At 45.7% G+C, this 71,358-nt stretch overlaps 4 protein-coding genes across 8 annotated transcripts; 2 read left to right on the top strand and 2 right to left on the bottom strand.

Annotated features, from left to right (window-relative positions):
• The first annotated feature begins 24,511 nt into the window (after nucleotides 1-24,511).
• On the top strand, nucleotides 24,512-25,405 carry LOC123052005 (uncharacterized). Its single transcript, XM_044475023.1, has 2 exons — nucleotides 24,512-24,913; nucleotides 25,016-25,405. Exons 1-2 carry the CDS (start codon nucleotides 24,648-24,650, stop codon nucleotides 25,212-25,214), a joined length of 465 nt encoding a protein of 154 aa, XP_044330958.1. The 5' UTR covers nucleotides 24,512-24,647; the 3' UTR covers nucleotides 25,215-25,405.
• A 72-nt stretch (nucleotides 25,406-25,477) lies between these two features.
• LOC123052004 (uncharacterized) lies at nucleotides 25,478-29,161 on the bottom strand. The gene is made up of 3 exons (XM_044475022.1): nucleotides 28,998-29,161; nucleotides 27,938-28,401; nucleotides 25,478-26,044 (listed from the first exon to the last, which is right to left on the bottom strand). The coding sequence occupies exons 2-3, from the start codon at nucleotides 28,310-28,312 to the stop codon at nucleotides 25,781-25,783; spliced, it is 639 nt and encodes a 212-aa protein (XP_044330957.1). The 5' UTR covers nucleotides 28,313-28,401; nucleotides 28,998-29,161; the 3' UTR covers nucleotides 25,478-25,780.
• Nucleotides 29,162-30,670: 1,509 nt separating this feature from the next.
• Nucleotides 30,671-34,903, top strand: LOC123052003 (uncharacterized). Of its 2 annotated transcripts, none has more exons than XM_044475020.1 (5): nucleotides 30,671-30,833; nucleotides 32,453-32,763; nucleotides 32,886-32,958; nucleotides 33,071-33,670; nucleotides 34,504-34,903. In XM_044475020.1, exons 2-4 carry the CDS (start codon nucleotides 32,575-32,577, stop codon nucleotides 33,667-33,669), a joined length of 861 nt encoding a protein of 286 aa, XP_044330955.1. In that variant the 5' UTR covers nucleotides 30,671-30,833; nucleotides 32,453-32,574; the 3' UTR covers nucleotide 33,670; nucleotides 34,504-34,903. The 2 variants fall into 2 exon arrangements, with proteins under 2 accessions (XP_044330955.1, XP_044330956.1); XM_044475021.1 differs by having other exon boundaries at nucleotides 34,460-34,903.
• A 412-nt stretch (nucleotides 34,904-35,315) lies between these two features.
• Nucleotides 35,316-40,875, bottom strand: LOC123052002 (transcription factor MYB88). 4 transcript variants are annotated; one of them, XM_044475017.1, is made up of 13 exons: nucleotides 40,548-40,874; nucleotides 40,086-40,132; nucleotides 39,950-40,006; nucleotides 39,763-39,835; nucleotides 39,134-39,189; nucleotides 38,063-38,242; nucleotides 37,789-37,982; nucleotides 37,561-37,700; nucleotides 37,336-37,478; nucleotides 37,127-37,254; nucleotides 36,883-37,041; nucleotides 35,990-36,804; nucleotides 35,316-35,881 (listed from the first exon to the last, which is right to left on the bottom strand). In XM_044475017.1, the coding sequence occupies exons 1-13, from the start codon at nucleotides 40,647-40,649 to the stop codon at nucleotides 35,777-35,779; spliced, it is 2,199 nt and encodes a 732-aa protein (XP_044330952.1). In that variant the 5' UTR covers nucleotides 40,650-40,874; the 3' UTR covers nucleotides 35,316-35,776. The 4 variants fall into 4 exon arrangements, with proteins under 4 accessions (XP_044330952.1, XP_044330953.1, XP_044330951.1 ...); XM_044475018.1 differs by having other exon boundaries at nucleotides 36,883-37,035; XM_044475016.1 differs by having other exon boundaries at nucleotides 35,990-37,035; nucleotides 40,548-40,875.
• Between the last annotated feature and the right edge of the window lie 30,483 nt (nucleotides 40,876-71,358).

Here is a 71,358-nt window from a genome sequence, read left to right as displayed (position 1 = left end):
CTGTTTAAGCAGCGTCTTGAAAAAGTTGGTGCAGGAAGCACCGAGTCTTGCGGCGGTGAGGACGTCGGAGCAGCGTGCGATTTCTCCCAGAGGATCGTCGTCCAAGGTCTCCCAGTCCCGACAAGGAGGAGAACTTCCTGGCGAATCCATGGGAGCAGCGACGAACTGCCTTCTCTTCGGGGGGAGGGGAACTGGCGAGGAGGAGATAAGAGCGTAGTAACTGCAGGGCCTCGTCCCTTCCAACTGTAGATTGTTCCTCAGCGAAGGGGTGAGGCTATTATTTACTACTAGTACTAGCATTATGGAACGTTATGGCATTGCATTATACTGTAAATAATAGCACTAGTAAGAAATTTTTGGCACTAGGTAGTAGTTTTTGGCGTGGATTAAGAAATTTTGGGTATGTTTTTGCCATTTTTTGTACACGCCAACTAGTGTCAAAAAAATGTCTTACATTATGTGACGGAGGAGTACGTACTCGTACTGTAGCAGTACTAGTACTACTTTTCTCAACTAGTAGTGCGATGTACTGTACTTCTAGTATAGTGCACCAGTTTTGAACTCTTGAATCTCAGGGCCAAGGAGCTACAGTTGGAAGTGGAGGGTACTACTGTTCTCTAGAACCATCACTGTACTATCAATGCAGGGGAAGTACACCTGCGTAGTGGCCTAGTGGGTACTCTCGGTGCTCTATTCAGCCGCTCCTCTCACGTAGCTGGTCTACTCAGCCGCTCCTCTCACGCACACACTAGCAGCCTATTTATCAGCGACGGTTACTGCGGGGGCAGAACATTTGAGTTATTTGATACAGCGAGACTAGGTAGTTTTAAGCTGCCTCGTCAGCACGGACGTGTGGGCCAACCCTGTCATAAATGGGTTTAAACGAACCTAATCGGTAGGAGTACTAGGTAGTTTTTGGCGTGGATTAAGAAATTTTGGGTATGTTTTTGCTATTTTTTGTACAATAGATTCTTCCTAGGGCTGGTTGAAAGTGGTAGTTTTTTGTTAAATACTCTACATATTGTAAGTAGGAGTGAAATTTAAGCTTTGGAAGCCAATAAGCAAGGCTAGTTACATAGTGCATATGTGTACATGATTGAAAGTAAATATCAACCATGAGTGACTAATATCTTGATGGAAAACTCAAAACTATGGAATACTAGGAAAAAATGCATGGTTGGAAATACTAGCAATGTTCATGTCCGTTGCAATGAATCATAATTAGAATAATACTTATTCACAAACTTGGTACAAAACACTCTAATTTTGATATACATATGTCACTAGAGATATATTATGTTTCAATTAGAATATATTCCTTGGGCTGTTTTGGTGAGGTCAGGGAGGGATGTGGTTGGTTTTAAGATACTAATTATGGGTTTTTCTGCAAATTGGTAGACAAGTGGGATGTTGGTGAGAAAAGGCAACAACTTACCTCACAATCGTTAGATGTAGATCTAATGGTCAGAAACGACGGATGGCAGACACACCAGCATCACCAACTTAGTCTTGTGTAGGAGTACTAGCAAGATCCGTGCATTGCACGGAACATCAAGATGCATTTTTTTATAAAACACTTGTTGTGATTGACCCTTGCGGGAGTAATCCCATGTGTAAAAACTAATGATATCTCGAGAAATATGAGATAAGGTGAAGAGGAGTGGGGTGTGGTGGTGGTTGGTGGTCGGACTGAGCGGAGGCATGGGGATTGACGACGCCGGCAGCGGCCACCAGGCCAGTTTGTTCCAGAGGCTTCCTTTCTTAATTGCTCAACAATGAGGTTTGTTGGAGATAAGGATGAACGAGGGAAGGCCTTGTCTACAAATGTGGAGAGGGGTGCGGGTATCTTTTAGTTTAATTTCCATCCGTCAGATATAGATCGGACGGTCTATATTGCAAGATGGCACATGTACCATCATCACCAACTCGGTTTTTTATAAGAGAAGAAATATAAGTATGGAGATACAAACGTATTATCGATACTTGCTTCCGTAAACTAGCATCTACATTCTATTCAACGCCTCGGCATGTGGGGCCTTAGCACAATGACTTCTCGACTGTGTAAAACAAAGATTTTCCCGTCGCCGACAAGGAGGGGGTGACGGCGGCGCGCTTTTTGGCTTGCTCTAGTCCTAGTAGTCATACTAGGTGGTCTAAGCACGTGTAGATTTATTCTTTTTCATGTCTCGTGTTCGCCGTACTGCCAGGACTGTTGATGAATAGACGGTAAGTTATTCACGGGGAAACCCTTGTTGAGCGTGTTTGCGAGAGAGAGAGAGTGACAGTGTGCGTGTGTGATATGTTAGAGACTGAGGCAATGATAACAGATTCTTTGTGTCTATGTGTGTGGAGGATAGAGAGAGACATGTACATGGGGCTTTGTGTTGTGTAACGTGGAGACACATATACATAATTAGAGAGTGTGTGTGAGATACACATGCGGACATGAGGAGAGATGAGGATCCACATAAATGGGTGTTTGTGCGTGTCTGTGTGTGTTTGTGCACGCGTTTGTGTGTGAGAGGGAGAGAGTGTATGTGGAGTAGAGAGACCACTGATGATGTAAACCTAGTATAAGGGAAGGGGGAATGGTGTGACATGTGTAGTAGCGAGATAGCACGGGTGCGGGCGGGGGGAGCAGACTATTTGGAAGAGACATCGAGTGTGTGTGTGGGAGAGGGGTGTGAGAGCGAGAGAAAGAGAGAGCTAGCGACGGAGAGAGAGAGAGAGAGAGAGAGAGAGAGAGAGGAAGAGAGGGGGCGAGAGGGGTCGTTTGTGTCCATAAATGGCGTATAGATAGGGAGACAATGTTGATGTTGTCCGAAATTGGCCTATGAACGGAGACGCAAGGGAAGCGAGTCATCGTGTGTGTGATAGGGACTTCATGAGAGATCTAGAATAGATGGTGTAGAGAACAATGTGCGAAATCGAGAACGATTATACATTAGGGAGCTATGCAAAGAGTCACGACATATATGTATACAGGGAAGGAGCTGGGGCGGGTCCGCATGTGGGAGAGATAGAAAGAGGAGAGTGGTGCACAAGGAGACAAAGTGTGCTTGTTTGCAGTGGGGGTGGTGTGTGAGGTGAGTGCGCGAGAACCACATAACTAGGGAGATAGACGTTTGGGGGCGACGTTTTGTGTGTATGGGAAATATACACTCTACATAGTGCGTGTGCTTGGGTAAGAGAGATAGCAGGAGACCTAGAGAGTGAGGGAAGAGATGTGTGCATGCCCGACCGAGAGACAAAGTGATAGAGACCTATGTTGGGGTCCGGACTTTACAAGAGAGAGGGGTGTTAATGTGCTCGTGTGTTGGTGTTTGGGGGAGAGAACGACTTCTCTATGTGTGTGTGTGTGTGTGGTGGTGGGGGGGTTGACTTCAGATAAAGAGTGAGGTGTCTATATTTGAGGGACTTTAGCGTAATTGAGATATTGTGCACTCATGGTTGATCAATTTGTTTCACAGTTTGTACTATGAGATAACGATACTTTTGAACATGCGTGATATACCTTGATGACCAGAATTACAAACCTAAGATTGGAATTTTGGAATTCGACTCCATCATTAGCTTTTGTAATTCATTTAAATGGAGGTACATTTTTTAAGCCGGGATTTCGTGATTTCAAATTCATATATCAAACCTAGAGATATACACATACGGGCATGTTCAAACTTTATAATCATCCACTTTATTCATACACATACACATTTTTGCTTTTGTCATCATATTTAGGATAAACACATTTGGAATTTCATTTGAATTGGACCGTATGATGGTATTTGCTTGTAGTAGCTCAATGATCCATATTTGAATTGAATGGACAATCTAAGTTTCGAGTTGGAGACATTGATTTTCAAAACTTGCACATTTTTTTGCGTGCAAAACAAACAAATTGTCGGCCATGATATCATAGTCGGCCGTACGAGAGCAGAATACTTATAATTTTAGGCGCCAAAAGCTTTCAAACTTCCCGCTCACATCGAAATATCACGCGCCCGAAAGTTTAGCCCTGCGATATTCCTGTTTTACCCCTGCCACATGAACGGAAAAGGGCTGCTTTGGTAACTCCATTGTTTTCCCCTCTTTGCCCCCAACATTCTTCCCCAGAGCCCCTCCCCTTCCCCTCCCCGACCCCCCCAACCACGGCAAGCCGCCGAATCTAGTCCTCCGCCGCAGCGGTGGACCTCACACCCCGCCGGATCTACCTTCCGCACCTTGGAACCCCCAACTGCCAACTCACCACTTCACCGGAGCCGCTTCAGCGACTGGCTTGTCCACCGCTCCAGATCTCCTTGACCGCCATCATGGTCCACCGCACCGGATCTGCTTAACCGGCGCCCTCGTCCACCACAGCGTAGGCCCTTCACTGACTCCCTCGTCCGCCCCTTCGCTGGCCCTTCATACAAGCCCTCGTCCGCCGCAACAGATCCGCCTCACCGAAAGCACTGTACAACGCGCCCGCCGAAGCCTTCGTCCACTGCACCGGACCCGCTCCACGGACGCCATATTCAACTCCACCGGCCCTGCTTTACCGACGCCGCAGCCTCATCAGGTTATTTCGATTTGTACTCCTTCGGTTTTTCTCTTTATCGTGCAACTGTTCACTTACCACAGATGAGCTTTCTTGTATGTCGACAGGCGCCGCAACCGTAGCACCGGAGCCGCTTCAGCGACGGCGACAGCCGGCCCAAACTCAACCGCAACACGAGCACCATCGACGATCCTTAGCTATCAAGTATGACAACGATACCCATACGCCGCCGAGAATCAGGTACTATTATCCAACGGCCGGCGCCTACGTTCACTTTCCTAGCATAAGCACCGCACCTTTGAATTTCTTCAGGGCATCATTCAGTTTTTCATGAGACGCGTTATTCTGCTTGCACCTGTAGGGCCATACTTCTGGCAGTGAACATGTTACATGTGCTAAATTACATACCAGTGCACATATAGTTAATATGCTTTAGTTTTGTTCTGATGCCACCTGTTGGTTCCATCAGACTGCTTAATGTTCTCTATGCTTAATTACACATCAGCAAACTAGCATGTGGTTCCGCTGCTTTTTGTTCGTTTTACCCTACATTTTCTGATGCTAGCTATTACATCACTGCTCCGAGCCTCTGTTCATTACTTGTTTGTGTGTTCTTGATCTTCCCAAGTTGCATGACTAATTTGATGCTTCTATTAATTATGGAGCTGCCAACCCCATCAAGCAAAATATTTGTTCTTTTGGGGCTGGCACCTCGAACAAGCATAAAAATAGAGGGAAGCAGATATATTGTCGTGTATGCACACACCCTTCTTTCATTAGTTTAGATGAACCATTGATGATCAATTCGGACCAGTGCATGCGATTAAAATTAATTTTACCTAAATAGATGGTGCAGAATAAACTACAACAACTAGATTTGCAACCACGGGATGCTGACGATATCTTCAAAGAACATTGCAACAGCAGCTAGGCTTCACAGCAACATATGGTAAGCCAGTGTGTTTTAGTACATGTGAAATGTAATGCGAGTGGGCTGCTTTCTTGGCTTGTGCCCTCAACGTGTAATCCTACCGAATTACAAATAGTTCAGTTGTCTGCTTTGCTGTATTGCTTGATTCGAATGCTTATTTGTTGTTACGCTATACCTGAGTTGGCCAATATGTCAGCAGTGCCTGTTGTACTATCGTAAAGAAATGCATGCCTATTTCATTTGAGTCCTTAACTTTTCCTCTCAACTTCATCACAAGACTGTCTTCGTAGTTTATATGAGGCCACACTGTTAAGTGCTTTCTCAGATTATTTCAACTGCTTAGATGCCTTGGCAACTTAAATATAGCGGTTGTACACTCCCTTTCAACTAGGGATGTCAACTGGGTCCCGTTTAATCCCGATTAAAGTCCACTAGTGGTATGATAGTTCAAAAGAGTTTTTGTTTTTTGAGGAAAATGAACTAGGGAGGTAGCAAAAACTAACTAGATGGGACTGGCGGATGTCGTTTATTTGCCACTTACATCCCTAGTTTCATCTTACCATTTTAATTTCTTTTCGGCTGATGCTGCTTCGAACCATTTAAATATAGTTTGCCATGCTCGGCAATAATTCGTCCGTCGTTTACCATGTAAGCTTACTGCCTGGATCATACGATAACTATCTCTTACTGATGTCCAGCGGAAACCTTTCAGGATGCCGTTCACACTAGGACACAATGTACAACCCCAGAATCTATTTGTGGAAGCAGTGCGCCATCCATGTTACCAGATGGTAGCAGTTCAGAGGCAACACCGCCGGAGAGCAGTCTGAGCACAGATATTATAGTGCTTGAGGCTCTACTAGAGGCAGAAAGAGATGGTGTGGCTGCCATGAATGAGGTAATCTTTATCTTGAGGCTGGAAATTACGGAATTAGCGGCACGCATTATGCAAGCAACCCAAGAATTGGAGGAAGTAAGAATGTTGCATTTGAAGACGGAGGAGGTCCTGCTGTTTCTGCTATCTGAAGCCCAAGGTAATCCCGGTTCTTCTTTAGATACCAGTTGAAATTGTCATTAGATTATTGTACTTGCATGTTGTGTCATGTCTCTGAATGGATTATGTTGCAAGACCCCCTATGTTGTCCATGTGTTGTAATGATCCGAATTTTTTAGGCGAGGTAATCCTCAGTACTTGTATGATTGACATAAGGTGAACTGTTTTTCGTGTGAGCATATTGTATTGGATGAAATAACTGTTTGACTCAGAGTGTATCCAACCTACTGAATTCGAAGATCACGGCATTTCTAAATCATAATCATATATAAAGGTGGAATAAATCTTTGTTGTGGTTTTGAAGAAATAAATAACAAAACGTATAATTATCTGTGGATATTCGTAATCGAATACAAATTGGATTTGAATTTAGTTTGCCAGGTCCCAGGGCAAACGTGAATGCTAATTCTCCCAAGTTTTGAACGAAGCGGCTAAACACCCACTATAATTTGTGGGATGCCCGAAGCAAGTGTTTGCGAGATGGAAATTACTGTCTACCCCTGACACTTGACATCCTTATCGACCGGATTTACACTGCTGTCGATAGGGGTAGACTAGTAACTTCAATCAGACGTGACACGACGGCCTCTAAGCCCATTCAGACACGGTGGGCGCCAAACGTGGGCGGCAAAACACATTTGATTCAAGCTCATCCGAAAGACATGTGTCTCTTCCTCCATTTCCCCATTCATACACGGTGGGCGGCAAAACAAATTCTCCTCGTCCGAAATCGATGTAGGCTAATATTTTAAATAGGGGCAGATGTGTAACTTCCATCAGACGTGACACAACCGCCCTACCTGTCAGGCCCGTTCATACACCGTGGGCGCCAACCATGGGCGGCAAAACACCCTCTCCTCGCCCGAAGTAGTTACCGGCAAATATTTGGGAGATGCGAGATTACCGTCCTATCCCCAACCGACGCGATGTCCGAAAATTTAAACGGGGGATAAGTTCGTAACTTCCCCCCATTTCAGATAAGTGCGTCCCAAAGTTTGAGATCCCCCCCCTCCATTTCCCCATTCATACACCGTCGGCGGCACGACAACCTCCGCACTGCGGCCAGCCTCCTCCGTCCGCCACCCCATCCTCCACCTTGCCGGAGCCGCTACCCCTACCCCATCGTCCACTGCAAGAGATGGACGTCTCTCATCCACGGCGCTGGACCAGGATCCTTTCATCGCCTCCTCTCGCTTCATCGGCTCCGTCGTCCACCTTGCCGTCGCCGCTCCTACGACCGCCTCGTCCACGGCAACAGGATATATCCCCCGACCCGGCCGTCTGCCGTCTAAAGTCTTCTTCCCCGCCGCCGACAGCCATCGCACCCGCAACACCCTCAACGTATCAGCATAGGCCTACACGGCGTCGCAAGGGAGGTGGTACTCTTCCATATGTGCTTAAGTTATTGATCTCACCCGGAAAATAGATCGTAATTTGTTTACTGTACTTTTCTTGTCCGTACCAAATCGTAGTGGCTAGTTGAAAGCAAACATTGGTTGCGAAGTAGCTTTGTCCGGTTTGCACCTTCAGATCCGCCATGGCACAGGCACTATACTCGTAAAGCTTATGGTTTCCCCCCTTTATATTCACTACCATCATCGTAGGTGCTTCGTGTCGTGCTAGCACTGCTCCTCAAGACCTCAACCCAAAGCTTACGTGTTGAAATACGAATCTGATATGATGCTCATATCACTAAAACAGAGAACGTTTAATTGGTCACCTAATGTTCCTATATTCATTTCGAAAAGCATGTGCGCCACCCACTGGTCCAGCTAGTTCCACTTTCCTGATTTTTCTCTTGATGCTTAGGGTTTTCCCCTTTTATCTACTCTACTATGATCTGCGTAGGTGCTTTCTGTCGTACTAGCATTACTCCACCCTTCAAGCTAAACAACACAAAACTCAGAATTCGAAAGCTTAGTTGTTCAAATATGATTGTGATATGATACTGATATTAGTTAACCGACACATTTAATTGGTTAGCTAAAGGTCCCACTTGAGTTTCCAAATGCATGTCGCGACATATAGAGAGACAGCATAATTGCATTTCTTTGTCACTTGTTGACCGTACTTTCTTGTCCATACCAAATCTTAGTTGTTATTTCAAAGCAAACATCGGTTGCTAACTACCCTTTGCACGGTTTGCAGCTTCAGATCTGCCATCCCACTGCCACGGTCAACATTGTACTCATCATGCTTATGTTTTCCCCATTTTATGATGACCACAATCAGCCTACGTGGTTCGTGTCGTAATAGCACTGCTCCACCCATCGAGCTAAACAAGCTTAGTTGTACAAATTCATATCTGATATTATTGCTGATATTAGTAAAACTGAGAGATGTTTAATTGGTTAGCTAAATGTTCCTACTTTAGTTTCGAAATGCATGTGAGCCACATATGGAGAGACCGGAAAGAATAGTATTTCTCTGTGCGCTCTGGTTCATCATGGGTGGCCAACCGACATTGATTGAAAGACTTGTAATATCTTCAATATGCTTGCTCTTCTGCTCTTCTTTAAGATGATACTCTTCTCTTGCGGTCGACTGGTCAGGTCGAGTTGTTCTCCCTTAGTATATTTTGAATCTGTCAGGTCATGTCGACTTGTTCTTCTTTACTATATGTTGAAGCTATCATCTGCGAAGTGTCATCACTTCTGGAGCTCTCATATTTTGAATAGTAGGCCACATTATATTAATGCACACAACAAATTACAGCATGCATGGCATCTTTTAAAAGAATTGCAGAGATAGCACAAAGGGGTTTACAGGGAGGCAGTATTGGATTAGAATCACTTCTACATTACAAAGAAAATCTCACTTGTTTTTATGTTTTCATGCATGTCAGATATTGAACATTATCAAAATGAATATGAGAATGGGCGCACGAGAGGAATATTGTGGAACGATCCACTGGCTAACAAACTTGGCATGGTGGAGGATGGCCTATCTTATTCACCCATCAAGGTGCTTGCTCTAACTTTGCAAAGTTGTATTGGTCGCACATATTTTGCATCTGACCTCTTGCATTACTTCTACTTTGTTACACCATCTGCTTAGTTTAAGCATCATATATGAGTATATGCCATACCTATCCATTTTCTGTACCTATTCCATGTGTCGTCACACTATATTTTTCCAGTCAAATGTTGTTCTTTCGTAATAGATGTCCAAAAGGAAGAGGGTGAGTGCAGATCCTCAAGGAGTACAAACTAGGTATTTGGAAAAGGTAGTGATACCTGTTAAATCAAATAGATCAGCAGCCACAGAAAACACAGGCCCAACTGTACCACACTTTACCCCTACTCCAGTGGCCAAACCCCTATTAGAACTGCTGGGAGCCCAGCGTCAGGTACTGTCTATGATATCAATTCAAAATTTGAACTCCTAAATTTCTGCTTGTGCCTTACCTTCTCTCTTGTATGAAAACTAATTTCAGATGAATCTCCTTGCTCAAAGGATCATACGATCTCAAAACAATAATGGGCTCTGCATTGCTCTTGTCAGTACCTCTCTCCCTTTTGCCTTGTAACGATGTACTTAATTAATTGCTATTTGATTATGTATCATCAGTCTGCACCTGAGCTTCATTATCCTCTGTTTCTTCCAATATTATTTGATCTATATTTACTCTTTGCAAAATCTAGAATAATGGCAACGCTTATAAAGAATTTTCTTTGGGGAATTTATTGAATTATCCTTCCATCAACATGGAGAAGGGCTTTGTCCAGCCCATGTTAACATGTAATGTAAGTTCATCCTTCTCAAGCCTTCAAACTTTGTTCTAGTATAGATTTGGATAGGCATCATTTCCTCCACTGCTGTTTTGCTTTGCTGTTTACATCTGATTGGATGTTTGCAACAACTACCAGTTTCAAATTGTAGTCGTAAAAACATGTTCCTTATGCAGAAAAAATCCATTTATTTGCTTATATAATTGTGAAACTTGTTACGTGTCTCCTTGTTTCTCTTTCAGACTCGTATCTCTTACGCCAGGTAGAACTTTAGGGAAGATAGTGAGCCAAACCATCTTGAGGACAGCGAGATGACCCCAAGGTCATGTCTTGATGAAGACAGTGAGTTGAAGCTACTCACCAGCAGGTGTGAGGCAACCTCTGTGCATTCGCTGCCTCAATCAGTTCGACTTCTTTAGTCTCAACTTAAAGCGGAAAGGCTTGCTTCAGCTCAGCTCCGACTTGAAGTCAAAGATGCAATGAAGATGTCAGAGGACTGCCGTGCGCACCATCATGCCTTAAATCTAGTGTTGATGCATCTATCGTTGACGCAACTGAGGTCTACTCAGCTTCTTTAGCTGTTTGGGGGGCCCGACGTGGCCAGGCCTAGTGCCTTCTGAAGTGCTCTCAGTTTTGTATATTCTTTTGTCGGCGCGTTTATTTGCACTGGTGGCGAACTTTGATTCCTAGTGGATGTAATATGTGTGATAGCCGTGATAGCCTAGCGTAAGTTGCTTGCTTATTTATTTCCTTGTTGTCTTGTTTATTTGTTTGCTTGTAGTCATTGCAGTTCTTTTTCTGCGGTTTGCTAGTGGCTGCAATAACCTATTTTTTAAAACTAGGCCACAATAACCATGGGCTAATATTTACTGTAGTGACACTGGGCCTCCTACGGGCCGTAGAAACAGTGGGCCTTCTACAGGGCCGTAGAAACAGTGGGCCTTCTACAGGGCCGTAGAAACAGTGGGCCTTCTACAGGCCGTAGAAACAATGCGCCTTCTACGGGCCGTAGAAACAATGGGCCTTCTACGGGTCGTAGAAACAATGGGCCTTCTATGGGCGGTATCATCAATGGGCCTTATACGGGCCGTATGATCGATTGGCCAAACATGGGCCAAACAGACCGCATTCTGGCCGTAAACGGGCTAGAGTTGGAATCGTCCGTTCATGGGCCGACCATAACGGGCCATCGTTAATAGGCCGTATTTGATGACGCTATGAAAATGGCCCAACGTATTAACGGACCACAAACGGGCCGACTGTAACGACAGGCTGAATTTGGCCCACAAGTAGAAAATGACAGTAACGGGCCGTAAGTAAACGAATGCTGGAAAATAGCCCAAGAATAAATGGGCTCTGAGAAGGCCGAAAGATAACATGGGCTGGAAACGGCCCAACGGAATAACGGGCCGTTAATGGGTATAAAGTGATACACTGTTCATTACGGGCCAGTTTCACCACGGGCCGTTAATGGGTGTAAAGTAATACACTGTTCATTACGGGCCAGTTTCAGTACGGGCCGTTAATAGGCCAAGAGTTACATAGGGCCTCATATGGGCCGAAAGACATCATGGGCCATACATGGGCCAGAAGTGAAAACGGGCTGGAATCATATTGGATGGCCCAGATGACGCTACTGGGCCTAATTCGAATAGGGCGTAACGGGCCTTGGGTTAGCGGGCTGTAAATGGGCTATATGCAAATAGACCGTTAACAGGCTTTCCATGGGCCGGCCCGCCAGCTTTTGACCAAGTCAAACGGGCCGGCCTTATCACAGGAATGGGCCACTGTTGGGCCGTGCCTCGTGTCCACGTATCATAGGCGCCTTCTATCCAATGAGTGGATGACATCTGTCCCAGCGATGAGCCGACACGTGTTTCCTCCAGCCAATGATGATTTTACACGTGGAAAATCCCCATTGGTCGGGGCTGTTAACGGGTTATGGGATCCAAAACCCGACCCGATAGCTTAACGGCGTTCCGTTACGGTGGATGCCACGTGTCGGTCACCCTTGACGAAAGCACTTCTGTGACGCACGATTTATCGTCATGGAAGTGGACACTTCCGTGATGATAATTTTGGTAATGTCATGGAACACTTCTATGACAGCACAGGTATGACTATCTTGATTCTGTCATAAATTTGTCATGGATGTACATGCATGACAAAAAACGTGACCTACTGTGACAAACACGTATCATCACGGAAGTGTATTTTTTTTGTAGTGCTACGGGTTCGGGAACCATGCAGACATGACCGAGACACCTCTCCGGCCAATAACTAATAGCGGGATCTGGATACCCATATTGGCTCCCACATGTTCAACGATGATCTCATCGGATGAACCACGATGTCGGGGATTCAATCAATCCCGTATAAAATTCCCTTTGTCCATCAGTATGTTATTTGCCCGAGATTCAATCGTCGGTATCCCAATACCTCGTTCAATCTCGTTACCGGCAAGTCTCTTTACTCGTTCCGTAACGCATGATCCCGTGGCTAACTCCTTAGTCACATTGAGCTCATTATGATGATGCATTATCGAGTGGGCCCAGAGATACCTCTCCGTCATACGGAGTGACAAATCCCAGTCTCGATTCATGCCAACCCAACAGACACTTTCGGAGATACCTGTAGTGCACCTTTATAGCCATCCAGTTACGTTGTGACGTTTGGTACACCCAAAGAATTCCTACAGTATCCGGGAGTTGCACAATCTCATGGTCTAAGGAAATGATACTTGACATTAGAAAAGCTCTTAGCAAATGAACTACATGATCTTGTGCTATGCTTAGGATTGGGTCTTGTCCATCACATAATTCTCCTAATGATGTGATCCCGTTATCAATGACATCCAATGTCCATGGTCAGGAAACCATAACCATCTATGGATCAACGAGCTAGTCAACTAGAGGCTTACTAGGGACATGTTGTGGTCTATGTATTCACACATGTATTACGGTTTCCAGTTAATACAATTATAGCATGAACAATAGACAATTATCATGAACAAGGAAATACAATAATAACCATTTTATTATTGCCTCTAGGGCATATTTCCAACAGGAAGATACGGACAGCCCTAGTTGATACATGAGCTATTCGAGCATACAAAACAGAATTTCATTTGAAGGTTTAGAGTTTGGCACATACAAATTTACTTGGAACGGCAGGTAGATACCGCATATAGGAAGGTATAGTGGACTCATATGGAATAACTTTGGGGTTTAAGGGAATGGATGCACAAGCAGTATTCCCGCTTAGTACAAGTGAAGGCTAGCAAAAGACTGGGAAGCGACCAACTAGAGAGCGACCACAGTCATGAACATGCATTAAAATTAATAAACATTGAGTACAAGCATGAGTAGGATATAATCCACCATGAACATAAACATCGTGAAGGCTATGTTGATTTTGTTTCAACTACATGTGTGAACATGTGCCAAGTCGAGTCACTTAAATCATTCAAAGGAGGATACCACCCCACTATACCACATCACAACCATTCTAATAGCATGTTGGCACACAAGGTAAACCATTATAGCTCATAGCTAATCAAGCATGGCATAAGGAACTATGATCTCTAATTGTCATTGAAAACATGTTTATTCATAATAAGCTGAATCAAGAATGATGAACTCATCATATTTACAAAAACAAAAGAGGTCGAGTTCATACCAGCTTCTCTCATCTCAGTTAGTCCATCATATATCGTCATAATTGCCTTTCACTTGCACGACCGAACGATGTGAAAATAATAAGAGTGCACGTGCATTGGACTAAGCTGGAATCTGCGAGCATTCAATAAATAGGAGAAGACAAGGCAATACGGGCTCTTGGTTAAATCAACAGTAATGCATATAAGAGCCACTTCAACAATTTTATCATGGTCTTCTCCTATCGACCCCCAAAGAAAAGAAAAGAAATAAAACTATTTACACGGGAAAGCTCCCAACAAGCAAAAGAAGAACGGGAAATCTTTTTGGGTTTTCTTTTTAATTATTACTACTATAGCAAGGAAAATAAACTAGCTAAAAGCTACTACTAATTTTTTTGTTTTTCTTAAGGTTTATTAAACACACAAGAAGAAAGCATAAAAAGGAAAATAAACTAGCATGGATATTACAGTGAAAAAGTATGAGCACCGACATCTAGCAATGAGTGTGTGAACATGAATGTAATGTCGGTGGGAAATACGTACTCCCCCAAGCTTAGGCTTTTGGCCTAAGTTGGTTTATTGCCATGGATGGCCTGGCGGATATCCATAGTTGTAGACGGGGTCGTACTGTGATGAAGAAGACTCTGATTGCCACTGGTTGGCCATCATCTCCGGATACCAATAATAGTTAGACTGTCGTGGAGGATCAAATTATGGTTCCGGCTCTGGCTCTGTGGCTGATGTGGGGTTCCGGTAGGCGTGAATGGCCGCCAGCGGAACTAGATACTGACCTGCAGATAAATCAAACAAGGAAGGAGTAGGCAGGGTAATAGTTTCAGGATGATGTTTATCAAAGAACAATTTGTATTTAAGCTCCCCTTCCCTATTCTTTACAATAAAATCATGTGCTACCATACTCTTATAATCTAAATAAACAGTGGGCAGCAATTTTTCTTCTTTTTCATAGTGCCTAATGGGTATGTTATAATGTGCAGCAAGGCGTGAAGCATAAATACCTCCAAAGATGGGGCCCTTTGTATGGTTCAAACTTAACCGTTTGGCAATAATACCTCCCATACTAACAGTGTTATCGCAAAATAAACCATGGAACAAAATGATAATATCAGGAACACTAAGGTTTCCACAATTTCCACGACCAATTAAGCAACGACTAGCAAATAATGCAAAGTAGCGTAAAACAGGAAAATGTATGCTAGTGATTCTTGCATCGGAAGCCTTCCTAGTTTCCCCCACAGTGATAGTGTCAATAAACCCATCCACATCTTTACGATGTGTTTCATCTAAACTACCCTCAAAAGGTATTTTGCAAATCTTGCAAAATTCATCTAGTGGCATCTTCTTAACAACATCATATAAATGAAACTCTACTGAAGGAGGTGATTCCTTAGGATAATAGTAGAAGTTTTGCACAAAAGTATTGGTGAGTAAGAGATACTGGTTGCGTTGGTCGCGGAGGAAGTCGGTGAGGCCTGCATTCTCAGCCAATTCATAAAAATCATTGTAAATCCTGACTTCTCTTAAGAAATCATTGGAAGGCCATTCACACGGCCGGACCTCCGCGGTGCGAGGCAAATTATATTTGGGCCTCTGTGCTTCTTCACTTTGCTTTTGCTTCGAGCTTCGGCTTGATGAGCCCCTCAAAAATCTCTTCATTATTTCTGAAAAATTCTGAAATTTTTAGTAACTTCAAACAAAAGTGAACCAAGCTCAATAAAATTGATAGCAACTACTCCTACAAGTGCCTAGAGCCTATATCATGCATTAGAACTAATTGGAACCATATAAATTTGACATGCAAGCTCAAGAACATGGTCACCTAGGCAGCACAAATTTGCAATGAATAGAGCACTAGAACAAAAACTAATTGGACCAATGGAGGAGTCACATACCAACGAACAATCACCCAAAGCAGTTTTGTGAGAGGTGCTTTGAGCAAGGAGATCGAAAATCGTAGCAAAATGAGCTAGAACTCGTGCTTGAGCTGGATAATGGTGTTTGTGGGAGGAAGAAGGAATGTGTGGGTGCAGGAATAAGTGGAGGGGAGCCACCATGGGCCCACGAGGTAGGGGGCGCACCCTGTAGGGGTGGGCGCGCCCCTGACCCTCGTGGCCAGGTGCCAGCTCCCCCTGCTGTGTTCTCAGTGCCAAATATTCTCTATTCTAGAAAAAATCATATTCCATTTTCAGGTCATTTGGAGAACTTTTATTTTCGGGGTATTTTTATATTGCACGGATAAATCAGAAAACAGACAGGAAAATACTATTTTTACTTTATTTCACTAAATAACAGAAAGTAAAAGGAGGGTACAGAAGGTTGTGCCTTCTAGTTTCATCCATCTCATGCTCATCAAAAGGAATCCACTAACAAGGTTGATCAAGTCTTGTTAACAAACTCATTTCGAATAACATGGAACCGGAGAAATTTCGAATAACACTATGTTACCTCAACGGGGATATGAACATCCCCAATAATAAGAATATCATATTTCTTCTTGACAGCAGGATAAGGAAATTCAAAACCTCCAAAAATAATCGATGGAATTTTTCCAATAGAGTTGATACTATGAACTTGAGGTTGTTTCCTCGGAAAGTGTACCGTATGCTCATTACCATTAACATGAAAAGTGACATTGCCTTTGTTGCAATCAATAACAGCCCCTGCAGTATTCAAAAAAGGTCTTCCAAGAATAATAGACATACTATCGTCCTCGGGAATATCAAGAATAACAAAGTCCATTAAAATAGTAACGTTTGCAACCACAACAGGCACGTCCTCACAAATACCGACAGGTATAGCAGTTGATTTATTAGCCATTTGCAAAGATATTTTAGTAGGTGTCAACTTATTTAAATCAAGTCTACGATGTAAAGCGAGAGGCATAACACTAACACCGGCTCCAAGATCACATAAAGCAGTTTTAACATAGTTTCTTTTCATGGAGCATGGTATAGTGGGTACTCCTAGATCTCCAAGTTTCTTGGGTATTCCACCCTTAAAAGTATAATTAGCAAGCATGGTGGAAATTTCAGCTTCCGGTATCTTTCTTTTATTAGTAATGATATCCTCCATATACTTAGCATAAGGATTTGTTTTAAGCATATCAGTTAATCGCATACGCAAGAAGATAGGTCTAATCATTTCAGCAAAGCGCTCAAAATCTTCGTCATCCTTTTTCTTGGATGGTTTGGGAGGAAAAGGCATGGGTTTCTGAACCCATGGTTCTCTTTCTTTACCATGTTTCCTAGCAACAAAGTCTCTCTTATCATAACATTGATTCTTTGATTGTGGGTTATCAAGATCAACAGCAGGTTCAATTTCTACATCATTGTCATTGCTAGGTTGAGCATCATCATGAAACATCATCATTGGCATTTTCATTAGGTTCATGTTCATTACCAGGTTGTGTTTCAGCATCAGAAATAGATATATCATTTGGATTCTCAGGTGGTTCAGCAATAGGTTCACTAGAAGCATGCAAAGTCCTATCATTTTTCTTTTTCTTCTTTTTAGAAGAACTAGGTGCATCTAAATTATTTCTTTGAGAATCTTGTTCAATTCTCTTAGGATGGCCTTCAGGATACAAAGGTTCCTGAGTCATTTTACCAGTTCTAGTAGCCACTCCAACAGCATAATCATTATTCTTACTATTCAATTCATTGAGCAAATCATTTTGAGCTTTAAGTACTTGTTCTACTTGAGTGGTAACCATAGAAGCATGTTTAGTAATGAGTTTAAGTTCACCTTTAACTCTAGACATATAATCACCCAAGTGTTCAAGCGTATCGAAATTGTATTTCAATTGTCTACCAAAATAAGCATTGAAGTTTTCTTGTTTGACAAAAAAATTATCAAACTCTTCTAAGCATTGTCTAGCAGACTTATAGTGAGGAATATCACCTTCATCAAATCTATAGAGAGAATTTATCTTTACTACCTGTGTCGGGTTATCAAGACCGTGAGTTTCTTCAATAGGTAATGGATTAGGATCATATATTTCTTCAACGGGCGGTAAATTAAGACCATGTATTTCTTCAATAGGGGGTAAATTCTTAATATCTTCAGCTTTAATACCTTTTTCTTTCATAGATTTCTTTGCCTCTTGCATATCTTCAGGACTGAGAAATAGAACACCTCTCTTCTTCGGAGTTGGTTTAGGAATAGGCTCAGGAATTGGCTCAGGAAGTGTCCAATTATTTTCATTTGTCAACATATTATTCAATAGAATTTCAACTTCATCCGGTGTTCTTTCCCTGAAAACAGAACCAGCACAACTATCCAGGTAATCTCTGGAAGCATCAGTTAGTCCATTATAAAAGATATCAAGTACTTCATTTTTCTTAAGAGGGTGATCAGGCAAAGCATTAAGTAATTGGAGAAGCCTCCCCCAAGCTTGTGGGAGACTCTCTTCTTCAATTTGCACAAAATTATATATTTCCCTCAAAGCAGCTTGTTTCTTATGAGCAGGGAAATATTTAGCAGAGAAGTAATAAATCATATCCTGGGGACTACGCACACAACCAGGATCAAGAGAATTAAACCATATCTTAGCATCACCTTTTAATGAGAACGGAAATATTTGAAGGATATAAAAGTAGCGGGTTCTCTCATCATTAGTGAACAGGGTGGCTATATCATTTAATTTAGTAAGATGTGCCACAACAGTTTCAGATTCATAGCCATGAAAAGGATCAGACTCAACTAAAGTAATTATATCAGGATCAACAGAGAATTCATAATCCTTATCAGTAACACAGATAGGTGAAGCAGCAAAAGCAGGGTCAGGTTTCATTCTAGCATTAAGAGATTGCTGCTTCCATTTAGCTAATAATTTCTCAACATCATATCTATCATTGCAAGCAAAGATTTCTTTAGCAACTGCTTCATCCATAACATAGCCCTCAGGCACAACAGGTAATTCATATTTATTAGGGGTAGAGTCCTCATCATCACTTTCATCAATATTATCAATAATTTCATTCTCTCTAGCCCTAGCAAGTTGTTCATCAAGAAATTCACCAAGTGGCACAGTAATATCAAGCATAGAAGTAGTTTCATCATAAGTATCATGCATAGCAGAAGTGGCATCATCAATAACATGCGACATATCAGAACGAATAGCAGAAGCAGGTTTAGGTGTCGCAAGCTTACTCAAAACAGAAGGTGAATCAAGTGCAGAGCTAGATGGCAGTTCCTTACCTCCCCTCGTAGTTGAGGGATAAATTGTTGTTTTAGCGTCTTTCATGTTCTTCATAGTGACCAGCAGATATAAATCCCAAGTGACTCAAAGAATAGAGCTTTGCTCCCCGGCAACGGCGCCAGAGAATAGTCTCGATAACCCACAAGTATAGGGGATCGCAACAGTTTTCGAGGGTAGAGTATTCAACCCAAATTTATTGATTCGACACAAGGGGAGCCAAAGAATATTCTCAAGTATTAGCAGTTGAGTTGTCAATTCAACCACACCTGGATAACTTAATATCTGCAGCAAAGTAGTATGGAAGTAACGGTAACGATAGCAAAAGTAATATTTTTGGGTTTTGTAGTGATTATAACAGTAGCAACGGAAAAGTAAATAAGCGAAGAACAATGTGTGAAAAGCTCGTAGGCATTGGATCGGTGATGGAGAATTATGCCGGATGTGGTTCATCATGTAACAGTCATAACATAGGTGACACAGAACTAGCTCCAATTCATCAATGTAATGTAGGCATGTATTCCGAATATAGTCATACGTGCTTATGGAAAAGAACTTGCATGACATCTTTTGTCCTACCCTCCCGTGGCAGCGGGGTCCTAATGGAAACTAAGGGATATTAAGGCCTCCTTTTAATAGAGTACCGGACCAAAGCATTAACACATAGTGAATACATGAACTCCTCAAACTACGGTCATCACCGGGAGTGGTCCCGATTATTGTCACTTCGGGGTTGCCGGATCATAACACATAGTAGGTGACTATAGACTTGCAAGATAGGATCAAGAACTCACATATATTCATGAAAACATAATAGGTTCAGATCTGAAATCATGGCACTCAGGCCCTAGTGACAAGCATTAAGCATAGCAAAGTCATAGCAACATCAATCTCAGAACATAGTGGATACTAGGGATCAAACCCTAACAAAACTAACTCGATTACATGATAGATCTCATCCAACCCATCACCGTCCAGCAAGCCTACGATGGAATTACTCACGCACGGCGGTGAGCATCATGAAATTGGTGATGGAGGATGGTTGATGATGACGACGGTGACGGATTCCCCTCTCCGGAGCCCCGAACGGGCTTGGCGGCGGCTCTGTATCGTAAAACGCGATGAATCCTTCTCTCTGATTTTTTTTCTCCCCGAAAGTGAATATATGGAGTTGGAGTTGAGGTCGGTGGAGCGTCAGGTGGCCCACGAGGCAGGGGGCGCGCCCCCCACCCTCGTGGACAGGGTGTGGGCCCCCTGACGTGGAATTTTCTTCCAGTATTTCTAATATTTTCCGAAAAGATGTTCCGTGGAGTTTCAGGTCATTCCGAGAACTTTTGTTTCTGCACATAAATAACACCATGGAAAGTCTGCTGAAAACAGCGTCAGTCCGGGTTAGTTCCATTCAAATCATGCAAGTTAGAGTCCAAAACAAGGGCAAAAGTGTTTGGAAAAGTAGATACGACGGAGACGTATCAACTCTGTGCAACTCCAGACAGCGGCGAGCAATGAAGACTATGATTTTTCTACACTAGGATCTATGTTCAAAGATATTAAGTTTCAGCTGACAGTGGGCTTCAATGATGTAATTGTTGTGTCTTGTCCTTGAACTTGTAATTTAGTTGTGCATTTTTTAAGCTATGTATGGTGCTAAACTAGGAGCTGGCAAATACGAGATTAAGCTCGGCCAGTATCCAGACCTTGTAAATGACGTTGTTGATGGTGAATTATCCAACCCTATTACTTAATGGAACGCATCGTGTTCCTTTAAAAAGATCCATCTGCCCCATCTCTCTCTCTCTCTCTCTCTTCACCAGCCTGACCATGGAAGATGAGGCGAGGATGTTCGTGGCCAACCAATGGAGCCCATCTCAGTTGTGTGGCACTGGGGAGGATTTGCACCACTGTCTTGTCGTGTCTTGGACGAATGGGGGGGCGTCACCGCCATGTGACCTGACCAACCCAGACCATGCCAGGACCATCGCAACACTTGTGTTCCAGGAAAACAATAATTAAGCAGCAAAGGTACAATGTGATGTTAGTGTTGATTTTCTGAAACTCAACAATCCATGTTTCCATGGATTTCACAAACATTCAACCCATGATGACCCACAAGTATAGGGGTTCAATCGTAGTCCTTACGATAAGCAAGAGTGTCGAACCCAACAAGGAGCAGAAGGAAATGACAAGTGGTTCTCGGCAAGATATTTTCTGCGAGCATTGAAATTGTCGGTAACAGGTAGTTTGATAGCAAGATAATTTGTAACGAGCAAGTAACGGTAACGATAAATAAAGTGCAGCAAGGTAGCCCAATCCTTTTGTGGCAAAGGACAGGCCAAAACAGTCTCTTATAATAGGCAAAGCGTTTTTGAGGGTACACGGGCATTTCATCTAGTCACTTTCATCATGTTGGTTTGATTCGTGTTTGCTACTTTGATATGTGGGTGGACCGGTGCTTGGGAGTTGTTCTTACTTGAACAAACCTCCCACTTATAAATACCCCCCCCCCCCCGCAACTACGAGAAAAGTATTAAGATAAAGTCTAACCATAGCATTAAACATTTGGATCCAAATCGGTCCCTTACGAAGTAGCGCATAAACTAGGGTTTAAGTTTCTATCACTCTAGCAACCCATCATCTAATAACTGCTCCACAATGCATTCCCTTAGGCCCAAGTATGGTGAAGTGCCATGTAGTCGACGATCACATGACACCAGTAAGGGAATCACAACATACATATCATCAAAATATCGAACACATATCAAGTTCACATGATTATTTGCAACAAGATTTCTCCCGTTGTCGTGCTTTTTGTCACGACAGATGTCCTAGTGTGAGGACTTAGTCGTGAGTCCAACACAACCAGGTAGTAGCTTGAACGGGGTTGGTCGAAATCGAGAAACGCGAGGTTTTACCCAGGTTCGGCCCCTCACGGTGGAGGTAAAGCCTACATTCTGCTTTATTAATATTGATCATGGCGATGCTCACGATTACAAGGGCGGTGTTTCGCAATCTCTGTTTCGAGAGCTATTGACTTGTCTCTCTTAACTTGTCCCTCTTGGGGTGCCCTGCCCCTCCTTATATAAGTTGAAGGGGCGGCTTACATGACTAGTCCTAGTAGGATTAGGATTACTCTATTGCAAGTGGAGTCCTAGTCTTGCTTCCCTTGTAAGGGAAATATTCCTTATGCCTTTCTTCTCAAGCCAGGCCCACCATAACATGAGTCGGTCTTCCCATAAGCCGCCTTCTGGGACGTTGGGTCTTGTCGTTCATCTAACCCTCCCTCCGGGTCACCAGTGAGTCGCCAGACTCAGGTGGGTCTCCAGTGAGTTGCCAAGCCGTGGCCGAGTCATACATCAGGCCGGGTCACACCGCGGGGTATATCCCCGACACTAGCCCCCCAGTTTAGCTTGGATTTATCCATGGTAAACTTATCCTGCAAAATAAAAATAAGAACAATTCTGACAGGTTGTGCACCAGGTCGAAAGTTCTTCTGAGTAGGCATCTGCTCATCCTTAAATCCTTGTCACTTCTCCGGACGCCATTGCATTCCTTCACTTGTTTATTTAGCTTATGTGTGGTTGCGCTGCTCATTTTGTGTTCCCTTCATTTTCTTTCTGAAAACACTTGACCGAGTCAATATTTGCCGGGTCGTGCAATTCTTGAGCTATTCCATATCATGTCTCTTGGTTTCTTGCAGAAAAATATTGGAGAAAAATAATCCATTTTGAGTCGACCTCCAAAGCTCTGCCTTGACAAAAATATTGGACTCAAGATATTCATCTGATGATCTGTCGGCTTGATGATCGCCAAAATTGTCGGGTTATAAAAACTTATGATACGGGATCATTATTGTTGCTGACGCCGGGTCAATCTTATGGCGACTTGGTGCTTGCTTTTGTAAATATAGCTTCCAATCGTTGAGTCGACTACTGGGCCTTTCTATGAAGCGTTTAGTGGAGATAAACTTTGCCAATTTCTCCACTAAGAATATGATACCTGGTTTTCTCAAAACTAAGAACTTGAAGGTGTACCTCCCTTATATGCATATCACATGTAGCCCCCAAGTCTTAAGAGGGGAACATAGTGATAGCTTTAAGACTTGCTTCAAAATATTGCAACTCTGGAGAAACCCGGGTTGTGCATGTAAGTCGCCAAGCATAAACTAAACATTTTGTACTTCTCAGGTGTAGCCCCCAAGTGTCGGGTCATTATGCAATAATGAGCAGCGACTTTACAGATCTGATTATGTAGACTTGAGCAGCAACGTGTAGCGCCCAAGGGCTGGTTCAGTAAGATAAAACTGAGCTGGGACTTTACATGTACTTCATTGAAAATAGCATCATATGATGTAGCCCCCAAGTTTCGGGTTACCTTTGACAGGAGCAATTAGTAGCCCCCAAGGGTCGGCTCGTCACTACGTGATTAGGTTTATAGCCAAAATTATACTGGCGACTTAAGGTCCAAAACCAGGGCGGGTGATAACCCAAAGACTCAAATATGAGCAAAATAACCCGAAGCCAGTATAACCCGGGGATTCATAATTTGCGTAAAAGTAAAAAATTGAAAACATAAAAACTCTGAAAAAACCAAAACAGAGAACATGCAAATCTCAAATATTTGTTAAGCCGGCTTTTAAGGCGCGACCGGAAAAAATTGGCTCACAGGCCTTATGTTTGCTTTCAAGGCCGCATAGCCTAGCTCACATGCCTCATGTTTGCTTTCAGTGGCCTAGCCTCTTCACTCCACTCCCCTTCACTATCCAAGCTCCCGTCTAGTCTTCTCCGGCATGGCAGGCAGTGGATCCGAATCCTTCACCTCTAGATCCCTCGACCCCGAGCTGATCCCACGCGGCCCCGAGGAGGAGATGGTCGTCCGGCTTGCGCTCCGCCGCTCCCGGGAGGAGGCCCGTGCGAGGCAGCGGGCGGACTCCTTGTGTCGGAAATCCATTATCTATTTGATGTCCACAAGCACCGTTCGGTTTTCGGGCTCCGACGAGGAAGAGTAGGACATGGGAGACGGCGTTTGAGTCTCGTGAGCCGGCTCGTGTCCCATGCCTTACTCTACCTTGCCGGCGACCGGACCAACACTCTAGGAAGCGCAGCCGGCCGCCGGACATGGACATGGCAAAACTGGGCGAGCTCTGCTTAAATTAAGTTTCACGTTTCATGTAATAATATGAATTTAAGATTTTTAATTTAAGGTGTCCGATTATAAAAAAAGGCTGATGTACTAACGTTTTGACATCTGACATGACATGGTACGGCCCGGTTCATTTGTTTACCAAAGCAGCTGCGTGTAAGTGCCGCGACACGTGTCCCCGAAGTCGGCAACCTCGCTCGGCGACCTGTCCTCTCCAACCGCCGCACGTACGTGTTGCCTCACGTGTCCGCCCCAGCGATCAAAACTCCCACCCAACACCACCACGTACGGTCCGACCGTCCGAGCCAATCCAGGAGCGCCGCCGAGCCCTCCTTCCTCCCGATCGTTTCTCCCCACCACCACCACCAGCCGCAAAAAGAAAATGTGCGGAAAGGGCCAGAACAACGGGCTCGCGTCGCCGGCGGGGACAAGCAGCACGGCGACCGCCATCGTCGTCCTCGCGTCGCTGCTCCTCGCGGCCTCGGTCGCCGCTTTCTTTCTGTCGCCGTCGCCGTCGCCGGCAGCGGACGAGAAGCCCCCTGAGCCTGTGGAGCTCGCCATCGGCGTCGCCGGGCACGAGGGCTGGCTGGACGCGCTCCGGGCGTGGGCGAAGCTGGCGTGCCTCAAGCTCCGCCCGCTCGAGCCAAGGTACACATCGTGTTCTCTTCTTTCTCCGTACACGGGTCCAAGAACGCGTGTCCTCATCTCATGGCGTGTTGGTTACTTGTTTTTGCGTGGCGGCTGATGAAGGTGTGATCTGAGGAGCTCGGGGTCGATGAAGAAGGCGGCCAGGCAGAGCCTGGCGATGGGCAAGGAGGCCGTGGAGCACACGGCGGTGTCGGCCGCGAGGGCCGCCGAGGAGACCATCGGGAGGACCACCGAGAAGGTGAGGAGGAAGGTCTCGGCGTCGCCGTCGCCGTCCGCGCCACGCGCCGATGGAGACCTGTGATCTGCATGCAGGTCGACGCAAGCGCCAAAATTTTGCGAGCTGTATCCCTCCCTCCCACTTATGTACCTGTAGCTTTCTACTAGTTTGAGAAGAAAAGTTGGTGTACTCGTTGTAACGTGCTGTAACATGTGTATGCGTATCCTGCGATTCTGTCTTTGAGACGTCAAGGAAATGCATTTTGGTTGCAAATAGTTGCATTGACAGCGCTCTGAAGCCATGTCAGAGCCCAGGTGTTGATAAGTAACAGAAATAGCAGTTCCATCAATGGAAAACCCTCCTGCAGCACAATGGCATTTGTTGCAGCTCCTTGCAAAAGAGTTTTGACTTAACAAATGGCAAGCAAATGGGTCAGCTGCCGGATACTCGACCCCAATAGCATGATTGTCTCACCTAGAGTGGAGAGAGATTCTCCACTATGAAACTAGGAAACAGTCTTCTTCCTTCCGAAGTAACATAACATCTGATCTCAAAAGCCTATGGTATGGACACAGGAGGGGTACACGGAATATACAGGGCAATGCAATCCATTTCATCCATGTCGGGGAGGACCGGCATCGCCGCGTCGCTCATTCCGGGCAGATTTCCCTGAAGATGGGCAGCCTGCGTCGGCCGCTGCGCCCGTAGAGGGCCTCGGCTATCAGGTCTTCTTCCTCCTCTGTTGGCTGTGCTGCTGCAGACGTCGCCTGTGCTGAAGGTGTCGTCGAACCAGGTTTCGGTGTCGACAGAAGGTCCGGCCTGTTTCCTAGGATGACGGCGCCATCTGGTGATCGGAAGTTGGAAAATGTCTGCTTGAGTTCCGGGAAACCTGGTGCGCCAGTGAGCCCGCCAGCCTATGCAACATGAACCCACACAAACGAGATGTTACTGCATATAGTACACTGTAGATTTTGATGGTAAAGGACTGTCAGTCTGTCACAAAGGGCAATATATTTGGATAGTCACCAAACTAGCTTAAGAGAATGATTCTACTAAACCAGCTTATGGTTGTGTTGGTTTACAGGGAAGCTGCATGAACGTGCTAACAATTTCAGCTAAAGGATGAAGAGAAGAATAGCAGGTAATGAGTTAATGGAGACAATATACAGCATTGGGTGCTTAGATAGAGGAGAATCGATTACTCGCATACCCCTCATGCTGCAAAAAGATAAAATTGACTCTGCGTATATGAATGTGTTTAGATCCTGACACTGGAGATACTGCTGTTGAGCTAGAAAGAAATATTCCAATCTAAAAATTGCAACTGTACCAGAAACACAATTATCCACTTATCTGAAGCTTAACGATGGAACAAGATCCAAAACCAGGCACATAGGTTGTGTTCAAGGTAAAGGCATGTAAAATTTGTTCTAAAGCTTGATAAAGGAACTGGATCTAAAACAATGTCGATATGCTGCAGTCTGGTGGACCAACTTGATTTCAACAACATTTAAGGGCTAATTAATTTATGTTTATCTGAAACATGAGAAATTGTTTCTTCTTTGGCTAGCAAGAGTGGCTAGCTAAGGAAATGAGAAAAACTATTTGGCAATGTACCAGATCAATATAGTAACAATTTCTCTCTATTCTAGATAGAAGAGCAAACAAAAAGTCCATGATCTAACGAGTCATGCCTATCTGGTCAATCAGAAATTATCCTTTCCTAGCAACAAGAAAGAGCTAGGGAACAAGCAATTCTGCACTGAAGCTACAAGTAACTGAACTACTGAAGCAGAACTTGAACTAGCTTGCAATATGACAAAGTAAAGAACTAAGTAGAATTTGCAATAGGTAGTAACTAGTAGCTCAAATGTATTATCAAATATCACGACATCAAATTAATAAAGACCACAACTGAACTGCCGCAGTAAACTAATGGACTGTACTATGGCAAGAGTCTACATACAGTCTGATAAGTTGCGTTAGGACATAGGAACATAGATGACAGTATCCCCAAATGAAAATTGGATGGCTTGCTTTAAATTTCTTTCCTGTTTTGTACATTCTCACACAACCTTTACTGTCAGAACTAAGTCATGCACTCATATTGCGAGTTCATAGGATTTGCAGTAGGTAGTAACTTAGTAGATCATATGCATTATCGCATATCATGGCATTATAAATTAATAAAGACCACAACATAAACTGCCATATAGTAAAGTAATGGACTGGACTATAACCATAGTCCACAGATAGTCTGATATGTGGCGTTAGAACATCAGGAAACATAGATGACACCATCCCAAATGAAAAATGGATGGTTTGGTGTAATTTGTTTCCTGTTTTGTACATCCTCAGACAACCTTCAGTGTCAGAAATAAGTCGTGCGCTCATATTGCGAGCATACGAAGTATGACAGTCTGACACAATAGCTAATTAGGCTGTGTGCATCTTGGGATGCAGAGGCCCGGGGAGTTTTCCCTTATCTAAAAGAAGAAACTATAACTAATTGAGTAAATATATGGAAACATTTCCCCCTAACAACACAATCAAGAGTCCTGCATTGCAATGCATCACCACACCCGTGGTCTTTCTCTCTGTGATTAACCAGATGAAGTATTGAAATCATGTAACCATGGCATTATAGAGATCAAGAGCATTGAGATATGCACAATATTAACCAAGCTAGTAGAACCAAGGGCTAAAGGCATTGACCACTACTCCAGGCATCAGTTCAATACTTCATCGGACAGCAATGCAAGACCACAGTGACACTGAGAGTTAGATCTGGAGAGCAGCTTAATCACCTGACGTTTCGGCGCATAGAGGTAGGCCGCCTCATGGTCCGCCACCGCGTACATCGGCCGCGGCCGCGCCTGCTGCGGCGGCGGCGGCGACTGCGGCGAGTAGAGGAGGCGGCGGCTGTCCAGCTCCGCGTTGGCGGAGAAACAGGTGCGGCGGAGGCGGAGGAGCGACGCGTCGAACCCGAGCTCCAGCCCGCCCGACGAATACGAGGAAGGGGAGATGCCCCCCTGGCCGGCGGCGGCGACGGCGTCGAAGGCCGGCGTGAGGTACGCCCTGAGCGACGAGGACGAGAGGCGGCGCTGCCGGCGCCGCGACGCCGTCTCGCCCATCCACTGGCCGCCGGGCGAGGCGGCGGCGCAGTCGAAGTCGAAGTCCATCGCTCGCTCGCTCGCACGCGCAGAGCACCGGCCGGGAGCCGCGGCGAGATTTGGGGGGAGGCGGCGACAGTTCCGGGGAAAACAAAAAACTGAAATTTAAAACCGAAACTGAAATTAGGGCTCCCACCGAGGCCAGAGAAAAGGGAATGAGAAAAAGAATCGCCTTAAATTTCTCGGGAAGCCTGCGGCCAAGCGGGCGGCGGTTGCGAGCTCGTGATTAGCCGTGCGCGCACGAGGGAGGAATCCGATGATGAAATTCAAAATCGCAGAAGAAAAAAAAGAATAAATTCGAAAAAACAAAAATAAAATGCGGCAGAAATCGACAAGGAATGGCATCTACAGTAGTACTAGTTTATTGAGCGGAATAGGAGTGATCTCCAAAATCTACAGCGGCGCCGGACGAACAGGCGGGTCAGGATCTAGAAAAATACTACGAGGAGGCGACGCAGAACAAGTTGAGAAGTCGATCGAATCTCCTGCGGGCTCTGTGCCGATCTCCCCTGTCGATCCCGGGAGAAAATCCCAAAAAGAAACCTCGAGAAAAGAAGCTTGATTGGACGGCGAGTGCTGTGAGTTACTGGCGCCCAAAAGGATCCCGAAAACCCGGCTGAAAATCAGCCCCGAAACGCACGGCGAAGTTCAAAAGCTTGCTAGGCTATGATGAGAAGTTCAGCAGCAGGTTCACCTTGTGGCCGTGGGGTGGAGCCTTCTAGAAACCCTCGTCCCCGTCGCGCTCGCCCGCGAAGCCGGTCACGCTCCTCCCATTGGTGCTCGGGCGGACGGGCGGGAAGCGAAGACGAACTGGGGAGGATACGAACCGAAGGAGGAGAGGGGGCGGCCGCCGGGCCAGGTCAAGTACACGTGGCCTACCATGATGCTTCTCCTAGGATTCCATTTGTTTGGGCTTGGCAGTATGTGTGGCAGTTTGATGCCTCTGGGTGGGCTTGGGCTGGTTTGACCTTCACTTATGTTTGTTTGACCCTCTGACTCTCCTTTTTCCGAAAAAACAAAAATCACTTCTTCTTTTTTTGAGGTTAACAAAAATCACTTTTTTCTTAATTTGCCTCAAACAAACAAACCAAATCTGATTCCTGTATAATTCCCGTGTATATTTTTTCTTCTCTCTTTTAAAAAATTTGTATTAATTATTCAACAAAGGTATCGCTACAATCTTCCGTGATCAGTCTAGACACGTAGGTCGGCACTGAAACACACATAACATCCCCACGAATTATTCTCATGTTAACCTTCACAACTTTAACATGACATGCGAACTCAGCATCGCTCAGATGGTTAGATTTTTTGTTTTGGAATTTATTCAAATCTTCCGGCAATGTTCGTTCAGTGGCAAGAGAATGTTTTTGTCGATTTTTTTTTCCGAATAAAGAGCTTTATAGAGATGTAATTAAGCCATAGACATCAACGCCTTGACTCACTCGCTCTTTTGACACAAAGATGCGCAACAACATTCGCATCCCTCCCCATAGAACTCGAATGAAAACGCTCAACATTTGCAGACAACTCCTTAATATCATGAAGAATACTCGCCACTTCAGTTCTCCTGTGGTTGTCTCCTTCCCATAGCTGTACTAATCGTTGTTCATAAGTCTATGTGCACATTTTGAATTGCTCGTCCCGCAGCCATTTGCACTCCATCCCGAACTGCTAGAGCTTTCATGATCAATGCTTTAACTGCCCTAACTCTCATACCACACAGCCAGTGGCAGAGCTATGAGAAAATCAAATGGGGGCCAAGGAGAAAATACACATGTTTGAGGGGGGGCAAATGAATGCAATCTTCTTAATCTATGCCTTTCTTTTTTATTTTCCTTCTCTAAATATCCAAGGACTGCCCCCCTCATCAGTGCATGTAGCTCCGCCACTGCACACAGCATGAGCACGAAGAGGTACCTTGTTTTGTCTCTCCAGACTAGTCGGAGGCATCGAAATTGATTTTGGTTCAAAGGTTCCCACCTAAATCCCGTCGGCTATTAAAGCTTCCGTGGCAATGAATATGATGTTCATAGGGGTCAGTGTATGAGCGTTTGCATTTGTAGTTCTGTACTGTGCTAAAGAAAACTTTAACATGACACTCCACCGGGATTAACCTCTTGAAATCTTGCACAATCATACCAAAAAGAATCAAGTTCCAGTTTATAAAAAAAAAACACTCCTACGGGCTCTGAAACAGTGAGGCCTCGTTTGTTTCGCGTGGATCGGAGGGGTTTTCAGAGGATAAACCCCGCGAGGCCCAGAATCCCCGCAAATACCCATTGGCCCATTTGGTAGGCGCGGTTTGGACGGCCCAATCCCCTCGATTCCCTTTCGATCCACCTGTTCCCACGCGGTTCAGAATCATCGAGGCCCCCCTCGAGGATTTGGCTGCTCGACTCGAGACGCAGCCGCCGACGCTGTGCCGCCTCCTCCCCAAGGCGCCGCGCCGCCTCCCCCCCAAGTCGCCGCGCCACCCGACGCCTCGACGCCGGTGATCTCCTCCGGCATACTGGACTTCTCACCGGTGGTTAGTCATCGCAGCCCCTCCCCCCTCCTCTCCATGGCTGCCACCTCCCGCACGCCCTCCGTCCGCCTCGTCCTCACCGGCGAGCACGCCAAGAACGACGTCTCCTACCCCAGCTCCACATGGACCCTAACCCTACCCAGCTAGCTTGCCAAGAACGTCTGCCTCTTCTAGCTCCTCTTCTACCCTAACCCTAGCCATCCAGATTGCCATAAATTTGAGTGCTGAGGATAAATTGGTAGATTGTAAACCACCTAGCCGTCGAAACTTAGCAGTTTGTTTGTTGTCAAGGACGAAGTAAAGTTGTATGAACCAGTCATAGTCATTCTAGTTTGTTGGTTGATTAGATGTTACACCATCAGATATGTTCTTCAGTTAATTGTACTGCTTTTGTTTAATTTGTCTTTCTTAACACCTCGAGTGATGCCTCTCTTTTATCTTCTGAAACATTCTTTTTGTTGTTTCAGCTGAAAGTTCTGGTACAACTGTGACATTTGTGATAATAGACGAGTGGGTTGTAACAGTAGCATCAGTTGGTGATTCGCGCTGCATACTAGAGGCAGTGTAGTGTAGATTGTTAATTAGTGATGGTGATGGTGATGGTATGATGTTAGGCTGCTAGCTCCTCTTCTGTTTTTGCATGCACTGTTTCAGTTCATAGAGGCCGTCTGTGCTCCTCTGATGTTAGGCTGCTAGCTCCAAGGGAGTAGTGACAGTTGGCGAAGTATTTTCCCAACATACTTATATAAATAGAATCTGAGAGGGGCAATGATCATCAGCATTTATATGTTATCATTTCAGCAATGGCCTAACAGAAGCAGAGGAAAAACAGAGCAACAAATGCTCTCCTTTTTTCCACTGAAGACTGCCAGCTCCTCTCTTCTGGGGTCCAGTTACTAAAACCTGAAGCTGGTTGGGTAGACACTAGTCACTACATGAAGTGATTATGGCTGCAACAATGCAGTCCACGACCACTTCAACTGTCTATACAACAAGAAGTTTACTCTAGCAGTTTTGGCTTTGTATAAACATGTAGGTCCTCAATACTGAGAAAAAGGTTAAATGTAATCCTACATGAGACTACAGGCCTCTATTTAATTTGAGCATATTTGGATTGGAGACGAAGATTTACAACGATTTACATGAGATTATAGGACATACAATGATTTACTAGTTTGTATCAGTTTTTTCATTTATTTTTCTCCTATATTTTTTGATTAGCCTAATGGCTGATGCTTTCCGTTTGAGGCACAACTTGACTCAAAACGGAATAATGCAGTAGTATATTATCTTTGTATGTCATATTATCTCCTCCAAATACTATGGCATTATATAGAGACTGTGAGTTCATGTTTATATATGCCCAATGAATCTGAACGAATAACCTTCGCTCGTCCTTCAGTTCTGTGTATCCATATGTTCTGCTTTGTCTTTGTTTTTCCTGTTTCCAATCTTTACTTTCAGACTCTTGCAATTGTTGGTAAACAATTCTTATCATGTTGTTGGAATTTTTCACTAGTCCTCCTAAAGTTTATCACTATTTGTTTTCAAATTGAATGATAGTAACTCCTCTTATCATGTTGAGCATTAAGTTTGAACAATGTAAATTTTTGTTGGTGTAGTTAAAAAGCCAAGAGCTCAATGGAACCCAGCTTTGGAAAAGGGTTTGGTAGAGATACTTCAGGAGCACAACACTTCGTACCATAGGGGACAGAATGGTTGGTCAACTGAAGCGTGGAATAGGATGGCAGATTTATTTCATGAAAGATATGGACACACTAATTTTACAAAGCTACAGATTCAAGAAAAACAGAAAGACTTGAAAGCTCAATACAGACTTCTTAAGGATGCCCGCAAACAGAGCGGTGTCAGCTGGAACTATCATACACACATGATAGATGCTGACGCATATCTTTGGCAAAACTTGATGAGTGTAAGTTCTAGTGTAGTGCATTTTGTCTTTGCAAAACTTGATGACTTGTATTCCATGCTTTTGTAATCAATCTTATTTTTGAGCAGTCTAAGTTTGATAAATCATTTCTTTTATATATACAGCCGTGGCCAGAAATAGCTAAGTTCCAGAATAAGCCCTTTCCCCTCTACGATAAGCTTGGTGATCTGTATGATGGTGAGTTACTGAGTTGAATGGATTTTCATTTCCTCTCTTTTTGTTGACCTTTATAATGAATTTTCATTTCATTGCTGTGTGGCCTTTAATGATAACTTGGGTGTTTGTGCAGGACATATAGCAGAAGGTAACTTCAATTTCACATCAACTGAGGTTACAGAAGTGAGTGATGGTGATCTCGAAGTTGAAAGAGAGAAGACTGCCTTCTCTTTTGACCTGAATCAATACGGTGATGATTTACACATGTATGATGATCCAAGAGATGCCGCCCCAAGTGATGGTCCAAGTGATGCTGCCCCAAGTGATGGTCCCAGAGATGCTGCCCCAAGTGATGGTTCAAGAGATGCTACACAAAGAGGTGGTGTTGCTACTTCAAATAACAAGCATGTGAAGGAATCAAAGAAGGGTAAGAAGCGTGATGATCCTATGGTGGAAGTGATGTCACAATATGTGGAGGTCAAACGGAAGCAAGTGGAGGAGGAGTCTGCTCTATTGGCCGGGGCAAAAAATGCCCAAGAATTCTCCATCAGCAAGTGCATTGTTGTTTTGCACAAGATGGAAAGTATCCACCGCGATGAAAGAGCCACTGCCTACAAAGTGTTCAAAAGTGTTGAGAACCGTGAGATCTTTCTTAATTCTGCCGCTGAAGATGAAGAAAGTGCTGCAGTGTTTCTTCGGAGCGAAATGGCAGAGTTGACTCAACGTATCTAAGGTAACAATCTTCTGCATCCCCTTCTTCTTTGTGCTACCTGTAAAGAACTCAAGATTTAGAGCATGCTGCTGTTATGGGGGGATCAAGATTCAGAGCTGTGTGACAATTCATAGCTACTTTTAATTGTTGTTGGCTGGCTCGTCGTCGAGTACTTATTAGATTGTGCTAGTAGTTACATGATGGAGTCAAGTCAAGTGGCGCTGCGTTTTGAACCATTTGTTTTTACCATGGAAATCGTTAGGTTTGTTAGTTCATCTTGGTTTGGTCTGTTATGCAACCTTTGCTTTGAATTGTGAATGCGGTCATATGCAAATCACTGCAGCCAACGACACTGAACTTGTTTGGCAATAAAGAAACAACGATGATGTTTCTAGCAAGTTTCCTTGTTTATCTATAATAGTACTAGAAATCGTCTGTTCATCCATCCAGCCACTAGAAATCGTCTGATTATAAATACAGAGATCTTGTGGTATCTCACCAGCCACCAGGTGACCTGACTGGTCCATCCATCTTCGGCCCATCAAGTTGCATCTTGCGTGTCACATCAGATTCTTCTTGCTTTTGTGTTTATTACTATTTGATTTAATCTAAAAGTAGTTCTGTACCTCTTGATGTAGCTCTAACAAGGCCATGAAATAATTCATACTATTTCTTCATTGTAATTTTCCCTTTGCAAACAGTCTACAGCCTCTGAAGTTGAACAAATCTTGCCTTTGTTCTCTTTTTAATTTTGTATTTTGTGCTCTTAATATTCCTTGAAATATACCTGATCATTGTTGTTTATGCAAGGAAAAGTCTCTTTGTTTGCTGAGACGAATTTTGGTATCCTCCAGGTCCTACTGAACCAGATTGAGAAGTGGAACAAGCAGAGGGAGAAGGAGACGTTTGCAAGGTCCCTCGAAATCGTCTGTTTGAGAGTCTCCTCGGTTGCTTTTGTGTCTGCGCTACTGCTGACTTGTAGTTGGAATTTATGCTCCTGTCATGTACTCTCTTCCAACAATCGTTGCGGAACATCAAGTGATGCTTTTCTCTATGTTGCATAAATAGATCAGCATGCTTATGTATTCTCAGCATGCTTGAATGTACGCATGTCTTGCCTGGGACTTGTGAATGCCGAGAACCTATGAGACATTTTTGGTTCTAAGTCATGCTGATGTGAGAGAATATGCTGCTGTTATGTGTATGTGATGATATATTGATTCCAAGTCAATAGAATTATGTTGTTCATGTGAAGAACTGTTGCAAGATTAGATTTTTAACTGTTTTACACTATTTTAATTTAATATGGCAATCCCTTCCTATCAAACGTTGTTTTGCACATAGGGGGATTTGAAGGATGTGTGCTAGAGGGGGATTTGAGGTTTCAAGGGGATTGGGTGGAAGAGGGGGATTCACCAAATCCCCTGGAATCCTCTCCCCCAAAACCTCCACAATCCCTTTCTGTCAAACAAGGCCTGAGGATTTTCACTTATGAATTTTCTGTGAAATCCAAGGCACTCCAAATGGCCCTGAGAGACGAATCCCAGGACATATAGCCAACAGTGCAGAACAGCATCAAGTCTCGCAACTCATGAAAGATGAGTATGTAAAATGGACAAGAAACTGGTCATTGATGGTATTATTAAGCATTATTAAGTATCCAACCTGACAAAGAAATATATTGTTTCATTCAACGACATATGTTCAACAACAAGAAAGTCGTCACATCACACCACAAACCAAGCCAATATATTCCGCGCCGGATACAAGTTACAAAGGGTTAATTACACAAAGAATACCTTATTCTATATTTTGAATACAAGCTGTAACTCTCAGGGTACATCACCCCCCTTTTTTCCAAATTTTGTATGCTACTACAACACCGCCAATGCGATATGTACAACCAACGACAACAAACCAAGCTATTGAGACCTCATACAAACAGCTGGACTATGACACGAGCTAGGCACACTTTGATGCAAATAGGAGTAGGGAGAACTACCCTAGTTAAAATTAGATCTAGGGGAGCCAAGGTATACATGCTGAGGAGCATGGCGGGCTTGGAGCTGGATACGGCGAGAACCGAAAAATGCAAAATGTATTTGCATCGAACATATATATACCCCTTCAAAGGCTATTAAGAAGAGCCCTTTTGCAAGAAGGCTGCTGAGAAGTTTCTGGCTTCGATCCAGGTGAGGCCAACTCAAGCACAGACAGCAAAAAATTTCTCTCCTGAAAAGTTCAGCAAATACATGTGTAAAAACCAAGTGTTTGATTCAGGTATGTTATTGTGTGTGAAATAAGACTAACAATGACAGGCTACATAAGTCAATAGCTTACACTGGCAGTAATTTTTGGAGTTGGCACGTTATCTGTGAATGGATGGAAAGTTGGAACTGTGTGAGCAGGAGAGGTGAATTCCATGCATGGCTGGGTGCTGCTATCTTCGGGAACGTCGCTGCAGTTCTCTGAAGTTCCTTTCTTCGCAACTGCTTTACCTTTGATAGCAGTGTGAGCAGGGGAAGTAAATTTAGCACATTGAAGCCTGCTATCTTGGGCAACCTCACTGAAATTCTCTGATATTTCTGCATCTGCGTTAGCTTGCAAATCTGCACGAGCAGGAGAGGTGTATTCTGTACACTGAAGACTGTCATCTTTGGCAGCCTCACTCAAGTTTGCTGATGCTGGTATTTCATAATCTGTTTTAGCTCGCAGAAGTGTATGAGCAGGAGACATGGGTTCCATACATTGAGGCAGGCTACCTTCGGCAGCCTCACCCAAATTTATGGATGCTGGTGTTTCTGCATCTGCTTTAGCATGTAAAACTATATGAGCAGGAGACATGTATTCCATAAACTGAGACCAGCTACCTTCTGCAGCCTCATTCGAGTTTGCGGATGCTGGTATTTCAGAATCTGTTTTAGCTCGCAGAAGTGTATGAGCAGGAGACATATGTTCCATACACTGAGGCAGGCTGCCTTCAGCAGCCTCACTCAACTTTACAGATGCGGGTGTTTCTGCATCTCCTTCAGCATGCAAAACTGTATGAGCAGGAGACGTGTATTCCATAAACTGAGACCAGCTACCTTCAGCAGCCTCACTCAAGTCTACGGACACTGGTATTTCTGCATCTGCTTTAGCCTGCTGAGCTTGAACTGTATGAGCAGGAGAACTGTTAGCATGCAAAACTGTACGAGCGGGAGATGTGTATTCCATAATCTGAGACCAGCTACCTTCGGCAGACTCACTCAAGTCTACAGACGCTGGTATTTCTGCATCTGCTTTAGCTTGCTGAGCTTGAGCTGCATGAGTAGGAGAACTGTATTCCATGAAATGAAGCCCCATATCTTCGGCAGCCTCACCCAAGTTTATATGAGCTAGAATTTCTGCAACTGATTTAGCTTCAAATTTCAATTAATCTTCTTCGATGTGGATGGAAAGGCATGTAACTAAATTCAGATTAAGAGCATAGGTTACCTGGGCAAGGTTCCATAGTACTAGATAGTGTGTTTCCACAAAGGCTACTTTCGTCTGCGATTTGATCTACTGGGCAATTATCCATTATTTGATCAGGAGCCATTTGTGATGTTGCTCCGTTCTGCTCTCTGTTCATCAGAATGGTGGTGGATCAATAGCTGAGGCCATAGAATAGTAACCAAAAGGATGAGATATTATTCATTATATACCTGGACTTCTGTTCATCTTCTTCTTCATTCTCATAGGGATCAACAATTAAATCGTCGAGATCGTCTAGGAGTGAAGCTGTTCCAGACATACTGCTCTCTGACATGTCATTATCATCTTTCTTAACCAAATGATTCTGTAGTTTCTGAAAGGTAAAGCATAAAACAGTTATTTTAAAATGTAAAACTACAAATGTACTTCAGACCATCAAATTGGCGATGCCATACCTGCCAGGCTTCATCCATGCTTTGGCTTGTATTTTCAGTATTTACTTTTGTTGCTAGGGAAGAAAGCAAGTCAGCTTGCTGAAGTAAAGTAGCAAGTTTTGGATCATTCCTTTTCAAAAAATTACCCTCATGCTTCACACCTGAAATTATGCACATGGAGCAGGTTCAAACATTGACACAACACATGAATCAAGTTTAAACATTCAGAATCTGGGATAATAGGCTCACAGCTCTGTTCTTCGCCATGTAATTGCTTTGTTGAGGTTTTAGTGACAAGACTCTGGGTTTTTACAATATTCACACTCTGATTGTCTGGACAAATGCTAGCAAGGGGTTGCCGAGAATCCTGTTGTATGCTCTTTTGCTGTCCAAATGACTTCATATTTGGTGCTAAGTTCTCCTTGAAATCAGGTTTGCAAGAGCTGGTTGCAGAAAGAACAAGTTAAAGTGTGTAAGTTCATTCACATAATTAACCAACAGCTTCTGCTGGTACTGTGTGTACCTCATGTTCTTAATAGGTGGTGAGGAGCCAGGTGCAGCACATGTGACGCCACCAGACCGTGTCAGTACCCTCTTTGCACTTGCATTGGAGCATACTGTGCCATTTTCCTCGAATAGTTCATCATCCTTGGCCCGCCTTTTGCATAACGTAGAAAATCGATTCTTCACTGCATTATCAGTTCTGTAGTAGGCAAACCAAACATTCACATGTCAGATATCTTGTTTCACATACTCCCTCCCGGTCGGTAAGGTCTGCGTGTATCCCTAGATCGCCAATTCGACAAACGTAATATCACAAAAGGTATACTGTTCTATGTTTTTAAGGCGGTAAAGCGTCATAAGGCGGAGGAGGGCCGCTCTGACGCCTAAGCGCCAAGGCGAGGCGGTAAGGCGAGGCAAGGCGACGCCTTAAACATTGCAGGAAAAGAGTTATCGATAGGTCTGCACATATTAATACTAGAAAAAGAGCAATGGCTGAGAGATGGGCCACTACTTATGCACCTCCCAGTGGCCCAAAAGCCCATCTAGTGGCCATATACACCCCCGTGACCTAATTCCACTATCTCCTTCCCTTCTTTCCCACCACGGCGCCACACCCTTCTGGTCCTCCCTCCTCCAGTCCCCCCTCCTCTTCATGGCCCCACCCTTCTCCCTCACAGCAGCAAGCCCCAGGAGCAGCCACAACTAGGGCAGCCAGGAGCCTCCAGTCCTCCCTCCTCTTCATGGTGCCAGGAGACAGCGGGGCCGTCATCTCCAAGCCCCAGGAGCAGCCACAACTAGGGCAGCCACAGCCGTACACTTCATATCTGTCTAAGGCAGGGTAGACGCCTTGCCATCCTGGGGCGCCTTGACGCTTAGGCGACGACTAGGCGACGCCTTAAAAACATAGATACTGTTAGAAAATTCTTTCGAATATGACTTCAATGGTATACTCTTTGTGTCATATAACTCATATTTCATTGATAAAATGGATGATCTAGGGATACGCGCAGGCCTTATAAACCGGTAGAGAGGGAGTATCTAATATCCTTTTCACCTTACAGCAAACAGCAACCAAATGCAAGAAACTCACCTGCCTGAGACAACCTTTGCTATTTCAGTCCATTTGTTACCAAGAAGCTTTTGAGCCTGCATGACAAGTCCAAGATTATCATTTGGTGTTGCAGGAGTTCTACAGCAATAACTGATAGTTATGAAGACACCAGCACAATGTACATCAGGTGGTTTGTAATTTCTTTTTGCAACATTGCAAATGTATCATAACACAAATTGCAGTCTAATCAAAGGAATGATAATGGTATTATGAGACTTTAAGCAATGCATGGTCCCTTCACGCAGTTTCTCATCTATAAAAGAACATAACAATCATACGTCCTACAGTTCATAAAACAAATCCATCATTTTCCCAAAGGAACGCAATCAAGGATAGGATCCAATCTGCACACAAGTTAAGCTACAAGGTGATAATTATTTGTCCTTTCTAGCCCATGTCCTGAACTCGATTTCTATCTCCAACCCCTTTCTTCATGTCATATGAGGTTGAGGACCATGGCACGAAGCATACTGTCCTACTCCCAGAGATGAAATTTGGCCCTTAAAAAATAACTATTTGATGCAGCAGTGCTTAATTTCAAGCAGACTCACTGCCTGCGCCTAGCCGCCTATAGTAATTAAAATGCTAGAAACACACCAAGTTCTCACCTCACATAAAAGCATATCCTCTTCACGAGACCACCCGCCTTTCTTGCACTCTGTATTCAAATAATTGTACCATCTGCAGCGACAATCAAGCCAAAAAAGGGTATAAACAATAGAACTGAACAAATGCTATAACACCAGAAATTTTACAACAAAAGATCCCCGTTTATCGGAAGAGGGAGGTACACACCTCCTCCTGCACTGTCTGGCAGTCTTATCCTTGAATTGTGTGGCTATGACTGTCCAACTACAAAAGAAAACGCCGTGGTTAATTTGAGAAAGCTTGCTGCAAGTGAGGACAGGTAACAAACAGGAGTTGTCCATACTTGTCAGTTCCATGGTGCGCAATCTGAGCACGAAGCACGTCATCCTCCTACAGGGAAGAAGTTGGAAGCATCAGAAAGCAATTTAACCATCGAATCGAATCGCAGAGGCACTCCATGGATAAACTCGAAGGCAATCTAAGAGTATTCAGAAAAATAAAGTACTACTAACATGTTGGAAGGAACAATTTGTCACGGTTAGCATGGGGAAAAGGGGAATTAGGGTATGAAGTCCGAGAATCAACAATATAATTGTGACAGCAAGCGGATTATACCCCAAACACGCCCAAAATCGCCTCTCTTTTTTCGCCAAATCAAAAAGGGGAACAGACAATTGCTACAGAAGCGAAGTCCAAATCGAAGGCAAGCCAGCGGAAATCCCAAAATCCAGTAGGGAAGCACAAACAAACGCAGAGGAAATTCCGCAACCGCGAGACGCGCAAATAAAACACAACCGGTACGCACCTCGGCGCTCCAACTGACGATGTGGCGGTCCTTCTTGGCCGCCGACGACGCGGCGGCGGCGTCGGCGGCGGAGGAGGAGGTCAGATCGGGGCCGGTCGCCATGGGCCCAGATCCCGCATGTTCCGCGCACGGGGCCGGCAGGGCGGAGGGCTGGGCCGGACCGGCTAGGGTTTGGAGTTTGGGCGCGAGGGTGGGAATTTTCGAACTGGAGGGCTGGGGAAGAAGACAGCGAGGAAGACCGACCGGAAGAGTGGGGTGGGCGGTGGTGTGGGTGAGTACAGTAGGAAGAGGGTGAGGGAATTTCCTCTCTCGGGAGTGGAGTGGAGTGGAGGGTTTTTTTTAAAGATGAGGGGCCATGGCGTGAAAGGGAAGTGTTGTTTGGGAGACGACGCCCCCCCCCCCCCCCCCCCGCCTACACCCCTACTGCGTGACAGCGTGTGAGTGTGGAAAACTTTGTCCCACGTGCAGAGATTGCAAAGGGTACAAGAGAACCAATGCAGTAGATCTCATCGTCCCGGTAGTAGTGGTTACTATTATCACATTGCATTGCATTGCTATTGGTAGAGTAGGCTCAAGTATTGATTTGAAGACCACTGAATTTTATTTTATTTTGAATACTACCACAATTGTCAAAGAAAATGCTCGATCATGTCATCGTTCGACCCGCTTCGACTTGCGTCTAAGAGCAACTCCAATGAGGCGACCCATTTTGTCCGTTTGGGTCATCCGGATAGAAAACTTAACCCAACGGGGCGACTCAAACGGACGTGCATGTCCGCCTGCTGTCCGTTTGTCATCCACCCCGACCCAAACTGAGCCCAAATTTAGGCCACAAATGGGTCCACGACGGACAAAAGCGGGCGCTCCTCTCGTCCGCTCTCGTCTGCTACTACCCTCCCGTGTCCGCCCTGGTCCTACTAGTCAGCGACACAACACGAGCCGCTCGACCGGGAACTACAGCGAGATCCCCACCCAGCCGAGCGCCGCCATGAGCTGCCGTCCTCGACGGCGAGGGCTCCGCCTCCTTCGTCGTCCTCGCCGGCGAGGCCTCGGGTCACTGGCCATGCCGCTGCCGCCGCCCGCCGCCCGTCGCCGCGCACCGGGGAGATCTCCGCCGCCCGCCGCGCTCACTAGGAAGACCTCCGCAGCCGCAGCCCCGTCACGAGCTCCGGTCGCCGTGGAGCTCCTGCACTGCATCGAGCGGCCCGTCTGGCCGCCTCTGCTCGCCGCGCGCCCCGCAGCTCGCCACGGCCACTCGCCCCGCCCGCCCGCCACGCCGCTCGCCGCGCCACCTCGTCCGCGCCCGCCGCGCGCCTGCTCGCCCAGCTCGCCGTCGAGGCCACCGGCGCAGGCCGCAGCGGTGCTCGCCGTCGCGCTTGAAGGCCGGGGCTGGGGCTGCTGCGGCGGTCGAGCACGAACGTCGGCCATGGCGGAGCAATTCCTCTGCGCCAGATCCGGTGAGGAAGAAGAAGGGAGGAGGAGGGGGCGAGCCGGCGGCGACGGCGGCGCTGGGCCGGGGCACTACCCGTCGTCCGGGTCGCTTGGTGGTGCTGCTGATGTGCGCTTGCCTGTCCGCTTTGGGTCTTCTCTGCGTTGGGTGCATCGCGTGTCCGCCCCAAGTCCGCTAGGCAGACAGATGACCCATATGGACGAAAAACGGACAAAATCCGTGTCCGTTTGGGTCTCAGCGCGTTGGAGTTGCTCTAATGGCTGCTCGACTGATGATGCCACCGATAGCACAAAATTCTGGAGGAAGCATATTCCCTGGTTATTAGGAATCTAGACACATGGTGCGCAACGTAACATGCGAAGTAGTGCCAACGGGCGTTAGGGTTGAAGAACTTTGGACGGTATGGTGATGAGACAAGGGTATCATTGAGATGATAAATACGATAACAAAACCATACTGATGTGATAAGGATGATAGGTACCATTGAGATACTAATGTGATGACAAGGCAGTAATTAAACCCAATAACCATGAGAGAAGGGGCGAGCGAGGGGGTGACCCACCCGTTCCTTTTTACTGTGCCGAGGGGGAAAAAAGGGAAGAAGTCGTGAGGCAAGAGGAAAAATGCGAAGGGAGGGGGGACATGTGGCGGAGAGGAGAAACACGTGTTGGGATCTATTGTCCCGAGATAAGACCTCCACCGACACTTGGCAGAGAGGAGAAAAATGTGTTGGGATCTACCATCCCGAGATAACACCTCCACTGGGTGAAAAAAATCCTTGCCTTCCACACGAAGCCAACATGCCCTTCTTCTTTGCAGCAATGAGAGCAAGAACCGACAATTTCAAATCTTAGTCGCCTCTTACATACTCGGAGCAAGAACCAACCTACTTGGTAGGCCTTTGGAATAAATTTTAGGTTGGACTACCAGAATAAGCTAGGTAGGGGCATCTTATTTTGGTAGTCACCCATAAGCCCCAAAAGAGCTGGCCCTTAGGTTAGCTCTTCATACAGACCCTTCCACTGTCGTTGAGTCTGTCAACACCATCGACTCCCCTACTTCCTTCTTCCCTCGAACCTACCTTGGTTTACCGCTCTCTCATTAAGCTCCCCTCCTCGATCTTCCACCCTGTCGCACAAACCTTTATAATTTCTCTTGCAATGGGCAGTTGGCTTGCTTACGAAAGGTAATAGGTTAACTCTTGGTACTTTTGTCTTAGACTCCCTATCAATCTACTTCATCTTTGTTTTGCGTCTTCCTAAAAAGTTCTGAAAGAGCTAGACGTGATTCGTAGGGCCTTTTTCTGGACGACCAACAAAACTTGAAGTGGGGCTTAGTCTTATCACTTGGGAAAATGTTTGCAAACCAAAAGGTTGTGGTGATCTAGGCACTAAAAACTTGTTTATCCAAAACAATTGTCTGCTAATGAGATTTGCCTTCAAGTTGAATTAGAACCCAGATCTCCCACGGGTACATTGGTACCACTTGTGCTACTCTACAGCCATCGCAGATGCAACCTCAAACCCCTCCTTTGGAAAGTTGTAAGCCAACAACTCCCGCCCCTCCAAAAAAGTTCTTTTGTATTCAACAATATTGGCCACCTCCACCTTCTTTTGGCATGATACTTAGATATTCTCCTAACCCCTCGCTATAGCCTTACCCCACTTATGCTCTCACTCCACCAAAACTGCTACTTTCGTCTCGCAAGTCAGGTAGATTGGATTGCTAGCTAACCTGTGAAATCGCCTTATCGCGGTTGCCTCTGTCGAGCTTGCTGTTGTGTTGTCTTTGCTGCAGGATTTCGAACAAAACGTCGTCGCCGATGACAGGTATCTCACTCATGGGTTGTCATTGTCCACCAAGGACGCCTACCATCTCCTCGCCGGCCAGGACGATCACATCATAAACACCCATCTTATTTGGGTGTCCCGAGTCCCCATTAAGGCGTAGGTGTTCAACTGGCTGCTCTTCAAGGACCAACTCAACTTCAAGGTGAATCTCTTCCGTAAGACCATCGTCCCCGACACCACCTGCACCAGATGTGATGCATCCTTGGAGGACACGATGCACATCTTCCTTGCCCGCCCTGACTCGGCGTGGACCCGGGTCATGCTAGATCTACCCACGCCCGCCTTCGTCGACAACATCTAGGACCCGGGCCCATGCCGAGTCAGGGAAGGCGAGGAAGATGTGCATCGTGTCCTCCAGGGGTGCACCACATCTGGTTCGACTGTTCCAAATAGCCCAACAAACTGCTACCAGTCCAAAAGTAAAGAATCTAGCACCATCAGGAAGGAAAACAAAGCTCCAGGAATAGTATTATCATAGGTTGTTGGGGCACAATTCGGTACCCAGAACTGCCCCAACTGATCGCCAGATGACCACAGGGCACAGGAAAAAGAGATGTTGGGATGTCTCCCGTTCTGCACAAAAGGAACATATGCCAAGCTTTTACGTACTATGTTTCAGGGCAATATGCCAAGCTTTTACGTACTACTTATACATTATTTTCCCATTTATTTCTTCTTTTCCTCTTGTGAGTTGTGTTCATGACTTGGCGTCATAATGCGTACGTGCTTCGTGCCATGCATGCATGTACAAGGCAGCTAGCGGTGAGTTCGTGTGACTCTGTTTATGGTGCCACGCTCCGGCTACGTTTTACTAGAAGATTCGTGTGCCTTTGTTTTGAAGAAACAACTTTTTTGTGCGTGGAAGGTGGCGAGAAGCACAGGAATCTTGTGAAATCGTTTCATCTATTCACACACACACACCAAAAAAGGTTACTCCTACCGCTAGCTAGCTTAATTTGAACTGGGATACTGCATTTAATTTGAGCTGTTGGAGGACTGCATTTAATTTAGCTAACCTAGCCTCAGACACGAATCCGTGTTAATTTAGGCTGGCCATAGTGGGGTACCAACATTAGTATCATGTACTTGGGACTCGCAAACATGCTTACGTGACAGATAATTAAAAAAGAGAAAGAGAGTCATAGTAACATATCGTAACATAATAAATGTTATGCTACTATGTGTCATGCATGACAATAAATGAGACTACCTATGATACTACTTTATGATATTATACACTATGGTTGTAGTATCATACACTAGTATCATATGCATGATACTAGTATATGTTACTCCCCACTATGACCAGCCTTAGGGTTAACCGGGACACATGCGATCCTAATCAATACACTAACCATGTTTTTATTTGCGGGTAAATACAGTAACCATGTTGACTGACTATTCCAAAAATGAAGCATGCATGTTGCATGCATATATCTACGGTGCATGTCACCCGATCGAACGTACTATACGGCAGATATGGTTGTTCGTACGTTGAGTACTCCAGTCGTTGGCCCAACGGAAAGAGGAGTTAGTGAAAGTTAAATAAAGGTTGGCATAAATTGACGCTTGGACGACGCCGCGCAACACAACAGCCGTCCCCGCCGGCCGCTTCCAAAAGGAAGAAGAGCTCAAGAATTTGAATGAATACGCAAAGCAAGCGGTGCTCGTGAAAATAAGTAGCGGGAGTACGTAACTGGTAGGATTTGAACGAGCACTAGGTCAGGGGTTCGGCGACCAACCAGCTATACTGATCGTGAAAGTCTTGTTTGTCCGCGGTGTGGTGTGATCGTGACCGCCTAGCCATTTGTTTTATAATTCCTAGTGAGCGATTTCAAAAGGTGATACAACGGCTAATTGACGGATATTCTTGAGTTCGAGCGACCACTGTTTGCTGGTACATCACTGTCACTAGCAGATTTTTATTTTCGCCATTGTAGTTGCGCAAAAAAGCTGGGTAGCCAGTGGCATCGCACAAAGCAGGTAGCAAGTTGTCTCACAAATCAGCAACCATCGTAATAATCCTTAGATCATATATCATGGAGAAAGCCATCTTCTAGAGTGATTTTTTTGTGAAACATTGAAACATTTTCTTTTGATATTTTTAAAATGAGCTCCATGGAGCTCGAGCACCAAACAACATTTCCGCATCTTATAAATTCTAACTATGTGCCTCCCACTATAGAATTTGAATTTTCCTATGTTTTGGTGATGTCATGTCATTTGCTGACATCATCTTTTTTCCCTCCCGCCAACAGATTATTTTCCTACAAAAGGTTCTCCATCAACACCACTTTATTAATTCTAAAGGTTCTCCGTCGTAATTCTTTCTTTCTTCTTCACGCCAGCCATAAGATTAACCGATGAGACGGTCGAGCGGTCGGTCGTGGATCATTACCCTTCACCATCACCTCCATGTGACCGCGTATCTTCATCCATTTTCCAGCACTTTGGGTTTTGCTTGCCATGGGTCACGCTGACGAATTTCTGATACCGCCGACCGACAATGGTTGAACATATCTGGATCTTGGTTGTGTGTGCTCGCATCTTCTAAAATTCTAAGATCTCTAGAACCGTTGACTCCTGGTGCGTCAGGCCTTCGGGGTCGCTTATGGGCCTATATGCAAGGGAGTGAATAGTTGATGTATGCTACGTTTGGGTCCACTTAGAGGTGAATGTGGTGCCCGTATGTTGATTTTTGTGTTAGTGCAAGAACAACTCAGTCCACCTCGCACACCTTATACCATCTCCACCGGATAAGAGCGAAGCTAATAAAAAATACTAACGTAATTAAAAGGCAACCCAACTCAAGTGAAACACACAACAACACAAGTAACAATAATAGCCTGCATAAAATTGCGTTAAAAGGAGGCTTAACTCATGACCAAGAACGTCGTAGCAATGCATGCGTCACCTTTAATACTTTTGTCGTCTGAAGACGTTCACTTGATACTCTGTGGGTGCAACAACTAACTGTGCCACTTTTGTTCCCCATCAGTCCCCAAAGGTCTCCCTCGTATGTCTTACGAGTTCATGACTCATTTGTTTCTCCGTCCATTAATTGTTGGGAGTATGAAGACTTGTACAACAAGTGCTTGCTTTTGGAAATGGGACCTTTTGGTGTTGATGACCATGTTGTTTGCTTCCATTTCTCATATGAGGCAACTAAGAGCACATCTTTTTTATAATTACTCATTCAGTAACCTCTATCGATCTTACTATATTCTTATCAATATTTTCTGAATGAAATTCTTTTTTTAAGGAAGGGCATCATAGCTACCTTTATTAATTTAGAGCATAATTACATCGTACACAAGGATGTTGATAATACAGCCCCGGGGGCGAGTCATCAACCCAATTATTACAACTTTTATTTAGAAACTAAACCTTGCTAGCTCATGCACCGCGGTATTCGCCACATGGGGAAAATGTTTAAACATGACCTTCTGATGCGGAGCATCCTACGGTCATCTCTATGTACACCTCCATAGCACCTCAAGTCCCAAGTGGGCCTATTGGACATAAGGTGAACCCACTCCTCTTTGAGATTGACATGAATATCCATTGGACTTGGTTGCTACCTCAACGTGGAACATTGTGCATCATTAGGTACGAGGGCTACCCCCACCACGGAGCTGAGGAGCCTGACCAAGTCCAAGAAGAGGAGCGAGAAGAACGCACGGAAGAAGGATACCGGCAACTGGAAGGAGAAGAAGTGCCCAGACGACCCCGTGCGCACGGCCTCCCCAGACCCCGTGCGCACGAGCTATCCAGAGCCTCTCTGGACACCACGTGCGCACGGGCCCCTTAGACCCCGTGCACACGGGCCCTCGCCACATCTATTGTCTACCCCGTGCGCACGGGCGTGTACCGTGCAAAGCCCCCCCCCCCCCCCCCCCGTGCCGACGGGGTCCACTTAGCCCGTGCACACGGGCCCTCCTGCGAGTTGGCCGGGGAATGCCCCTTTTGCCCCTCCACTTCGTCCCTCACCTCCAGCCACCTATATATTCCGTCCCCAGACCATTTGCTAGGGTTAGCAAAGTACATGATATGATCTAGTAGAGCTTTGTTCCTATCTACCCTCTCCCATGGAGATCAAGACCTCCTAGGAGAAGATACCTAGTGGATATCAAGACCCCATCTAGGGAAGGATCTATCTATATCATCAAGACCTCATCTCCTCTTAGATTTGTGATGAACCTTACCATGTATCCTTGTTCCTCTTATTGTTCATGTACCTTGGTGGATCTTGTGTGGATTTGAGTCTAGTGGATGTGTAATTGGGCTTGTTCATGAGTGTTCCTCTTGTGATTTCTTCGTGCTCTTCACCGTGTTGTTCGTGGACCCGCCTCCAATTCGTGAAAGATCACCACTTAGGGTCTCCACCCAACAACACCTTCCCTGGGACCAGCCTCTTTATATGTTGTTAGCTCTAGGAATAACTGGCCAACTGCTACGTAGAGACGTACCATAGTACTTTCATGTTCTTTTTTTACTTTAAGATATTAATTATGAATATCTAATATGTTCCCAATTTTCAGGGACATTGTTGTATAGTATTCTTCGCATGGAACTGGATTAATGTTCTACGCTGCTTGTGTACCATGATCATAAATCTCTCTACAAATTCATTAGAAATTTCGCAGCAACACAAGAGGTATTTTCTAGTGTGCTCGGCGGCTTAGGGGGAAGCAAAGCAGTGTGCAACTGATGATGTTGATTCTAGGTGCACATGAGCCAAATTAGATTTCTGGTATTTTTATCGAATATCAGTCGAACATAAAGTCATCGAACAGTTATACATCATAAAATAAATCTGAGTGCATACATCATCAAAATAACCCTAAGCATATCAAATAAGACCATCTAATCGAACTGTACGATAACAACAACGATATCATAGCATATGGTGGCACGAGCTCCTCCGATGAAGAGGCAAATGTAGCCACAAGCCATATCAACCCCGCAGAAGCACGAGAAGAGGGACTCCAGCACCTGCACAAAGTAAGCACTAATCATGATTGTGATGATGGTAGTGACCATCAACAGGACGAGGCTGAGGAACTTGTTGTTGGAGAATGTAGCAGAAATTCAAAAAAAATCTATGCATCACCAAGATCAATCTATGGAGTAATCTAGCAACGAGGGGAAGGGGAGTGCATCTACATACCCTTGTAGATCGCGAGCGGAAGCGTTCAAGAGAACGGGGTTGATGGAGTCGTACTCGTCGTGATCCAAATCACCGATGATCCTAGCGCCGAACGGACGGCACCTCCGCGTTCAACACACGTACGGAGCAGCGACGTCTCCTCCTTCTTGATCCAGCAAGGGGGGAGGAGAGGTTGATGGAGATCCAGCAGCACGACGGCGTGGTGGTGGAAGTAGCGGGGATTCCAACAGGGCTTCGCCAAGCGCTGCGGGAGGAGGGAGATGTGTCACGGGAGGGAGAGGGAGGCGCCAGGGCTTAGATGTTGCTGCCCTCCCTCCCCCCACTATATATAGGGCCAAGGGAGAGGGGGGGCGCAGCCTTGGCCCTTCCTCCAAGGAAGGGTGCGGCCAGGGAGGAGTCCATCCTCCCCAAGGCACCTCGGAGGTGCCTTCCCCCTTTAGGACTCTCCCTTTCCCTTATCTCTTGGCGCATGGGCCTCTTGGGGCTGGTGCCCTTGGCCCATATAGGCCAAGGCGCACACCCCTACAGCCCATGTGGCCCCCCGGGGCTGGTGGACCCCCGGACCCCTTTCGGCACTCCCGGTACAATACCGATAATGCGCGAAACCTTTCCCGCGACCAAAATAAGACTTCCCATATATAAATCTTTACCTCCAGACCATTCCGGAACTCCTCGTGACGTCCGGGATCTCATCCGGGACTCCGAACAACTTTCGGGTTACCGCATACTAATATCTCTACAACCCTAGCGTCCCCGAACCTTAAGTGTGTAGACCCTACGGGTTCGGGAGACATGCAGACATGACCGAGACGACTCTCCGGTCAATAACCAACAGCGGGATCTGGATACCCATGTTGGCTCCCACATGCTCCTCGATGATCTCATCGGATGAACCACGATATCGAGGATTCAATCAATCCCGTATACAATTCCCTTTGTCTATCGGTATGTTACTTGCCCGAGATTCGATCGTCGGTATCCCGATACCTTGTTCAATCTCGTTACCGGCAAGTCTCTTTACTCGTTCCGTAACACATCATCCCGTGATCAACTCCTTGGTCACATTGTGCACATTATGATGATGTCCTACCGAGTGGGCCCAGAGATACCTCTCCGTTTACACGGAGTGACAAATCCCAGTCTCGATTAGTGCCAACCCAACAGACACTTTCGGAGATACCTGTAGTGCACCTTTATAGCCACCCAGTTACGTTGTGACGTTTGGTACACCCAAAGCATTCCTACGGTATCCAGGAGTTGCACAATCTCATGGTCTAAGGAAATGATACTTGACATTAGAAAAGCTCTTAGCAAACGAACTACACGATCTTGTGCTAGGCTTAGGATTGGGTCTTGTCCATCACATCATTCTCCTAATGATGTGATCCCGTTATCAACGACATCCAATGTCCATGGTCAGGAAACCGTAACCATCTATTGATCAATGAGCTAGTCTCCTAGAGGCTTACTAGGGACATGGTGTTGTCTATGTATCCACACATGCATCTGAGTTTCCTATCAATACAATTCTAGCATGCATAATAAACGATTATCATGAACAAGGAAATATAATATAATAATAACCTATTTATTATTGCCTCTAGGGCATATTTCCAACAGTCTCCCACTTGCACTAGAGTCAATAATCTTGTTCACATCACCATGTGATTAACACTGACAGGTCACATCACCATGTGACCAACATCTAAAGAGTTTACTAGAGTCAACAATCTAGTTCACATCACTATGTGATTAACACTCAATGAGTTCTGGTTTGATCATGTTATGCTTGTGAGAGAGGTTATTAGTCAACGGGTCTGAACCTTTCAGATCCGTGTGTGCTTTTACGAATATCTATGTCATCTTGTGGATGCTACCACGCGCTACTTGGAGCCATTTCAAATAACTGCTCTACTATACGAATCCGGTTTACTACTCAGAGTCATCCGGATTAGTGTCAAAGTAAGCATCGACGTAACCCTTTACGACGAACCCCTTTTCACCTCCATAATCGAGAAAATTCCTTAGTCCACTGGATACTAAGGATAAGTTCGACCGCTGTCATGTGATCCATTCCCGGATCACTATTGTACCCCTTGACCAACTCATGGCAAGGCACACTTCATGTGCGGTACACAGCATAGCATACTGTAGAGCCTACGTCTAAAGCATAGGGGACGACCTTCGTCCTTTCTCTCTCTTCTGCTGTGGTCAGGTCTTGAGTCTTACTCAATACTCACACCTTGTAACACAGCCAAGAACTCCTTCTTTGCTGATCTATTTTGAACTCTTTCAAAATCATGTCAAGGTGTGCGTTCTTTGAAAGTATCATCAGGCGTCTTGATCTATCTCTATAGATCTTGATGCCCAATATGTAAGCAGCTTTATCCAGGTCTTCCTTTGAAAAACTCCTATCAAACAACCCTTTATGCTTTCCAGAAATTCTACATCATTTCGGATCAACAATATGTCATTCACATATACTTATCAGAAATGTTGTAGTGCTCCCACTCACTTTATTGTAAATACAAGTTTCTAACAAACTTTGTATAAACCCAAAAACTTTGATCACTCCATCAAAGTGTATATTCTGACTCCGAGATGCTCGCTCTAATCCATGGAAGGATCGCTGGAGCTAGCATACCTTTTAGCATCCTTAGGATCGACAAAACCTTTCTGATTGTATCACATACAACCTTTCCTTACGAAAACTGGTAAGGAAACTTGTTTTGACATCCATCTGCCAGATTTCATAAATGCAGCTAATGCTAACATGATTCCGACGGACTTAAGCATCGCTACGGATGAGAAAAATCTCATCGCAGTCAACTCCTTGAACTTGTGGAAATACTCTTAGCCACAAGTCGAGCTTCATAGACGGTAACATTACCGTCCACGTCCGTCTTCTTCTTAAAGATCCATTTATCTCGGATTTCATGGCTTCCAACAATTTGTCGGAATATGGGCCCACCATCGCTTCTCCATAGCTCATAGGTTCATCGTTGTCCAACAACATGACTTCCAAGACATGATCACGTACTACTCTGAAGTATTACGCATCCTCGTCGTCCTACGAGGTTTGGTAGTGACTTGATCCGAAGTTTCATGATCACTATCATATGTTTCCACTTCAATTGGTGTAGGTGCCACAGGAACAACTTCCTGTGCCCTGCTACACACTAGTTGAAGTGACGGTTCAATAACCTTATCAAGTCTCCACCATCCTCCCACTCAATTCTTTCGAGAGAAACTTTTCCTCGAGAAAGGACCCGTTCCTAGAAGCAATTACTTTTGCTTCCAGATCTGAAATAGGAGGTATACCCAACTGTTTTGGGTATTCTATGAAGATGCATTTGTCCACTTTGGGTTCGAGCTTATCAGCCTGAAACTTTTCCACATAAGCTTCGCAGCCCCAAACTTTTAAGAAACGACAACTTAGGTTTCTCTAAACGGTGTCGTCTCAACAGAATTGCGTGGTGCCCCTTTTAAAGTGAATGCGGTTGTCTCTAATGCCTAACCCATAAACAATAGTGGTAATTCGATAAGAGACATCATGGTATGCACCATATCCAATAGGGTGCAGCTATGATGTTCGGACACACCATCACTCTGTGGTGTTCCAGGCGGTATTAATTGTAAAACACTTTCCACAATGTCTTAATTGTGTGCCAAACTCGTAACTCAGATACTCATCTCTATGATTATATCACAGACATTTTATCCTCTTGTCACGACGATCTTCAACTTCACTCTGAAATTACTTGAACCTTTCAATAATTCAGACTTGTGTTTCATCAAGTAAATATACTCAGCATCTACTCAAATCATCTGTGAAGTAAGAACATGACGATATCCACTGCATGCCTCAGCACTCATTGGACTGCATACATCAAAATGTATTACTTCCAATAAGTTGCTCTCTTGTTCCATCTTACTGAAAACGAGGCCTTTCAGTCATCTTGCCCATGTGGTATGATTTGCATGTCTCAAGTCATTCAAAATCAAGTGAGTCCAAACGATCCATCTGCATGGAGTTTCTTCATGCATATATACCAATAGACATGGTTCGCATGTCTCAATCTTTTCAAAAACGAGTGAGTCCAAAGATCTATCTACATGGAGCTTCTTTATGCGTTCTATACCAATATGACTCAAATGGCAGTGCCACAAGTATGTGGTACTATCATTACTATTTTATATCTTTTGGCACGAACATGTGTATCACTGCGTTCGAGATTCATTTTAGGTGCAAGACCATTGAAGGTATTATTCAAATAAACAGAGTAACCATTATTCTCCTTAAATGAATAACCGTATTGCGATAAACATAATCCAATCATGCTCAACGCAAACACCAAATCTCGATGGTAGAGGGAGCATGCGATGCTTGATCACATCAACCTTGGAAACACTTCCAACACATATCGTCATCTCACCTTTAGCTAGTCTCCGTTTATTCCGCAGCTTTTATTTCGAGTTACTAACACTTAGCAACCGAACCGGTATCTAATACCCTGGTGCTGCTAGGAGTACTAGTAAAGTACACATTCATATAATGTATATCCAATATACTTCTGTCGACCTTGCCTGCCTTCTCATCTACCAAGTATCTAGGGTAGTACTGCTTCAGTGACCGTTCCCCTCATTACAGGAGCACTTAGTCTCGGGTTTGGGTTTAACCTTGGGATTCTTCACTAGAGCAGCAAATGATTTGCTGTTTCATGAAGTATCCCTTTTGCCCTTGCCCTTCTAGAAACTAGTAGTTTTACTAACCATCAACAATTGATGCTCCTACTTGATTTCTACTTTCGCGGTGTCAAACATCGCGAATAGCTCAAGGATCATCATATCTATCCCTGATATGTTATAGTTCATCACGAAGCTCTAATAGCTTGGTGGCAGTGACTATGGAGAACCATCACTATCTCATCTGGAAGATTAACTCCTACTCGATTCAAGCGATTGTGGCACTCAGACAATCTGAGCACATGCTCAACGATTGAGCTTCCCTTAGTCTGCAGGCTTAAGAAACTTGTCAGAGGTCTCATACCTCTTGACGTGGGCACTAGTCCGAAATCCCAATTTCAGTCTTCGGAACATCTCATATGTTCTGCGACGTTTCAAAACGTCTTTGGTGCCACAATTCTAAACCGTTAGCATTACACACTGAACTATCACGTAGTCATCAAAACGTGTATGTCAGATGTTTCGCGACATCTACAGACGACGCTGAGGTTCAGCACACCGAGCGGTGCATTAAGGACATAAGCCTTCTGTGCAGCAATGAGGACAATCCTCAGTTCACGGACCCAGTCCGCATAATTGCTACTATCAACTTTCAACTAAATTTTCTCTAGGAACATATCTTAGTAGAACTAAAGCGTAAGCTATGATATAATTTGCAAAGACCTTTTTGACTATGTTCATGATAATTAAGTTCATATGATTATTTAATGAACTCCCACTCAGATAGACATCCCTCTAGTCATCTAAGTGATACATGATCCGAGTCAAACTAGGCCGTGTCCGATCATCACGTGAGACGGACTAGTCATCATCGGTGAACATCTCCATGTTGATCGCATCTACTATACGACTCATGTTCGACCTGTCGATCTCTTGTGTTCCGAGGCCATGTCTGTACATGCTAGGCTCGTCAAGTCAACCTAAGTGTTTCGCATGTGTTCCGAGGCCATGTCTGTACATGCTAGGCTCGTCAACACCCGTTGTATTCGAACGTTAGAATCTATCACACCCGATCATCACGTGGTGCTTCGAAACAACGAACCTTCGCAACGGTGCACAGTTAGGGGGAACATGTCTCTTGAAATTTGAGTGAGGGATCATCTTATTTATGCTACCGTCGTTCTAAGCAAATAAGATGTAAACTTGATAAACATCACATGCAAATCATAAAGTGACGTGATATGGCCAATATCATCTTGCGCCCTTGATCTCCATCTTCGAGGCGTGGCATGATCACCTTCGTTACCGGCATGACACCATGATCTCCATCATCGTGTCTTCATGAAGTTGTCTCGCCAACTATTACTTCTACTACTATGGCTAATGGTTAGCAATAAAGTAAAGTAATTACATGGCGTTTTCATTGACACGCAGGTCATACAATAAATTAAGACAACTCCTATGGCTCCTGCCGGTTGTCATACTCATCGACATGCAAGTCGTGATTCCTATTACAAGAACATGATCAATCTCATACATCACATCCTTTTGGCCATATCACATCACATAGCATACCCTGCAAAAACAAGTTAGACGTCCTCTAATTGTTGTTGCATGTTTTACGTGGCTGCTATGGGATTCTAGCAAGAACGTTTCTTACCTACGCAAAAGCCACAACGTGATATGCCAATTTCTATTTACCCTTCATAAGGACCCTTTTCATCGAATCCGATCCGACTAAAGTGGGAGAGACAGACACCCGCTAGCCACCTTATGCAACTAGTGCATGTCAGTCGGTGGAACCTGTCTCACGTAAGAGTACGTGTAAGGTCGGTCCGGGCCGCTTCATCCCATGATGCCGCCGAATCAAGATAAGACTAGTAACGGCAAGTAAATTGACAAAATCGACGCCCACAACTACTTTGTGTTCTACTCGTGCATAGAAACTATGCATAGACCTAGCTCTGATACCACTGTTGGAGAATGTAGCAGAAATTCAAAAAAAAATTACGCATCACCAAGATCAATCTATGGAGTAATCTAGCAACGAGGGGAAGGGGAGTGCATCTACATACCCTTGTAGATCGCGAGCGGAAGCGTTCAAGAGAACGGGGTTGATGGAGTCGTACTCGTCGTGATCCAAATCACCGATGATCCTAGTGCCGAACGGACGGCACCTCCGCGTTCAACACACGTACGGAGCAGTGACGTCTCCTCCTTCTTGATCCAGCAAGGGGGGAGGAGAGGTTGATGGAGATCCAGCAGCACGACGGCGTGGTGGTGGAAGTAGCGGGGATTCCAACAGGGCTTCGCCAAGCGCTGCGGGAGGAGGGAGATGTGTCACGGGAGGGAGAGGGAGGCGCCAGGGCTTAGATGTTGCTGCCCTCCCTCCCCCCCACAATATATAGGGCCAAGGGAGAGGGGGGGCGCAGCCTTGGCCCTTCCTCCAAGGAAGGGTGCGGCCAGGGAGGAGTCCATCCTCCCCAAGGCACCTCGGAGGTGCCTTCCCCCTTTAGGACTCTCCCTTTCCCTTATCTCTTGGCGCATGGGCCTCTTGGGGCTGGTGCCCTTGGCCCATATAGGCCAAGGCGCACACCCCTACAGCCCATGTGGCCCCCCGGGGCTGGTGGACCCCCTTGGTGGACCCCCGGACCCCTTTCGGCACTCCCGGTACAATACCGATAATGCGCGAAACCTTTCCGGCGACCAAAATAAGACTTCCCATATATAAATCTTTACCTCCGGACCATTCCGGAACTCCTCGTGACGTCCGGGATCTCATCCGGGACTCCGAACAACTTTCGGGTTACCGCATACTAATATCTCTACAACCCTAGCGTCCCCGAACCTTAAGTGTGTAGACCCTACGGGTTCGGGAGACATGCAGACATGACCGAGACGACTCTCCGGTCAATAACCAACAGCAGGATCTGGATACCCATGTTGGATCCCACATGCTCCTCGATGATCTCATCGGATGAACCACGATATCGAGGATTCAATCAATCCCGTATACAATTCCCTTTGTCTATCGGTATGTTACTTGCCCGAGATTCGATCGTCGGTATCCCGATACCTTGTTCAATCTCGTTACCGGTAAGTCTCTTTACTCGTTCCGTAACACATCATCCCGTGATCAACTCCTTGGTCACATTGTGCACATTATGATGATGTCCTACCGAGTGGGCCCAGAGATACCTCTCCGTTTACACGGAGTGACAAATCCCAGTCTCGATTAGTGCCAACCCAACAGACACTTTCGGAGATACCTGTAGTGCACCTTTATAGCCACCCAGTTACGTTGTGACGTTTGGTACACCCAAAGCATTCCTACGGTATCCGGGAGTTGCACAATCTCATGGTCTAAGGAAATGATACTTGACATTAGAAAAGCTCTTAGCAAACGAACTACACGATCTTGTGCTAGGCTTAGGATTGGGTCTTGTCCATCACATCATTCTCCTAATGATGTGATCCCGTTATCAACGACATCCAATGTCCATGGTCAGGAAACCGTAACCATCTATTGATCAACGAGCTAGTCTCCTAGAGGCTTACTAGGGACATGGTGTTGTCTATGTATCCACACATGCATCTGAGTTTCCTATCAATACAATTCTAGCATGGATAATAAACGATTATCATGAACAAGGAAATATAATATAATAATAACCTATTTATTATTGCCTCTAGGGCATATTTCCAACACTTGTATGTGTGTTGCCTCATTGTCGGTGGCATTGCATCATGGGGGGCGATGCTATACTTGGTGTCACATGTGAGGAGGGCGGAGCCAAATATCAAGAACATCATGTAGGGTTGCGGCCTGCCGATTGTCTGTGGTACGAGTAGCCTGCGTCGCATCTTCTTGGAGGGTGGAGGGATGCGTGTAAGCATCTTTGACACGCCAACCCTGTGAATGAAGAGCCTTGCCTGCAATAGTATGATATGAAAATAGTTATCATATGGTTTCCTTGAACACTGCCATCGGCCTGCCCCCTCCCCTACTTAATCCCTCATGACACAACACTATATTTCTTCAATAGCTTTTACATTTGGGTACACGTATCCTATTCATTGCCTGCATCCTATAATCACATATGCATGTTATATTATGACCTTATTTTCTAAAGAATATTATGTTTTTCGATGTTTATGGTTCTATATTGACCCCATGGTATGCACTACATGTCCATGTAAGCATTTTTTACTCTATTATGAGCTCATCGTACCTGGTTCGCAGTAGAAACCGAACAAGCGGGGGAAACAACACAACAGATGCACGTGCCTAATCAAGAATGAAGATCCTTTGCTATGACAGTGCAAAGCATGATTTAGTTATATTGTAAGCTCACCTTATGTTTGAATTTATTTGCATAATGCTACAAATATAAGTTCATGGAGTGAATCTGGCAGGTCTACTGGTAGCTCTGGATATGAACCTCGTAGGTAAAGCGAGGGTTTAAAGGTTAAATATTCCATGATGGGTTATCGTTTGAGTATGTCTTTTCCACGCATAGTTTTGAGTTTGAAATTATTGGAGATTAAACTTTGAATGGATAGCTCAACTAACGCATGCAAACCCCATTCAGCTTGGGTAATAAATAAGCTCTCATATTAACAAATTTGCTTGCCTTGGCATGTTGCTGCCTCTAGATTTTAATCAGGATGTTCTTGAGATGTAATAGGAAATAGTTAGTTTTATGACTTTTTGTTTTTATCCTAGAACTATTGAAGCAGGAATTGTCTTGACATATATTTTAACCATATGTAATATCGCTCCGAGTTTCTAGAATACCATATTTCTTTCTAGCTCATAATCTACCCAAATCATGTACTCCCTCCGATCCATATGAATTGACATTGGCTTAGTACAAAATTAGTACAAATTTGTACTAACCAACTTCAATTAATATGGATCAGTCCCAACGCATGAATTTGCAATATGTTTTACTTGATTTTTGTAGCATCGAGGTTGATTGGAAGAAATGATTCCATTCATCAACTAATTAAGAAAAAAGAGGGTCTAGTTCTTCATATGAGGTAAACCTTTACTTCAAAATTGCCTATGATGTAATGTGACTCTTCATGGAAATTAATTTGTTATATCAAGGATATGTTCACATACTTTTCTTTGAAGTTGCTATTGGATAGGTGGGAACAAATAAGCTTTAATCAAATCAAGCTCTTTTGTCTTGCTATTTTGACGAGAATAAATAAGTTGCCATCAAATCAGTGAGGAACCTTCTTTTAAAGCATATATGTTTCCAAATTGCCCACCAATTTGTCAGAGCATTGTTTGTGTTTCCATTGCTTTATTTGTTAATTTTATCACATGGAAAAGTTGTCAAGGTTCTTCTCCTTTTGTACTTCATGTATTTTGTACTTTCTCGTGTGCATGGCAATCTTGACTCTACGGATAACTTTGATTGTTTGAATTTGTGCAAATAATAACATTCTATTTTTTCTGCTTATTATTGGTTGACTCTTGGTTGGTTTCTTACAAAAATGGATGGTTGTTCTAACTTCACAACTTTTAAGTATCCACATATGTGCATTTTTCTTCTATCGTGATGGTAAGACAACTAATGCTTGACAATCAATCCCCCTACGTGTTACACCTTCGTCTGAGTTTACCAGCCCTCGCCGCGTTTTGAATTTAACTACGTATTTGACTAGCAAAATGTTAATGCATGTTGCTAAAAATTATACTGTTGGAATTGTATTTAAATATAGTTTTTAATGCTATAATTTTTGCTACATATAATTTATATTTTATTAGTTAAAATTAAGGTCAAAATATGACCCAAAATACAAGGAAGACTGGTAAACCAGAACGAAGATAGTACAGAGCTTTTTTTGGAGGGAAACTTTTAGCCTATTCATATCTAATCATGGCAGTACAACGAACACAATAAATAATAAAAATTACATCCAGATTCGTATACCACCTAGCGACAATTATAAGCATTGAAGCGAGCCGAAGGTGCGCCGCCGGCATTGCCCCTCCTTCGCTGGAGCCGGGCACAACTTGTTATAGTAGACAGCCAGAAAATCGTCGTGCTAAGGCCTCGTAGGACCAACGCACCAAACAACAACCACATGAAGAGAAGCTTAGATCGAAAGGACCCAACCCGAAGACACATGAACAAAAACGAACAAAGACCGAGTCCGAACGGATCCACCAAAGACAACCACCGATCGAATCCTGCGAGATCCGCTGTAGACGCACCTCCACACGCCCTCCGACGATGTTAGACGCACCACCGGGACGAGGGCTAGACAGGAAGAACCTATTCCATCTTCAAGAAACCGTCGCCGTCTTGTTTTTTTTTGAGCAGTACACAAACTCTGACAAAGCTTAAAAGAAGCACCTAAAAACGGAGCCTGCCGTCGGCAAGGGCCGGGATCCACCAATGCACCCATGTCCAGGGGATGAAATGATAGCCGGCTAATAGAAACAATAGAAAAGGCAAAGAAACTACCACCGAATTAGGGAAATCAGCGTGGTTAAGGCTGCTTGTAGTTTTTTGATGGTTTCATCCTCTTTATTACCTCTGCAAAGAAGACTCGGGAGCACCCGCAAAAGAAAATGTAGAAGACTCAGATAGGCTGTGTCGCTTGGGTGCTCGCAGTGCCCACCCATCCATGATCCATCCATCCGGCTTCGCCACACAAACTGAGGTGCAAAGTGCAACGCACGAGCGTGCGTGATGTGATCGGAGCTCGGCGTCACACACAAATGCTCGCCGGTACATCTGCCCTTTTGGGCCGGAATCTATAATCGGTTAATTTTCCGAGCGCAGTCAGTCACCGTCCTTTTCTTTTCGTTCAAAGCTGCTGCTGCTAGTGGTGGTGCTGGGACCTGGGCAGTGGCAGTGGGAGTCGGATTCAGTGGCGACCTCTTTTGATGGGGTCCTTTTACGGCTGTCAGTGCCGAAAGCGTCCACCAACGGCGGCATCCTATGCAACGCAAAGGCCACCCGGCCACTTCACCACCACCTCGATACGAGTACACGAGCGTGACACGGGCACAAGGATGCGTCATCATGTGTGCGCTGGCCTGCATGTTCTGGCAGTGTGCAGTTCTCTGTAGCAGTGCTAGTTTCGAGGGAGCAGGGGGTCAAGGCCTTGACCGGGGTACGAATGACTGTTTTACTTTTAACCCGTCAGCCAGCGGAGGTGGAAAATGGCTGGGTGCACCAACGAACAATGGTGTTTCTACTCCCTGCTGCGCCACATCCTGCACGACTGTATAAACTGGTTCGCCATCGCCTACGCTGAGCTGGTTCAAGCGAGCAATGCTATTCTTGAGTATATGTGTCGTGTATATCTATGTATTGGGCCCATCTCTAATTTCTTGTATAGTTAAGGTCATGGTCCATTTCTTATACATCATATATATTTTACATATGAGCAATACACCGTGCAACTATCAAATCATACATGGTATCACTTGTTTAGGTTTCTTTTCTCCGCTTCCGCTCCGATGCCGCTCCCAGCCGCCGCCGCCCGCGCCTCCTGTTGCGCGCCGCCGCCGCTCCTCACCTCCTGCCGCCGCCGCTCGCGGCCCTCCCCTCGCGTCAGCCGCCGCCGCCTTACCCGCAACCGCCGCCCGAGTCGCTGCTCCATCCTCTGACCCGAGCCGCCGCCGCCTCCCTGCAACCCACGCTCGCGTCGCTGCGCCGCTGCCACACCGCCGACCCGAACCGCCCACGCCACACCGCCGCCCGAGTCCCGCCGCCGCCACCCGTCCGGAACCCTAACCCGCGCGCCACCCCGAGCCGCCCTCGCCATCATGTCGTCCGTCACCTCCTCCGCGTCCACCAACTCCAACCCGTTCGCCGACGCCAACCCTTCCGACGTGAACGACATCCGCAACCTCAACATCTTCGAGCGGGTGCCGGTTCGTCTCTCCCAGGCGGACTCCTCCTACTACACGTGGAAGACGTATTTTTTCCTTGTGTTCCGGGAGTATCATCTCGTCGACCACGTGGACGGCACCGTCGACTCCAGCCTCGTCCCCGAGTTCCATGACTGGTCCACCATCGACATGACGATCATCCGCTGGTTCTTCCTTACCATCTCGCCGGACCTCTTTCAGACGGTCGTGCAGGACGGTGATGATGCCTGCGCCGTGTGGACCAAGCTGAACGGGCTCTTCACCGACAACCAGCTCCAGCGTCGCGTTTTTTTGCAGCAAGAGTTTTTTGGGTGTCACCAGGACAACACCTCCGTCGACGACTATTGTCGCCGCCTGAAGACTCTTGACGAGCTCCGCGATATTGGCGCGAATATCGATGATGACCTCCTCCTTAGCACGCTCACCGCCGGGCTCAACGAGGACTTCGGCAACGCCGCGGCGAACCTCAACCTCATCCCCAACCCGTCCTTCGCCAAGTTCGTTGTGTACCTCCGCTTGGAGGAGCGGCGGATGACGCAGGTGAAGGCGCGGGCCATCCACACCGCCCTCGCCGCCGGCACCACTCGCGGCGGGTCCTCGACGCCTCTCGCTGCACCGGCCGCGCCTCCGCCGCCGCGCCACCCAGCGTCCTTCCCGGCGCCCCAGCAGCCGGGGCTGCTCCCGCTGCCCTATGGCCCGCCCGCCCCTCCCGCCGAACGGCACCGTGGGGGCGGACGCGGTGGGGGCCGCCGTGGCGGTCAGCAGCAGCAGCTGCAGGGCGCCGGCCCGCCCCGTCAGCAGCAGTTCCAGGTGCCCCTTCCGTGGGCTTCCGGCTACAACCCGTGGACCGGTGTTGTTCATGCCTACACCATGCCGGTTCCACGGGCCCCTGCACCGACCCTCCCCGTACCGTGCCCGCCGGCACACCAGGCGTACTAAGCGGCTCTGCAGCCGTATGGAGGATACCCACCGCCGCAGCTGAGCGGCGGCTACGGTGTCCCTGCGGCCCCGCCGTCGCCCTCGCCAGCCCTGCCGCCGGCGCTCCTCGCTGTGCTGCACACCGCGCCTACGCCGAACAACTACACTGGAGGCGGCGATTGGTACATGGACACCGGGGCTACGGCTCACATGTTTGCTCATCCTGGTAATCTTGCCTCCTTCACTCCCGTCACCACCGACCGCCGCATCATTGTCAGCGACGGTTCCACACTCCCTATCACACACGTCGGGCACACTTCTTTTTCTTCCAATTCCATGCCTATAACTTTGTCTAACATACTCGTGTCACCTCATCTTATTAAGAACCTTGTTTCTATTCGTTGTTTAACTCGTGAAAATCCTGTTACTGTTGAATTTGATGAGCTTAGTTTTTGTGTCAAGGACGCTTGAACCAGGATGGTACTTCACCGATGTGACAGCCTCGACGAGCTTTATCCGGTGCATCCGCCGTCCACCTCCACCATCGCACCGGTTGGTCTCTTCGCTGGCGTCGATCTCTGGCACGCTTATTTGGGTCATCCCAACCCTGTCACACTTCATCATATTCTTAGGAGTTTCAGTTTCAGTTCTAATAAGATAGAGGATCACACCTGTCATGCATGTCGTGTCAGCAAACATGTTCGCCTCCCGTTTAGTAACTCCACCATCATAGCTTATTTTCCTTTTCAGTTGATTCATAGCGGTGTGTGGACCTCTACGGTTCCTAGTAATTCGGGTTATTTATATTATCTGGTTATCCTTGATGATTATTCTCACTATGTGTGGACTTTTCCTTTGCGACGAAAGTCAGATGCACTCTTCACTTTGACGGCTTTTTACTCCTATCTCAGCATGCAGTTTGAGCGTCCCATTCTTGCTCTTTAGACTGAAAATGGAAAAGTGTTCGACAACCTTGCTTTCCGCACTTTTCTGTCGCACCACGGCACAACTTTTCATCTCACATGCCCGTATACTTCACAACAGAACGGTTGAGTCGAACGCGTCCTTCGCACTCTGAACGACTGCGTTCGCACGCTCATGTTCCATGCTAACGTGCCGCCCCGTTTCTGGCCGGACGCACTCGCTACTGCTTCACTTCTCCTTAACCTTCGACCCTGCCGCCCACGGTGGAACTATGCACCTCACCATCTTCTCTTCGGTACGCCCCCATCTTATGATGGCTTGCGTATTTTCGGGTGCCTTTGCTATCCTAGCACCGCCTACACCACTCCCCACAAACTCGCACCCCGTTCTGTCGCTTGCATCTTCAACGGCTACCCCCTAACTCCAAGGGATGTCGGTGCTACGATCTCGTCTCCCACCGTGTGTTCACTTCTCGGCACATTTACTTTGATGAGCATGTGTTTCTGTTTCAGCAGGTACCCCCGGCCGTTCCTCCCGCCACCGGTGACGCGGGCTCCTCGACGCCTCTTCCAGGGCGCTCGCGCGCCTCTCTTGGTCGCCCCCTGGCTTTGAGGCGCGCCCTCCGCATGCGGTGGCCCCTACAGCGGCGGCGCTGGCGCCCCCTCCTCCCGCGGCAATGGCGTCCGCGGCCCCGCCTGCTCCCTCGACGCCCGCTGTCTCGGCGTCCTCATCACCGACGCCTGTGGCCGGTCCGGTCACCCGTGCCCGTATGGGCGTTTTTCGCCCGAGCTCGCGCTACGCCTCAGATGAATACATCCATGCGGCGTCCACCTCTGAGCCGTCGCCGTTGCCGTCCTCCGTTCGAGCCGCTCTTCATGACCCGCTATGGATGGCTGTGACGCAAGAGAAGTTTGACGCCCTGTTGCGCAACCGGACGTGGCAGCTTGTTCCCCGACCCCGGCACGCCAATGTGATTACCGGGAAGTGGGTCTTTAAACACAAGCTTCGTCCGGATGGTACCCTTGATCGCTATAAAACGTGCTGGGTTGTTCGTGGCTTTCGGCAGCGTGCTGGCATCGACTTTACTGACACCTTCTCTCCTGTTGTCAAGCCCGGCATTATTCGCACGGTTCTCCACCTTGCGGTCTCCTGTGCTTGGCCGGTGCACCAGATGGACGTCTCCAACGCCTTCCTTCATGGTCACCTCGAGGAGCAGGTCTTCTGTCAGTAGCCCACGGGGTTCGTTGATCCAGCACTTCCCGACCACGCGTGCCTGCTTTTGCGGTTCTTGTATGGACTCAAGCAGGCTCCGCGCGCTTGGTACCAACGCATCGCGGCGTTTCTACACCAGCTCGGGTTCCGCTCCACCCGCTCGGAGCATCGCTCTTCGTCTATCACCAGGGCTCCGACACGGCCTACTTGCTGCTCTATGTCGACGACATCATCCTGACGGCATGTACGGCTGGCCTCCTTAGTCAGCTCACTGATCGTCTTCGCGCTGAGTTCGCCATCAAGGACTTGGGTCCTTTGCACTACTTCCTCGGTGTTGAGGTGGTGCGCCGTCCGGATGGCTTCTTTGTTCATCAGCGGAAGTATGCTCATGAGCTCCTGGATCGTGCTGGCATGCTTAACTTCAAGCCCGCCGCTACGCCTGTTGATACGAAGGCCAAGCTCTCCGCCATGGATGGTTCTCCCGCTTCGGATGCTGCATTCTACCGGTCTATCGTTGGTGCTCTCCAGTACCTCACTCTGACTCGACCGGAGATCCAGTATTCCTCGGGACGTTCACTGGGCCGCTGTCAAGCGGATTCTCCGCTATATCTGTGGCACTATGGATCTCGGCGTCATGCTCTACACCTCCACTGACACCGCCCTCACCGCCTACTCCGATGCCGACTGGGCGGGCTGCCCTAACACTTGTCGGTCCACTCAGGGTATTGTGTCTTCCTTGGACCCTCACTCATCTCGTGGTCGTCCAAGCGGCAGCCTACAGTCTCTCGCTCCAGTGCTGAGGCTGAGTATCGTGCGGTGGCCAACGTCGTCGCCGAGTGTTCGTGGCTTCGCCAGCTCCTGAAGGAGCTCTCTTCTCCTGTGGATCGTGCTACGGTGGTCTACTGCGACAACGTCTCGGCGGTCTACCTCTCCGCCAACCCGGTACATCATCGTCGGACCAAGCATATTGAGTTGGATATTCATTTTGTTCGGGAATAGGTGGCCCTTGGCCATATTCGTGTTCTACACGTCCCTACTTCCCAACAATTTGCCGATATCATGACCAGGGGCTTGCCTACGGCGTTGTTTGAGGAGTTCCAGTCCAGTCTTTGCATCAGCAGCGGTGCCGCTTCAACTGCGGGGGGGGGGGGTGTTGAGTATATGTGTTGTGCATATCTGTGTATTGGGCCCACCTCCTAGTTCCTTGTATAGTTGAGGTCGTGGCCCAGCTCTTGTACATCATATATACGTGCCTTTGCACATGAGCAATACATCGTGCAATCACCAAATCATACAGCTATACGTAAGACCATCATAAATAGACGAGGTAAATTTCGAAATGTAGCAAAACCTAGCCGCCGCCGCAGGAGAGCGGCTCCTTCCCGCCGTCTTCCGGCGGCGCTCCTCTGCCGGCGACTTGTTGGTCGTCGGTGGTGAGGAGGGTCGCCGGATCCCGCGCGTGTGGATCATTTTATCTTTAGGTTTTAGGGCCCAAGAAGCTTAGGGTTTTGGATCGTTCGACGTCTTGGCTTCGGCGGCGGCGACGGTGATGCTGAATAAAGAAGCTCTAGATTCTTCTCCAGCGAGGCAATCGTCTCTATTGTCGTTGAAGGATCTGGGAACTAGCCTGTTGAAGTGGGGATGTCGTGGCGGCGGCGGCATCCTTGTGGTGGACATGTGTCCTCGGGCTCCACCGTTGCAACGGCGTCTGCTCCAACGTCGGCGCGGAGCTTGGGAGGTAGTCGAGGAGCAGATGCAGATTGTGGTGTGCATCGACGACATCTGGAAGAGGGAACGTGTGCTGGGCTCATGGTTTGTGGATGATAGGTATGGTTTCCTCCTCCGACGTCTTAGTCATGTGGGGGTGCTAGATCTACAGTTCGATGGCGTGTCCGGGGTGTTGCCCCGGTCTGATTTGTTCAACGGTAATGGTTTCGTCTTTGGCGAGCCACCTTGGAGGTCCGCAAAGCTGCATATCAGCGATGGAGCCGCGTTGAGCTCTGGTAAGAAGGTGATCTGTCATCTTTTCTTTCGGTGGCTGCCATGGTGGTGCCGGAGGCAGGTGACGGGCGTTGGTGTCAAGCTCAGAGACGTTCTGCTGTCTTTTCAGTTTTGTCATGTCCGTCTTTATGTGGATTGCACTTTAATCTTTATGGTATGAATGAGATACATATTACCATGCAAAAAAAGAAATTCTAAATGTAAAACTAGGTGTTGTATAATTTACATCACTAAAAAGTGCATTTTACATTAAAAAAAGAGGCAACTCCAACACGTGATGTATATTGGTGATGTAAAAACGCAACTCCAATAAATGATGCAATGTAGCGATCCGACCCCAAACGGTCAAATCTCTGTGCATAAGTGTCATCCCTGGATCGGTAATGCTGACACACACAGTACTCGAGGATTTATAACAGAGTGCAATCACACACTTATTACATCGTATAACTCAAAGAGAGTACTTATTACAATAATATGGCTGAAGGCCATCTAAAATAAGATAATCGCGCAAGCTTCAAGGGTAAATGAGTCCATCAACTCCAACGGCATAGCTGAGTGCATGACATCGACCTAGCGCACCTTACTCTTCGTCTGAAAACTCTGCAACATAATACGTTGCAGCCTGTGTAGGCCAGCACATGGAATATGCTGGCAAAATAACACTATAGAGCAATGAACATGAAACAGCTATAACTACATGCATATATGGCTGGTGGAGGCTCTATGGTTATCATTTTGCAGAAAGCTAGTTTTCCCCTACAACAGAGGAATATACTACAAAGTTTGTTGAAAACATTGAGAATGGTAACCCCATCTCAATCCCAAATTAATAATCGATAACCCAACAAATTAATTAAGTAAAGTGATGAGATCAACATAATAACTCAAGCACCAGATACTCGAGATGTCCATAACCGGGGACACGGCTAACCATGATTAGTTTGTACACTCTGCAGAGGTTTGCGCACTTTTCCCCACAAGACTCGATCTCCTCCATTGGATTTCTCGCACTACATGTTGTTTGAGAAACAGATGACCGAGACACAGTCTTTCAGAAGCGTTAGCTCGTTACGACGGGTAGACCGTACCACCTACATCCCCTACATCTGCTAGTCTACCATTGTAAGAGATCACACAACATACTCAACAATGACAGATCCCATAATGGCTTGTGGTTGCACACAGAAGTTTCCAGCATGAATAACATAATGATCCCTTTGAGCCTGGGTGGGAAACCATAGGAAAAATCACACGGATACCCCGGGATTCTGCTTGGACAGCACTGGATTTCCCCAGGTGCCCACAAACCAATCCACCCAGATGTGTGTTAAAGTAACCACCTTAAGTTAAACCTTATTTAACAATAATATCTCACATCTGTCATGAATTCTCTCAAATAAAACCACATCTACGAGCATAGCATAGCAGTGTAAGCATAACGTAGAAGTAACTCCCAGGGTTTGAAGTAAAAGACAATAGGTTCTACCTCATCAACTACTTCCCGATACCCACATGTTATCCAACATACTCAAGAAATGTTTGAGGGTTGAAACTAATGCATAAAAACTGGGTAATAAAGGGGTATGATCAAAGTGTTACTTGCCTTGCTGACGATCGGAAAACCCTAGTGACTTGTAGTAGCACGCTTCGCACTCCGAAAATTCTATCGTAAACAAACAATAGCATACAAGCACTCAAGCATAATATGCAAGGGGAAAACTCAAGAGAAAAAAAATCCAAATTTAAATTTCAAATGAAGAGCTTCGATTTGCAAAAAGAATCAATCAAATCAGAGCTACGAAACTCAAACTACGATCAAAAAAAGTTTGAATTCAAATCTGCTTGAAACCAAAATTTTAATTTGTCAAAACCATGTTCAAGCTGATTATCTGGAAAGAGGAGAGCAAGACAAAGATTTTGGCATTGGTTTCACTGGATTTGGACAAACGAGTAAAAAGTAACGAGGGTTTGAAGATCAGGGACTAATCTGTGATAAAAGTATTTGCGGATAGGTCCCTGGCCGAAAATAAAATAAAAAGAAAAACCAAACAAACGAACGTTCGCTAACAAAACGGAAAGAATGAAAATCGTTCGCTACCGCGGATTAACGGACGAACATCCGCTAATTAGATCCGATCGGAAAAACCGAGAAAACCCTAACCCTAAAAATAAACCAAGAGAAAACCGGGGAAACCGAACGGTTTTCTTACCGGTTAACCGGAAAAAAACGACGGCGAGGTCAACGGCAACTCCGGCGCGGCTCCGGCAGTCGGTGATACGTCCATTTTGCATCATGCTTTTATATCGATATTTATTGCATTATGGGCTGTTGTTACACATTATGTCACAATACTTATGCCTTTTCTCTCTTATTTTACAAGGTTTACAAGGTGGGGGGCGCGCCCTACCCCCTGGGCGCCCTCTGCCTCGTGGGCCCCCTGGCAGGCCTCCGGTGCCCATCTTTTGCTACCTGAAATCTTTCGCTCTGGAAAAAATAAGAAGGAAGTTGTCGGGATGAAGCGCCGCCGTCTCGAGGCGGAACCAATCTAGGGCTCCGGTGGAGCTGTTCTGCCGGGGAAACATCCCTCCGGGAGGGGGAAATCATCACCATCGTCATCACCATCGATCCTCTCATCGGGAGGGGGTCAATCTCCATCAACATCTTCGCCAGCACCATCTCATCTCAAACCCTAGTTCATCTCGTGTATCCAATCTTTGTCTCAAAACCTCAGATTGGTACCTGTGGGTTGCTAGTAGTGTTGATTACTCCCTGTAGTTGATGCTAGTTGGTTTATTTGGTGGAAGATCATATGTTCAGATCCTTTATGCATATTAATACCCCTCTAATTATGAACATGAATATGATTTGTGAGTAGTTACGTTTGTTCCTGAGGACATGGGAGAAGTCTTGCTATAAGTAGTCATGTGAATTTGGTATTCGTTCGATATTTTGATGAGATGTATGTTGTCTTTCCTCTAGTGGTGTTATGTGAACATCGACTACATGACACTTCACCATTGTTTGGGCCTAGAGGAAGGCATTGGGAAGTAATAAGTAGATGATGGGTTGCTAGAGTGACAGAAGCTTAAACCCTAGTTTATGCGTTGCTTCGTAAGGGGCTGATTTGGATCCACATGTTTCATGCTATGGTTAGGTTTACCTTAATACTTCTTTTGTAGTTGCGGATGCTTGCAAGAGGGGTTAATCATAATTGGGATGCTTGTCCAAGGAAGGGCAGTACCCAAGCACCGGTCCACTCACATATGAAATTATCAAAGTAACGAACGCGAATCATATGAGCGTGATGGAAACTAGCTTGACGATAATTCCCACGTGTCCTCGGGAGCGTTTTCCTTTATATAAGAGTTTGTCCAGGCTTGTCCTTTGCTACAAAAAGGATTGGGCCACCTTACTACACCTTGTTTACTCTTATTACTTGTTACTCGTTACAAATTACCTTATCACAAAACTATTTGTTACCGATAATTTCAGTGTTTGCAGAAAATACCTTACTGAAAACCGCTTGTCATTTCCTTCTGCTCCTTTTTGGGTTCGACACTCTTACTTATCGAAAGGACTACGATAGATCCCCTATACTGGTGGGTCATCAAGACTCTTTTCTGACGCCGTTGCCGGGGAGTGAAGCGCCTTTGGTAAGTGGAATTTGGTAAGGAAAAGATTATATAGTGTGCTGAAATTTACTGTCACTTGTTACTATGGAAAGTAATCCTTTGAGGGCGTTGTTCGGGGTATCTTCACCCTCACTAGTAGAGCAAAGAGTTGCTCCTCAACCTACTGAACCTACTGAAAATGTTTACTTTGAAATTCCTTTGGGTATGATAGAGAAACTGCTAGCTAATCCTTTTACAGGAGATGGAACATTGCATCCCGATTTGCATCTAATCTATGTGGATGAAGTTTGTGGATTATTTAAGCTTGCAGGTATGCCCGAGGATGTTATCAAGAAGAAGGCCTTCCCTTTATATTTGAAGGGAAAGGCATTGACATGGTTTAGGTTATGCGATGATATTGGATCATGGAACTACAACCGATTGAAATTGGAATTTCATCAGAAGTTTTATCCTATGCATCTGGTTCATCGTGATCGTAATTATATATATAATTTTTGGCCTCGCGAAGGATAAAGCATCACTCAAGCTTGGGGGAGGCTTAAGTCAATGTTATATTCATGCCCCAATCATGAGCTCTCAAGAGAAATTATTATTCAAAAAATTTATGCTCGGCTTTCTCTTAATAATCGCTCCATGCTCGATACTTCTTGTACTGGTTCTTTTATGATGAAGACTATTGAATTCAGATGGGATTTATTGGAAAGAATTAAACGCAACTCTGAAGATTGGAATCTCGACGAAGGTAAGGAGTCAGGTATAACACCTAAGTTTGATTGTGTTAAATCTTTTATGGATACCGATGTTTTCCGTGAATTTAGAACTAAATATGGACTTGACTCTGAGATAGTAGCTTCTTTCTGTGAATCATTTGCCACTCATGTTGATCTCCCTAAGGAGAAGTGATTTAAATATCATCCTCCCATTGAAGTAAAAGTAGCTGAACCTATTAAAGTTGAAGAAAAGACTATCACTTATAATGTTGATCCTATTGTTCCTACCGCTTATATTGAAAAACCACCTTTCCCTGCTAGAATAAAGGATCATGCTAAAGCTTCAGCTGT

The sequence above is a fragment of the Triticum aestivum genome, chromosome 2D, assembly GCF_018294505.1.
Source record: "Triticum aestivum cultivar Chinese Spring chromosome 2D, IWGSC CS RefSeq v2.1, whole genome shotgun sequence".
Lineage (NCBI taxonomy): Eukaryota > Viridiplantae > Streptophyta > Magnoliopsida > Poales > Poaceae > Triticum > Triticum aestivum.
Note: the sequence above shows the minus strand (reverse complement) of the source record. Positions and strands in the feature narration are given on the sequence as shown.

Excerpts from the sequence above, each read along its gene's own strand:
- LOC123052004 (XM_044475022.1), bottom strand. The coding sequence starts at position 28,312 with ATGGACTTCGACTTCGACTGCGCCGCCGCCTCGCCCGGCGGCCAGTGG. Across the intron at positions 26,045-27,937 it reads TCTATGCGCCGAAACGTCAG|GCTGGCGGGCTCACTGGCGC; the intron begins GTGATTAAGCTG and ends CATGTTGCATAG.
- LOC123052002 (XM_044475015.1), bottom strand. The coding sequence starts at position 40,649 with ATGGCGACCGGCCCCGATCTGACCTCCTCCTCCGCCGCCGACGCCGCC. Across the intron at positions 37,255-37,335 it reads GAAGATGAACAGAAGTCCAG|AGAGCAGAACGGAGCAACAT; the intron begins GTATATAATGAA and ends TCTGATGAACAG. Across the intron at positions 35,882-35,989 it reads CTCCAAAAATTACTGCCAGT|GAGAGAAATTTTTTGCTGTC; the intron begins GTAAGCTATTGA and ends TGAACTTTTCAG.
- LOC123052005 (XM_044475023.1), top strand. The coding sequence starts at position 24,648 with ATGTGCGGAAAGGGCCAGAACAACGGGCTCGCGTCGCCGGCGGGGACA. Across the intron at positions 24,914-25,015 it reads CTCCGCCCGCTCGAGCCAAG|GTGTGATCTGAGGAGCTCGG; the intron begins GTACACATCGTG and ends CGGCTGATGAAG.
- LOC123052003 (XM_044475020.1), top strand. The coding sequence starts at position 32,575 with ATGGCAGATTTATTTCATGAAAGATATGGACACACTAATTTTACAAAG. Across the intron at positions 32,764-32,885 it reads TTTGGCAAAACTTGATGAGT|CCGTGGCCAGAAATAGCTAA; the intron begins GTAAGTTCTAGT and ends TTATATATACAG. Across the intron at positions 32,959-33,070 it reads GCTTGGTGATCTGTATGATG|GACATATAGCAGAAGGTAAC; the intron begins GTGAGTTACTGA and ends GTGTTTGTGCAG.